General features: G+C 34.7%; 2 protein-coding genes across 2 annotated transcripts in view; one reads left to right on the top strand and one right to left on the bottom strand.

Annotated features, from left to right (window-relative positions):
• Nucleotides 1–1,944: 1,944 nt before the first annotated feature.
• On the bottom strand, nt 1,945–34,135 carry LOC129229862 (transmembrane protein 192-like). Its single transcript, XM_054864238.1, has 6 exons — nt 33,961–34,135; nt 16,209–16,355; nt 12,187–12,403; nt 10,474–10,632; nt 5,116–5,224; nt 1,945–2,184 (listed from the first exon to the last, which is right to left on the bottom strand). Exons 1-6 carry the CDS (start codon nt 33,997–33,999, stop codon nt 2,040–2,042), a joined length of 816 nt encoding a protein of 271 aa, XP_054720213.1. The 5' UTR covers nt 34,000–34,135; the 3' UTR covers nt 1,945–2,039.
• A 33,910-nt stretch (nt 34,136–68,045) lies between these two features.
• LOC129229445 (sodium-dependent nutrient amino acid transporter 1-like) overlaps nt 68,046–72,089 on the top strand; it is an 85,426-nt gene continuing 81,382 nt past the window's right edge. Inside the window, exon 1 of the mRNA XM_054863754.1 lies at nt 68,046–68,179. The gene's annotated coding sequence lies outside the window, so the exon portion shown is untranslated. The remainder of the gene's footprint in view (nt 68,180–72,089) is intronic.

Raw genomic sequence — 72,089 nt, forward strand, 5'->3', positions numbered from 1 at the left:
ATTTTCCCCTTTAGGTCAAAACAATTGTAAAAAAAGTTTCATATAATTTGAACAATGGCAACCCAATGCCGACTTGCACTCGAAAGTATACTAGGCCAAATTAAAAAAAAACTTTTTTGGAAGTTTGAAATTTCATTTCGATAAAACGTTGCCTCTATAGTTCCACATGTACCATAAAAATATTTATTCAAATTAAAAATTATTTATGTGTCTATCAGGAGGCCTAAAATTTATGATTTTCTTTAAAAAATGGATTTTTTTAAATTTATCTTTTAAAAAATTACATATACATTTCAATAAAATAACAAGCTCAAAAATCATTAGCAAACATTTTCAAATCAACATTTGCAAATGAATAATAATAAAAAAACAATATATTTAAAATTTATCTTAAACTTGAAAAAAATCCATATTTTGAGTACAATGTGGGAGAGTAAAATATTGCAAGAGAGCAAAAAATTCTATCTAGCGCTTATCACCGAGTTGACTGTTTGTATTTTTCTTCTTAAAAAATATATCTCACATTTTTATAAAAATGTGTAGAAAAAATCAATGTTTTGAAGAAAATTACAAATTTTAGACCTCTTGTAGGACACCTAAATATTTTTTAATTTTGATAAATATGTTTGTGGTACATGTGAAGCTATAGGAGCAACGTTTTATCAACATGAAATTTCAAACACCCGGGGAAAGAAATGATTTGGGGTAGCAACTTCACGCACAACTTCAAACATCTGCTTTCGTTTTTATGGGACACCCTAGTTTATATGATCCTACTGGAACCTCCCATTAAATCTCTCCAACAAAAAAGAAAAAACTCCAAAATGCTTTTGTTTTATTTTTTAAAGAAAATTAGGATCATTTCCTAAAGTTTACGATGATACCCTAACACCAGCTTTTGTTGACACAACTTGCTTGTTTTTTCAGTTACTTTGTTCCTTGAAACTATACACATGATTACATCACACATCTAACTATATAAATTTAATTTTTGATTCAAAAAAAAAAAAAAAAAAGAGAAATTAAAATATTATTTGGTGTAAAAAAAAAAATGAGCACACATATATACAATGTTGCATCATGTTTCATGAGTCAATGTTTTTCCTCCTTATAATAGTGCTTTTAGATAACCTGATATTTTTTATAATAAATTAAAAACTTGTATTAAATGACTACAAATAATTTAAATTGAAAAATGCTCCTAAGTTTGCCTGCTGACCACAGGCTGCCTCTAATATTTTTAAATTTTCATATCTAATTAACATTATGTGATTTTATTAACATTAATCTGAAAATTGGTTGAAAGAAATTGCATGAAATTTTGAAATTATTTTTGGAAAATTAGGAAAGAGGAGAAAAATCGTCTCTCAGAAATAAACTGCTAACTATTTCTAAAGTGAAAAAAAAAGTGACGAAGGAATTGGTAGCATTAAAATGGATCATTATGTTCATTAATTGGCCTATTATAAACAGCCAATTAATCAGTAATCGGCCAATTTGCTTATTGGTGCATCCCTAATTCAAACACAACATATGTTTGAAACAGAAGATGGTTGACAAATTCTTTGTTCAGAAGTATTTTAAGATTTTTTAAATAGCTTTAAAAAAATATAACATTTTTTTAATAACTTAAAAAAAAAAAAAACATGTACAAATAACCGCCCTATAGCCGAAGAGCAGAGTTGTGAGTGGTTCATTTGCAATCAGTTTTATACTATTTTGCCAAACAAACATTTTTATTGCAATAAAAATGATAATTCTGCATATGCAAGGATTTGTTTTGCTAATCAACCATATAATGTAGATTGCCTTTGGTTCTAATTAGTGCCATTTAAAACATTTTATTTTCAAAAAAAAAATATTTCAAAAAAAAAAAACATTTAACTCAGAAACGTCAGTCAACAAGTCAATAGTAATTCACAATGAATTTTATGTAAAATAAATTAATTTAAATTATTTTTACACAGATTACAAATGAAATGATAGGATACAATATTTATACATGGGCAACAACTGCCGAGTCAAGAAAAACAACAATTTCAAAATTTCTGTACATTGTTTTGTATACTTTCAAGCTGTGAACCGAGTTTCATGATTTTGCGACTAAGGTTATTGCTGTGCTGCTTCAAGTAACGAATCATATCTGCTTGTTTTTCCAGGACTTCTTCAAGATAGTCTTCATCCCTGTTAGAGAAATTGTACAAAGAAAAATAACACTGAGAAAGCATTTTTTTGAACTGTTGGATGTCACAAAGAAACAAGTCAAAATTGCAAAAGGGAGACAAAAAAAAAAAAAAAAATGCATTGAAATTTTTGTACCAAAAGCCTTTTTTAGGAGAGAAAAAAAAATTTTGTCCACTGCATACAAAGGTTAGTTGTAAATTTCACTCTTGTAACACTGTTAAATAATGATGAAGGGATGTTTTTTTTAAAAAAGAATTACATTATCAGGGCTCAATGTGGAATACGATTATATAATGCTATGCAGTAATAACCTATGAATCGCCATTTTCAGACTTAAGTTTGTCTGGCTTTTGAGGTACAGATTTATGTTGAAAATTTTAGCAGTACTACCATTACTTTGTACAAGAAAGTGAAAAATGATAACATTCAACAAAAACTCAAAATAGAAATCAGTAAAATGCAAGATTGACTGGGTTTTAATCAGGAAGTAGCAGGGTTAGAAGAAACCCAGCTTTTAAAAATAAAAAAAAAGAACAGCCCACGTCAGTTTTTGATGAAACACTCAGGTTTTTTTTTTTTTTTTAAAGAAACTTTTAATTCTCAATTTTTATTTTACTGTACCAACCCACTGTTTGCCAATTTTAGCATTTCATAGAGCTATGTATAATTTTCAAGTCATATATCTGTTTTTAACTCACAATTTCTAAAAAAATCAAAATTAAAGAAAAAATAAATGAATAATTAAATATTAATGTGAATTATGTATTGTATACATGAAATACACCGCCAGCTCAGTCATTTCCAGTCGAGGACTGCAGTTTTGTGCTTATTAGCACTCATCAGCCCGGCATAGGAAAGCGACTGAGCTGGAGATGGAAAACCTCTTCATGTATTTCTGCTTTAGCCCTGGCTAATGGGCGGTAATTTACTGAATATACCATGCCTTGCCATCAATTTTCGAACCATTGCTTCGGTCACTCGTCTGGTCTGTGCTAATTCTACATTAGCTACCAGTTTGGTTGGCCCTCTTGGCTTCCATAAGAGGTTTTCCATCTCCAGTTCAGTCACTCTCCTATGCCGGGCTGATGAGTGCTAATAAGCACGACACTGCAGTCCTCGGCTGGAAATGACTGAGCTGGCGGTGTATTTCATGTATTTCTGCTTTAGCCCTGGCTAATGGGCGGTAATTTACTGAATATATGTATTGTATATTTATGTTCTTTTTCCTAAAATATAACTATTTAAGAAGTAAGCATTTACCTCTACTAAAAAAACAATTATGACCACCACTTTAAAAAAGGTGCTCCTTGTAATCACAAAACATACATAATGTAATTTTTTTTTGAAACTTGTTTCTTGTTCACTGCTGTTCTCTAGACTCAACTTATGACTAAGTTAACAGATATAGGGAAATGAGGCAGCAAAAACCATAAACATGAATGATATCAATAATAATTACTCAATTATATATACAGTGGAATCTGCGTACTTGGACTGCCGGTTAATTGAACCAGTCACTTACTCGGACCAAACCTTAAAGCAGGGCTGCCCCCCATCCAGTTTGATGGCACAAATACCCTCTCCCCCCAAAAAAAACTTTCTTAATCCTCTTTCCTTTTTTTAAAAAAAAATTTTTTAGCTCTCTTTTTTATTTGATTTTTTAAAAAATATTTTCTATTCAATTATTTATTTATTTATTTTTAGTTGTTATTATTTCATTAGAAAAGCTCTGTTCTACGCCAATGACGTACACACAAACTAAATAAATAAATTAAATAGAAACAGAATAATTTACAATAAAATAAATAATTTAAATTCAAAATAAATCAATAAATAAATTTAAATAAAAAAAATAAATCTTCCCTAAAAATTTTAAAAGCGCAACTTGTGACATAATCCCCCCCCCTCCCCCGTGTGTTAAATAACCAAAAGAAATCCCATTACACAAACCTAATATTTTTTCACTAATTGGGCCCAGAAATCTGTTTAATCGGACCAAGGAACATGAGAACAAATTTGAAATAAAACTAGAAATTGCCTGCTTGAAGCGAGTCTTTTAAGTGAGTCAACGAACTTAATAGTGCAATAAAAAATAATAATGGTTCCTTGCAGGGCTGTAGAATCGGACTGATTTTGGGGTAAAGGTCGCGTTGGAGTCAGGGGGTTTAAAATTTTAAGGAGTCGGAATCAGGCATTTTGCCTCAACATGCAAATTTATTCAAAAAAAAAAAATTAGTTGCACAATGCCGAATTCATTAGAATGTTTAATAAATGATTTGTGCTTTTTAAAACTTATATTTTCAATTTTACATTTTTAGTAACTTTTGGTTATTGAATCTAATTGACACTGACTGGAAAGAATGTAACTGAAACCGCAACGGTCTGAATACATCACTAAATGAGTAAAAAGATTCTTCACTTATTTTATTTATTTTTCAATGAAAACATTTTGGAAAAAGCAAATTTTCTTTTCTGTATGCTCATCATACATGGAACTCACAAATATCATAATGGCATTTAAACATTTGGTGTAAAGCATGTTCGGTCAAGCTACAAAGGTCCTGTTTCCTAAGTCGGACTAGCCGGTTATTAGGATCAAAGTGGTCCAGTCCCAATGTGGTCCTATTAAAAGGAATCCACTATATCCAAGTATTGATGCAACTAAAGAAATGGCAAAGTTATCCCAAAAGTCGGCTTATTTTGGCTAATATCATGTAAATATTGCAATCTAACTTATTTACTTGAAAAACATTAAGTTGCTATTGAAAAAGAGCTCCCCTGTAAATTTATCAAATATTTTACACAATTAAAAAAAAAAAAACCTTCCAGCACCCATTTGAATTTTGATGTATTGAATTCAAATTATATTTTTTTGCAATCACAAACTACTTATTTGTAATGTAATGTGACAGTGTCAAGAACAGGACTCACCTGAATCCTACTTCATTCAGTGGAGCATATGACTGAACATAGTTGACAAGAAGCTCATCTTGATGAACATCTGGAATTGCCTTGCTGCGGTTAAACTTCACCACCAAGACTAAAATTTGAGCAAATTATGAAACAATGCCAGATTTTGAGGAAATGAAATGCAAACAGAGTCATTCCATGTCAAGTGAACCCCACCTGTCCATCTTTAATTTTAATGAAATTTTATGAAGGTGCAGATTTATAGACACACTTTTGAAATTAACGCAATTTTCAGCTCCCAAGATCCAAATCTTGACAATCTAGGATCCTTCAAAAAAAAAAAAAAGTGGGGCTCCAAAATGGAGGAGCAGCTTTGTGAAACAAATTGCCATGTTCAGGCTAAGATTACAGCGAGTTTTGTCCCACTTCAGGCCTGAAATTTTGGGAGCTTAAAGTACTTTTTTTTGTTAGTACATTTTAGTATTTTCGTTAGTTTGAGCACATTAGTTAAGAATATTAATAGCCACATCATCATCCACAGTTGTGTCGCATGCGTGTAAACTCTTGACAAAAGAAATGTTTTCTTGGATTCTAGGATGCCATAAAGTCTGAACAAAAAAAAATTCGAATGCTTGTACTTCCCAATTTTACTGTCAAAATACTTGTTTTTAATGGGTTACAGTTACAGAGCATAAATATTAACTTATTATAATATTAATTATTTATATAAATATTAACTTTATATATTAGTAAGAAATATTGTCATCTGAAGTGGCTATTAACATCCTTTAAGTGAAAAATAGCCAGTTTTCAATGTGCTGTCACATTTGCCACCTCCAATTTCCTTTTTGTTAGTACTATTAGAAAGAACAGATTTTTTCCTATAAAAATATATCTATATACAGTGAAGTTTCGGTAGTGACATAGCTCAACTATTCAGGTAAAACATTTTTTTTTATGGTTGGCCAATGCCAATTTCAATGGGCGAAAACCAAAATTACTTGACCCCCTTTTTTAGGAACCCCAGTAAGTTGACATCCAATTGTCGTTCTAGCCCAATTTTCGCTGGCAACATGCTTTCATATTGACCTCTTTTCTCAGAGTTTTATGCTGCAGTTTCTTGGTCAGTCAATTCTTTTTTGGAAATCTCTTTAAGAGAATTCATCTTTTATCCAGGGGAGTCAGCCACTACACTTTGTGCTATTTGTGAAATTCTAAAAGGGTAGGATAAATGTAACCAGGGGAGTCCTCTACAGAAAGAAGGCACCATGGCATGCTTTTCAAACAAGTGTGAGCAGGACTTTTTATCATTAACAGACCTGACAAAAATCTTTCACTTTTTTTCAAAAACTATGGACCTATTCTTCACAAAATATTCAAATAACATTAACAATTTTAATATACACTTTTCAAAAAGAAGAAAAGAAGAAAAAAAAAAAGAAAAGAAAATTCATTTAGTACTGGAGTTAATTTTTAAAATGTGAATGTTAAGCAAGTAAGTAATACAGAAACTTTTTAGCAATTAAAATTATCGAGCCTCAATAAGTTGACACCCACTTCAGTCAACATGTTTTCATGTTCCCTTGGAGTGTCAAGTTATCAAGGTTCCACTGTATGTATGGAGTGCATAGGAGCTGGCTAAATCAACGTGCAAGGTGTATGAACTTGCTACTGAAGTCAATTTGCGAAAAGCGCAGTATCAGGTTCATTAATGTATGGAGTCATTGCAAACGGAATTGGATTGCTAGGGATGGCCTGCATCTAAGCTCTACAGGGGTCAAAATGGTTAGTGGATTAATTTTAGGGGCTTCGGAGTCAAAAAACTAAGTTGGAATGGGGGGCATGGGTCAAGCATCAGGTATCGAGAGAATGAAATTTTTTTGAGTATTGCTAGAAATGGAAATAAAGTGTCGAAAAACAGTAGTAATGCTAACAAGTGTGATTTAGGGAATTTCAGGGTGTTAAATAAAAGCAACTTAGGCATGCTTAAAGTTTTCTATACCAATGCTCGCAGTATTAGGAACAAGATGGATGAATTGAAAAGCATAGTTATGGAAGAGAAGTTGGATGTTATTGCAATTACAGAGACATGGGCTACCGAATCTGATGCAGAGTTATTACATATTGCTGGGTATAATTTGATCCGACAGGATAGAGTAGGTAAAAGAGGTGGTGGGGTTTTATTTTATGTTAGAGACAATTTTATTTGCAATGAATTGGTCATAAATGATAAGCCTACTGATATTGATATGGTTTGGCTGGAGTTGATGAGCAGTAAGGGCAAAAAGCTACGCTTTGGAAACATTTATAGGCCACCTAATTCAAACCAGGGACAAGATGAACAGATGTACCGTATTATTAGTGACATGTCCAGTAAGGGATCCGTTATCATAATGGGGGATTTCAATTTTCCGGGTATTGATTGGAATAATTTTTATCCTGGTAATGGCAAAGAAGAGGAATTTTTAAATGTAATTGGTGACTGTTTCTTAGATCAAGTTGTAACTCAAGGAACTCAAGAGGAGGCGATTTTGGATCTAGTTTTTTGTGACATAGGAAGTTTTGTTCAGGGGTTGCATGTAGGGGAGCATATTGGAGATAGTGATCATAACAGCATTAGGTTCCGGATTAAATTTGAAGTGTGCAAAGATGATAATTTTAGGTTTGTGCCCAATTTCAGAAACACTGATTTTGTTGCACTTAGGCAGAGCTTGAAAGAGGTTTTTTCGTCAGGATTGGAAAATAGCGACGTAGACGAGCAGTGGACGGAATTCAAGGATAAACTTGTTAATACGGTTGGGGATTATGTTCCATTTAGGAGAAAAGGGGTTAGTACCAAAATTTGGCCCATGTGGTTCTCCAGGAAGACTAAAGATGCTCTTAATTTTAAGCAAGCCACTTTTCGTCAGTTTAAAGAAACTGGTCAGAGTGCGGAGAGGCTCCAGTATGGTAAGGCAAGGCGAAATTTTAAGTATTTGGTACGGATTCAGAAAAGGCTGGCAGATGACATTGATGGGAACCCTCAGAGGTTTTTTGCTTACGCTAATTCTGGGAAAGCTCGAAACAGTCAAATAGGGCCTTTGGTTGATGAGTATGGAAATTTAATCCAAAACGATAGGGATATTGCAAATGTTCTAAATAACGTTTTTTCCAGTGTGTTTAACGATAACTGTATCTCAACAGTTGACATTAACAAGACACAAGCTATTATACAGCTTGAGGATTTTGTATTTTCCAGGGAGGAGGTTTTATTTCATTTGAAAAAGATTAAAGCAACTAAAGCTCCGGGACCAGATAATATTTATCCAAAAATTTTAGTTGAATGTGCAGAGGAATTAGTGGATGTTATTTGGAATATTTTCAATGCTTCTTATAACTCGGGGACGGTGCCAGAGGACTGAAAGCTGGCTAACATAACGCCACTCTTCAAGAAGGGGTCTAAAGGTATTGCTGGGAATTATAGACCTGTAAGTTTGACTTCGGTGATTTGTAAGATTTTTGAAACTTTGATCAAAATTAAGATCATAAAGTTCTTAGAGACTAATTGTCTGTTGACTAGTTTGCAGTATGGTTTCAGGAAAGGTAAATCCTGTACTACTAATTTATTGCATTTCTACGACAAGGTTACCTCAGCTTTAGATAACAAAAAATGTGTGGATGTTGTTTATATTGATTTTCAAAAAGCTTTTGACAAGGTACCGCATGTTGCTCTTCTCAGCAAGTTAGCTGACATTGGAATAGGAGGAAAAACTTTACGTTGGGTTAGAAATTGGCTCACTGGTAGGACGCAAAGAGTAGTTGTGAGAGGAAATCATTCTAATTGGAGTGATGTTTTAAGTGGGGTTCCTCAGGGATCAGTTTTAGGGCCTCTTTTGTTTATTATATTTATGAATGACATCAATGAAAATATTTCTGGAAGCATGAATTGTTTTGCTGATGATGTAAAAGTTATGGGGATTGTCGAAAATGAAGAACAAATAAATCAGTTTCAAGAGGATTTAGATCATATTAGGAAGTGGGCAGATAAATGGGGTGTGGCAGTTAATGTAGGGAAATGTCAAGTGCTACACTTAGGTCATGAAAATAAGCGTATGAGATATCATTTACAGGGTTCAGTCATAAATCAGGCAGAAAATGTTACAGATCTGGGTATCTTAATAAAGCAGGACTTCAAGTTTAGTCAACAGTGCAGTATTGCTAGTAACAAAGTCAACAAAATGCTTGGGTTTATCAATAGATCTATTTCAAACAAATCTAAGAAAGTTCTTCTGCCTTTATATAGGAGTTTAGTAAGACCTCATTTGGAGTACGCTGTTCAGTTTTGGTCGCCTTATCTGAAGAAAGATATTTTTGTATTGGAAAGGGTTCAAAGAAGGGTAACTAAATTAGTAAGGGGACTCTCAGATTTAGATTATGATACCAGACTTAATAGGCTTAACATGTATAGCCTGGAGCGAAGGAGAGTCAGAGGGGACATGATTCAGTTATTTAAATTTATCAAAATGAAAGATGTAAATGGATTAAATTTTTGCGGGGAAAGCAGGACAAGGGGTCATTGTTTTAAGCTATTTAAATCTCAGGCTAACTTGGAAATTAGGAAAAACTACTACCTTAGCAGGGTCGTGGGCACTTGGAATAGCTTACCGGAAGAGACGGTAATGAGCAAGGGGGTGGATAGCTTTAAGAGGGCCATTGATCTTCATTGGGGACTAATTAATTGACTAGGACCAGCCTAGCTGGGCCCAGAGCCTGTTGCTGGTCGTCAAATTTGTATTTGTATTTGTATTTATATTTTCCCATGATGTTCTTTCAAATAAGGATTTTTAAAAAAATGGGATTGGAATCAAGCAATTATTTTTTTCTGAATATTATGAGATTTGCTGTTACCAAAAGTTCAATTGCTGCGATAATATTTATGTAGCTTTCTTTGGTAGTTGGTGGCACAGTCACAATCAGTTTTACAACTGGTAACCCTATCGGAAAGTTGTCAATCCCGATAATTGCTGTAATAATATTTATATAGATCACTTTGTTCCATAGTGGCACCTCTATAAAATTTAATCCAAATCGAAGATGGTCGCATAGAGACAATTTGAAAAATCAGGCCAGTTGAAGTGGAATGACTCAATAATTTAGTAAAAGGAAAAAATCTCTTTTACAAGACAAAACATCTATACCAAAGGTAACATTGACAAACCATTACTTAGTCTTTATCAAATATTGATTTTTTTCATTCTACCTCAATATACGGGTTCTAAGTACAACTACGAGTGAGCAGAGAAGCTTAACTGTTCATGAAATACCATTTTATTTATTCCTACATAATAGAAGAAAAGTTTAGATAAGATTTGAAGATAATGTCAAGAAATGTCAGCATACCTAAATATTTCGTAAGAAATATGAGAAGCATAAACACTTCTGATCCAAAAAATATCTGCAAGTAGTTATGGCACTTGAAATCCCCATCTGGAGGGCAATTTTCATAGTTAGGACAATATCTTTGAAACACAGCCAGAGTAACAACAAGCAAGGCATTTCCTGAAATGAAGAACTGGTAAAATTAACCAATGATCAGCTTTATTGACTTCTGAAAAATAAATAACCAAATGAAGCATTTAGTATCAAAACCAGCTCAATCCATTTTTTTTTTAAATTTTGGAGGAGAGACAAAAAACATTTCATGCTCTGCTCACTTATTCTCCCAAAAATGTTTTTTTTTTGTATGAAAAACATTCAGTGTCAGACCTCATTTCTGTTTTCTTTTTAAACTTGCGGCATTGTCTAACTGGCACGGTGGTAAGGTGTTGGCCTTCTGTGCTGTGGTAGCGGGTTCTGACCCTCGGTGGCCAGTGGGTGGATTTTTAGGATACAGAAAATTGTTAGCGTCTATGTTGTATGATTACGCGCAATGTAAAAGATCCCATGGGCATTTATTCCTTTGGCTTTCAACCTCCATCTGGTGAAAACTGGGCGCCAAAATTACCTTTGCCATTATCCGCACCTTAATGATGGCACATGAAAGACTGGATGTCATATTGAGGGTTAGCACAAGATCAGCAAAAGGCAAATTAGCCAAAAGCAGCCTCATTAGATAGAAAATAATAATAATAATGATAAACTGGTATTCATTTGAACTGTGAAAATTCAAATCATGACTTTTATATTTGGAGAAATTAATTTTTCAAGGATTATTGGATGATTTGCATATTCACAGCAAATGCATCCGTACAAAGCAAAAGTATCTGCATGGTGCATACATGGGAGGCTATATTATCTAGCTAAGGATAAAAAGCATGGATTGAGCTACTTTTCAAATGAGTTTTCTTTTTTCTGCAGTGATTTTTTGCTTGATTGAGGGGGGTTATCTCTAAATCATTTTGTGGCATGATAGTATAGACCTGATACTGAACGTTTTAAATATAATTAACCGAGGAAAAAAAATAGCTAAAATTATATAATTGAAACTGAACATAATCCACTGTAGGGGCGGATACAGAAAACCATTTTAGGGGGGGGGGCATGCTGACGTCCCCCCCCCCCCATGAACGAGCCTACCGTTTTGTGTACGAAACATTTCTGAAACTACTTGGGGTCAATAAAAAGCACAAATCGGCCAAGAATAAGGCAACTAATTGGAGATAAACACAGCAAATTAATTTCATAAGCAATGAAACAAAGTAGAAGTTCAAATGCTACTACTATCTATACTATTTACTTTCAAAAATATTTAGTGAACTGAAAGGATACTGAAACTGTTTACATTGCATTAAATTTGGAAAAATAAAGGGTACTATCCCTTTTGTTGCATTCCTCACTGCAAATGACTTGAAAAGCAAACAATTGATTTCAAATTCAAAAGCTCTAAATGGATACCATGGGACTTGATTTAGTAACTCCTTGAAATTAAAAATGGCTTATGGTCTAATAGTGAACCACATTATGCAACAAAGGGTATTAAGTATATTCGTTTTCAACCTTTATACTGCAAACTTTGCATATTGCGTAATACGAGAGCAGAATGTGATACTTAACTGGTTTTGAAGAGCTCAAAGTTATCTGATTTCAATTGCTTTACTTTCGAGTCTCACTCACCCAAAGAAGGAATCAGCAAGGGAACTTTTTGCAGCAATTGGGTGTTCCTGAAGAACTCAAGGTATCCACATCTCTGGATATGGTTGTGGTGATAGTTTCTGTAGCCACTTGTAATGAAAAGAAAGCACCAGTATCCAGCGTGTGCACAGCTGAGGATAAAACAAGCGTCTACCTCATTGTACAAAGGCACTAGGAAAGAGGATACCAGGAGGGCAATCTGGAAAGATAAAGGGCATGCGTACAACCAAAATCATATCAGTTATTTAAAGTTTGCACTCATCATAGTAATTTAGCCTAAATGATGTATATGATTACCTTGCTTTTGATTTTTGCTTCCAAACATGACAACTGCTCCAATTCTCAGTAAAATTCTTATTATCCAAATTAATTGGAACCAGACCCATTCGGATAATCAAAAAAATCTGAATGACTAGATTTTAATTATTTAATTTATTTTAATTAATTACAATATTTATGTTAAAAATGGGTGGGGGGGATATTTTCAAAGAAAAGTGTTTTTATTAATTAAATGAAAAGTCAACATTTTTCACGTGTTTAGTAAGTTAGGTTAGGTTAAGTTAATGGTTAATATTGGGTTAATTCACATACAAGCGCTGTGTACATTAGAAATCAAAAATAGAGTTTCGTTTCACTGTGAGCCAGTAACTCATCATCCCAATAATGTTAACAGGGGCAGGAACAGAAAACCATTTTTGGGGGCTCATGCCCCCCCCCCCCCCAATGAACGAACCCAGGGTTTTAGGTACAAAAAATTTCTGAAACAGCTTGCAAGTCAATAAAGAGCACCAAATTGGCCAGGAATAAGGCATCTTATTGGGGAGAAACGATGAAAAATAATCTCATAAGCAATAAAACGAAATAGTTTAAGTACTTACTTTCAAAAATAATTAATGAATTGAAATCGTTTACATCTATATTAATAAAACAAAGAATATGTGTGTATACGGTGAAACCTCTCCGAGTGGGCACCCCTCTTAACGGCCACTTTTTTTGCGGCATGAATTTTTTAGCCCATAGACTTAATGTTAAAAACACCCTAGCAACAGCCACCCTCTTCGGAACGGCAGATAAGTGGGTGCGTCCATTCCATTTTTCAGGAAAATCTATTCACTTTCTGTTTCTAATCTGCAGCTTTTTAGTTCAAAGAGGAGAATTCTTATTGGCCTTTAACAAATTCTGATAATTTTGGAGTAAAAATGTCCTTTATGTTTATTTCATTAGTTGGTGAGTGTGTATGTGTAATCTGGGTTGCAAACAACACTGTCGGGGATCATTTTATGAATTTTAAATTATGTATTGAAATTCTGAGCAATATGAACGCGGAAAATCGGCGAGAGAATGAATAGAGTACGATTTCGAATCATTTTCACCACGAAACAGAATGGAGAGCTTTGATAATTATACTGCCAACTGAGAGAAACATTATCTGATTAATGAGTCAGTGAAAATAAGTGTTTTTCAATCAAATCTAATACTACTTTGAGATTGGTTTAAATTAACTAATCAGTTCGTTGTGTGTAATTAATGTCTTTTGAGCAAATACATTTTTATGCCTTTCAGGCACTAATTCGGCCTCTGACAATCAATTTGTGTTTTGTAATCATGAGCAACTAAACTTTCAACTGAAGTGATTTTAGGGGTAATAAATTAAGTCCTCAAATTCAGATGCAATTAGAAATAAATTTGTTAGATCAATTTATTTATCATTTTGACTTGAAAAACGAATTGAATTTCAATAAGCAACATCTTGAATTCTTAAGTCACAAATTGTGTCCTTTCTTTGAAAAATGTAAACAATAATTAAATAATATTCTATTTTTCTTTTAGAACAGTCTCAAACTTCATTCTGTGTATTAGACTTGCTCATATTGTGTATTATAGAATTACATTGTAACTGTAATGAAAACCCTTTAAAGCAACCACCCCCTCTTAACGACCGAAATTTTGCGTAACGGAGGGGGTGGCCGCTCAGAGGTTTCACTGTAAATGTATATTCCCTATACAAATCCAATTTCCGTCGGTTCTGGAACAAATTTGGCATGGAGGTAATTGGGCACCCAAGAAGAAACATGGGGAGGGGGTTCGAATGCCAAAAAAGAACCAAGCCCTTAGAATTTAAATTTTCGTCCCAAAATGGTATTAAATGGCTCTTTCTACCCGAAATAATTATCTGTAAACTTTGATTCAGGTCTTATTCGAAAGCCTGCAAAACACATCCATAGAGTTCCTTCATTTCCTTCAAATTTCAAAAAAAAAAAAAAAAGGCTGTAAAAACACAGGGAAAAAATTAAAATGCACTGCTAAGCTTAATGGAACAGAAATTTTAAAGCGGAAAAGTATTGTTCGCGCAATCTCATTTTAAATTAGCGTAAATAAAGTTTTAGAAGGTTGCCATTTTTTTTTCCTCGACTGCGACAAAATAAAATTTTGTTTTTGTTTTCAGGTAAAAATTTCTCCTGTTTATTATGATTTGGCGATTAATCTTCTCTTTCTTTTTTTTTTGTACTGCAAGCAGAAGATAATCAGGAAAGTTGTGTTTAATTTGTTCGAGAATTTTTGATGTGACGTTTTCTATCTTTAAGAATGATTGTTTGGATGGGAAATTTTAGTTCCCCCCTAAATTGAAGCCTGATTACTGCATATGTGTCACCTGGCATAACTTTTATTTTCGAGGTAGACCATGCAAAGCCACGCAATGCAGCTATTTTATACAAAAAGTAGTTAGACACAAGGTGGACGGACACTGTTGTCGATGGTTTAGGGGGGAGGGGGTCATGACCCCATGACCCTCCCTTGTATCTGCCACTGAATGTTCATGCACTAGATTCTGTGAGGGAAGGACAACAACCTGTGCAGATATTCACCTTATTTTGCATAACCCAGTACATTGCAGTCCTTTTTTTTTCCTGAAATTCTAAAAGCAATTTGGATAATTAGCAATTCCGATAGTTGGAGATCGGATAATTCAAATTCTACTGTAAGTAAATTTGCAAAGTTATCAAGAAAAAGTGATTTTGGAAACTTTTTTTATTTCAAAAATTAATAAAATAAATCAATACATATTTGTTATGGCTAACATACCGCAGTTTCTACAGTAGAAAACTTACAAAAAACATTTTGAAGTGGAGGAAAAAAAGAAAGAAAAGTTAAAAGACTGCATTTAATAATGTGGTGCAGTGAGCCAGGGGCAGTTATTTATGTTTCATTTGCTTTCGAAAGAAAATTTAACAATATGACTTGGTAGGTAATGAACATCTTCCATGTTTGGAAATAATGAAGAGACTCAATGGATAAAGTCTATATCATCATAATAGGAAAAAACATCTAGTTCCCCTAAAATGCTATTCTGGAGCCCTATTAATTCTTCATTCTCAAATCAATTTTGCATACTTGCTCCATTTCTTCAAGTCCCACTACCATCAAATCCTTTCCAAGGAGCAAGAGTCTCTGTAAAGCAATCAACAGGATTTAAAACTCAAACAGAGAAGGTCATCACATCACCTACTTTATAGCGACCAAAGCTAGCTTAACTGCATTTTAAGATTTCGGGAGCATCAGAATTCCTTTTGGACCTTAATATTTTATTTATGACTCATTATTCTAATTTGTAGGGTTATATTTTAATAATTCCTTTCAAAACCGGAAGCTAGATCTGCCATAGCAAGAAATTAAGAATTATATTTCTAAGAATCAATATTAATTTCAACTATTTTTTTTTCTTTTAAGAAATTTTAGTAGCTAAATAATCCTAAAGCCAAAAAAAAAAAAAAAAAAAACAGAATATTAGTCCAGTAAAAAATCAATTATGTTTTAACAAAAGAAGTAATCCATTTAAGAAAGATTTTTTGTTATAAACATGAACAATAGAATAAATAATAAAATTAAAAAAGACTCATTGTAATCATCCAAACAGAACGTTGCAGAGGAAACAAGGAAGTATTTTGCTTTCAATCTGTAAAACGTAAATCAAAATAAAGAATCAACATTTCTGAAATACTTACAGTTGAAACAATTTCAAAAACAATAACTCCCGTAAGAGGAATAGTCCTAAAGTTAGGCTCCTCATCTGAAACTAGGACGCTAGAGACAAGAGAAGCTTCATCTGTTTCATCAAACAATTGATTTGTGTCTGGATTAAAGAAGTACCCCTACAGAATAAAAGAAACTAAATTTATATACATAGAACCAGGAAAACAAATATATTTTCGTGAACAACTTTTGAAGCATAAAAATAAAAAGCACTTGAAAACTTGGATATTTTTTTCCAATTTCAGACTTTCTACTGTAAATAAAAAATACAGGAATGAATACTGCGTAGGGTAGTCCAAAATTTTGAAGGTGAAAATTTTTTCTGAGTCTTACCTCCCATTTGGTTTCAATGCACTAAAAAATAAATCAGACAAAATTTGAAAACATTTTGATAATATTAAGAAATAGATAAACTTTTCATCTTTATTGAATACAGCATGTACGACGAACGACTAAACTCAATGGCTTTTTTTATTAACAAGAAAACAACTGCATTAAAAAATCAACAGCAAAGAGTTTTTGGCTGTGAAGTAAATGATATTACTTAGAGTAGAAGTTCTATTCACAGAAAGAGAATGAAACACTGCTTTAATGTTTCAGCAGCTGAAAACACAGTTTCAGAAACAGATGCTAAATTAACAGCTTATTGGGATGGTAAATTATTGCAAAACTTGACTAGTAAAGAAAAGGTTCATAGACTTCCTGGCATAGTATCTGGGAGAAAATGTCCATCAATTACTTTTAATGGCTGTATCAGGAACTGACGAAAGTCAAGCTGTTGCAGTTTATGAAGCTTTTTTGCAGGACAGGAGCCCAGCTGATAAAGTTTCTGCTATGTGCTTTGATACAACGAGTGTCAATAATGGCGAAAGCAATGGTGCCTGTGTTTTACTAGAGCAAATACTGAAGAAGTGGCTATATTTTCCATGCCGACTTCACATTAAGGAATTATTTATTAGGGCGGAGTTCAACAAATGTTTGGGTTTTTCTTCCGCAAATGATGTACTTCTTTTTAAACAATTCCAAGTTTACTGGGAACCAGAGCTAGATAATGTAGACGCACGCACGCATGCCGTGCGTGGATACATCCACTGACGTGTGGAAACATTCGCCGCGGAGTTGCACGTCTTCCGATAATCGTACAAGTTCTTAAATAAAAGATAAAGATTAGATCAATTGAAGATCAATTTGAAACGAAAAAGTAAAAACAATATCTTTACTTCTAATTCATTTTAAATTAATATTAATATTATTTATTTAGATTGTAAAAATTATTACAAGATGTATATAGTACACCCGCACGTTCGGTGGATGCACGCTGTGTGCACGCGCATCTCGCGATAATCGTTCAGGTTCTTATTTTTCACTTTTAATTTGTTTTAAACTGATATTATTTAATTAATTTTTAAAAATTATTAATAGATAGTATGTACGCAAGCGCGTAAGGCGAATATATTCGCTGCTGTGCGGATACATTCGTTGCGAGCACGCACATATCACGACAATCATTCCGGTTCTCCTTCTTAACTTCTAATTTGTTTAAAATTAATATTGCTAATGTAAAACTTAGTAATCATAGCTAGATAATATAGACTGCTAAAAGAAGCTTAGTTTTTAAATTTTGAAATTTAATTTAGGTCTTTGCATCCATAGGCTCACATAATTGGCATGAAAATTAGCTCCTTGTAACATCAAAGCATATACCTGCAAGTATTTATTTCTTATGATTAATTTTTTTTTTTTTTTTTTTTTTTTTTTAAATTTAGAATGCAGACTCTCCCCCTCCCCCTTTTTTTTTTTTCTTTCTTGTTTTTGTACGTGATAGACAATGATTAGCTTGCAGATACTTCAACTACGGTATTTTTCAACTACGGTATTTCCAATATAAAAATTATATTGATCATAATAATGTTGTTCATTTAATATTAAAAATAACCAATAAGTTATGTACTATATCTTTATGATGTATTAATACATCATTGATAACAAAGTAATATCATATTCCTTTTCTTAGTTGTATTTTATATTCATAAAGTTATTAGTAATGTAACAACTTTAATTCATATTAAAAGTACCTAATTAAATATTAAAGGTTAATCAGAAAAAAAGAAAATGTCCTATGACTGTGCAACGACTAATGCATATTTTTTATTTCTGAATCATATAACTGTAAAAGTAGCTAACCAAAGAAAAATGATTAAACAGCTAATGCTAAATTAACTCCATTAAAATTGATAAAAATATGAAATGAAATATTAGATATAAATACTGAAAGAAACCTTAATTTTAAGTCTACATATCTTATATCTTTAAACGAGCAATTCTTGTGGGTATATATATATTTCTTATCTCGGAAACGGCTCTAATGATTTGGATGAAATTTTGGATTTAATTGTAGTTTAGCATTCTAAGTTCATCTACATCAGTATTTTTTCTGTAAAAACGTGATTTTTTTACAAAAAACAGTTTTTTAATATAAAGTGTAATTAAGTTAAGCCTTGAAGTAAACTGTGAATTGATGCATCAGGCAGACGATTTGCAACCTAACAATGAAAATTTGTCTCTTCTCGCTTTAAAATTTTAAACTTGCTTAGGATTACCAGGCTTGGTTGATATTAGCCACTTTGGCTCATTTCAATCACACTTGACTAAAAACAAATTCAAAAGCACTATGTAAGTCGATGTAAGGCTTTTTTTTTCCTTTAAGCAAAACTATTGCTTGACCGTCTTATTTTATTTACTTATATTCTTTTTTACACATCAAATAGTTTTATATGTTTTTTTTCAAATCACGCATCTAAATTTTATTTCGAAAAACATATGTCTACAGACTGTTTATGTTTTGTTAAGACAGTTGTTATCATTTGTTGGAATGGTTTGTGGATCATCAGTTTTGATGGATATCATGCTCTATGTAGCATTTTCTGGCGTAAAGTGACCAACTACACTAAAAGTACTCTTTCAAAAAGAAAATCTCGATTGGGATAAAATCGTAAAACGCATCATAGTATGAAAGGAAGTATTCGGTTAAAAACCGATTTCACCATAGCAAAACTGGCTCCAAGGTCAAAATATTTTACAGCTACTTTAAAACAAAATGTTGATTTAATTATATTCAAAATCTTCTTTGTTTGATACTTAAGTGTTATAAGAAGGTCGAGTGCTTAATATTTTGTTAACGTGAAGCTTTTCAAGTATATTTGGAAAAGTATTGAACCTTAAAAAAACACGAGTCGACAAAAAAATAATTCTTTTAAAGTCGAGCGAGGCTCGGTCGTCCAGGTACTTGCAATAATAATATAAGAAAACGAGTGATTTGAGGATGCATTTAATATTTTGAAGACTTTAGTTTGTGCTGATTGAAAATATTGGGTATATATCAAAATATCTGATATATATACCAAAATATCGGATATTTTCAATATTATCATAATATTTTCGAACTCTGACTGGGAATTAATAGATTAAGACAAATAAGTTACAGGAATCAACAATAAGGACATTTAAGAGCAAGTGACTGATGGGAAGGATAATACAATCGTACAATGTAACTCTGATTTAAGGATTGTCAAGGGACTGGAAAAAGTTATCTTTAAATCAAGGATAGCATTAAATCGAGAAGCATAGACAGTCAATGCAGTCAAATCTGGACCAGTGAAATGCATCATTACATTGAGGAAATTGTTAAATCAAAGTTATACTGTATGTAGAGGAGAGTGGTAATGAAGGGGCCATGGGGATGAAGGGGCCACTAACAAAATATGGAAAAGTATTTCCATAAAATTATTTTAAATGCCACCAATAGATGGAGGCATTTGTTCTATTAAACTCATCCAATTTTCAATTATTTGACAGAAGTCATTTTTCCACTAGAGTAGGATGTTCAATAATTTGATTGAAAAAGTAATTTTTTCCCTTTTCGGTAAAATAAGCAGTAGCTAAAAAATATCTATTTTTTCACTGTATGTATGTATATTAGCAAATCTTTCCATCTCTGTAAACTAATTTTAAGATGTATTTTGATGTTATTTAAATTTATTGTATTAAAAAAACTTGAATAAATTCCAGAAGTATAGGTGGGGCTGAAGGGGCCACTATATCATGGTTATGGATGGGCCACCAAAAACGGTTTTTTTATTCCTTTTTTTTCTGATTTTCTCTTTAATATGAAACATAGCTGGCTGTCAGAATTAGATTACTACTGTCTTGTCAGAATAAGTTTATGGTAATTTCTAAAATATAATTTGCACATTTTAACTCTAAGAAGCATAAGCTATTTATTAGAAACATAAGTGAAGTTCTATTAATGATTAAGATGAACTGTCCAGTTATTGACCACAAATTTCAGTGTTTTACCATTTGGATTTACATGAGTGATTCTGTTAACACTTTTTCAATGATAATATTAAATTTTCCAAAAATCAATTAAAATTTTAATTATAAAAAAATATATAATACCTAAAAGCAATTGTAATGAAATTGATAAACATCTTTTCTTATATTTTTATTTATTCATGAGAATTTTTAAAAGAAATTTACAAAATAAAATCCAAAATTAAGTTTTTCTTTCCTTACTCCTTAGTTCTGAATAATGTGATGCACTACTTTCTTTCTTAAAATCTCATTATTTCATCATTTTAATGTGTATTACTTACTCTTTCAGTATGCTTTTGTGTCATAACATGTTAAGTGCCATTCATTTTGTCATATTTAGAAAAGAAAAGATTTAATTCCGCATGTTTTCATTCAATGCATTTAGTGGCCCATTCATTACCTGCAACAGCCCATTAAGCCCAAATGGGCCAAATTTTCTATGTTTCTATTTTCTATTATCATTCGCTATAGACATTTTTTAATTCAATTTTTATGACTTTTACTTCCTTTTACAAAAAAGGAAGTGTTGTATTCGCGAAAAAATTTTCACTCAAAAATCGACTTGAATTTCCATTTTGCTCACCCCCGAATTAATGTTGAGTTTTTTTTTTTTCGGCTCGACCACACATGGATAAGTGCCTAAGAACATATAGACATGCGAAATATCCATTTTGATGATTCATGAGTTAGTTACAACTAGTTTTCTTGTGATGTCTCTATGTATGTATGTATGTGCATATGTATGTCGCATAACTCAAGAACAGTATGTCCTAGAAAGTTGAAATTTGGTATGTAGACTCCTAGTGGGGTCTAGTTGTGCACCTCCTCTTTTGGTTGCATTCGGGTGTTTCTAAAGGGGTCTTTTGCCCCTTTATGGAAGGAAATCATTGTTAATTTGTAAACTCAAGTGGTGTTATAATTTGGCATACACTTGGCAATATATCGCCAGTCTTTTGGTCGTCAAGTTTTGTCGCCAACTTGGCGACAAATTTAGAGATTTTTTTTTTTAATCTGGTTCCAATTTGGCCACTGTTGGTGATATTTAGAGAGTAAACTATTGAATCACATTAAAATTACCAATAATGGGAAAATGACATTAAATTAGAGTAAAAAAAAGTCATGTGAGGCACACATCAGCTCGTTTTATAGACCAAATAAGTAAAGTAACTAAAAAACTAATCATGAGCTAAAAATAAGTATTAGAGAAAATTACAAAAATTACAAACCAAAGATTGGCCCATTCATTACCACTCTCCCCTACTGAAAGATTACTACATGACAGGCAAATAAAATATGATTATCGAAAATGACTTGAAATAAGCTTAATATTTCTCAGTAAAGCACCAACACGACAAATCAAATTTATTGCTCCTGGGGCAATGAATGCATCATGATGCTAGATGGATGTCCAAAATTTTGTATTGTTTTAAAATATGAATGTAACTATCAATTACCTTCTGTCAGTTTGCTATCACTTCAACAGAAGAAAAGAGTTTGAGTTATTCTCTGGAAAGCGTAACTTTTGAGCGCAAATATTTTTCAATTTCGAAACCTTTCGTTTTCTTTTTTTTTCATTATACATGAAAGTGTTAGCTACTAGAAGCAACCATAAACAATTGCCCAGCTAAGTTCCAACTATTTTAATCATAAATTTAAAAAAAAAAAAATAAAAAAGATCTTGTACACAAAAATTAAAAAAAAGAAAACTTTTAAGCTAAGTTCCAATTATTTTAATCATAAATAAAAAAATAAAAAAGATCTTGCACACGGAAATCAAAGAAAAAAACTTTTAATGCTTAAAAATCAAGGACAATTTAATATCAAAGGAGCAATTTTGTTAATTGTGTGAAAAATGAGCTATTTTAATGATTAGTGGGAATCTAATATTATGCTCTCTTAATTAAAGTATGGCTTCTATTTTTAGTTATTCTTTTCGTTCAAATGTGTGCTAAAAATAGTATTTAATAAATTTGCGAATATACTGGAAATTTATAATTTTGGTAGAATGCTTAATATTGATGTATTTCCCCTCCATCATTTATTTTCACCTCAGAAATAATGACATTGATAAGATCTGTCACGGGAGTGAGATTCAGAGGTGAGGAATTTTCCATTAATATTTGCCTAATGGATGCATTTTTCAGGGAAATATTTTTTTCTTCGTTGCTACAATCTGCACTTTTATATGTTTGTATTTAAAAGCTTGGGTGACAGCTTCTATGCTTCAAACTTCAAAATGCACTGTATAACGATTTTCATTTAATGAAATCTTTATTGAAGTATAAAAAGATTGAATGATGAAGACATAACAAAACTGCAATGCAGAAATTTGCCAATCACCTTTGGCATTTAAAATTAGCTAAAAAGCTTCAGGAACCTCCTTTGCTCCATTGATTGAACTAAAAGCAGCTCGACACTCCCAGAAGCATTAGTAAAATCAGGGGTTCCCAACCTGTGGGTCGCAACCCCCAGGGGGATAGAGAAGCATTTTCTATGGGGTTGCCACATTATTCCTACATTAAAAAATATATCATTGAAATGTTTAAAAATTTATATACATAGGGAAAAAATAGCATCATTTTAGAGTAGCATCAATACTTGAATGCAGTGGCAAACCCAGGAGAGGGGTAGTGGGGATACAGCAACTCCCCTCAAGAGTACCTGATCCCGCAATGTCCTCTATGATCATCCTAAATTTTTATTTGGGACTTTCATCCCGACAAATTTCCGTGAAAGAGTCCCGAATTCATCTCCCTCTAGCATCATCTAAAATCGTCAAAAAATTCGTTTTTGGAAGTTACCCATATGATGAAAATTGTTTTAGCCAGTTGCTAAAATTGAAAGTTTTAGTTTCAAGCAGGCATTGAAAAAGCATTTGGCCTTGGGCTCCCAGATATCTTAATCGGGACCTGGGTGTAGGACACCCCACCTCACCATTTAAGGATTAAGCAAAGTCAGCCAAACCGATCAAGCTTTGAATGATAAAATACTTTCAGATGTTTAAAAAATAATAATTCCCGGAATCAAGTTTATTTCCTCTAAGCTTTTCGGTTTCTGAAACTCCTAAAAGCAGTCACCAAAGACTTTGAATGCAAAGGCAAATGAAAACTTTAAAACCAAAAGCATTCTCCAGGATAAAACGGAATTATAAATCTATCATTCTACAATGTTCAGCATGAAAAGGAAACTTTTATTTTTAACTTCAGTTAAATAGGAAGAAACGACGACAAGTGTCCAAAACTTTTTAAACAAGAACAAATAAAGGAATAAAAAGATTGTACAGCAGCAGAGGGTGAATTGTTACCACCTAAGCAGGGCTGCCGTTTGGGAGAGGATACCGAACCTAAAGTACTGGGGCCCCGAGCTTTGGGGGGCGTGCAAAGTCATTAAACTGCTTTTCCAATAATAATAATTATTTCACCGGAAAAAAAGCTAGTCCAGGAGAGATTTATTGAATTTCTGAATTTCTCAGAAAAAAAAACAAGATTTGATATAACTCAAGAATTGATGAATTGCCTTAAAAGACATAGAATTACAAATACAAATACAAAAGTGACGACCAGTAACAGGCTCTGGGCCCAGCTAGACTGGTCCTAGTCAATTTAAAATCCCCAGTGAAGATCAATGGCCCTCTTAAAACTGTCTACTCCCTTGCTCATTACCACCTCTTCCGGTACGCTGTTCCAAGGTTCCACTACCCTGCTAAAATAATAATTTTTCCTAATATCCATGTTAGCCTGAGATTTAAATAGCTTAAAACAATGACCCCTTGTCCTGTTTTCAGTGCTAAACTTCAGCCCTGTAACATCTTTCGTTTTAATAAATTTAAACAGCTGAATCATGTCCCCTCGGTCTCTTCTTTGCTCAAGACTGTACATTTTTAGCCTTCTAAGCCTGGAATCATAATCTAAGTGGGAAAGTCCACTTATTAGCCTTGTAGCCCGCCTTTGAACCCTTTCCAATACATTAATGTCTTTCTTAAGATAAGGAGACCAAAACTGAACAGCATACTCCAAATGGGGTCTTACCAAACTTCTATATAAGGGCAGAAGAACTTCTTTAGATTTGTTTGAAATAGAGCTATTGTTAAACCCAAGCATCTTATTGGCCTTGTTACTAGCAATGCTGCACTGTTGGCTAAACTTTAAATCCTGACTTATTAAGACCCCCAGATTAGTAACTTTGTCTGCCTGACTAATGATTGAACCTTGCAAATAATAACTTGTACACTTATTTCCATGCCCTAAATGTAGCACTTGACATTTCCCAACATTAACAGTCATACCCCATCTATCAGCCCACTCCGTAATATGATCTAGATCCTCTTGCAGCTGATTGGCTTGTTCTTCTTTTTCTACAGTCCCCATAACTTTGACATCATCAGCAAAACAATTCATGTTCCCAGAAATATTTTTGTGAATATCGTTCATAAAGACAATGAACAAAACAGGCCCTAACACTGATCCTTGAGGAACCCCGCTTAAGACCTCACTCCAATTAGAATAATTTCCCCTTACAACTAACCTTTGTTCCTTCCGGTCAGCCAGATTTTTACCCAAATGAAAGTTTTCCCTCCTATTCCTATATCAGCTAATTTGCTAAGTAGAGCAACATGCGGTACCTTATCAAAAGCTTTTTGAAAATCAATGTAAACAACATCTACAGGCTTTTTACTGTCCAAAGCCATGGTAACTTTGTCATAGAAATGTAATAAATTAGTTGCACAAGATTTACCTTTCCTGAAACCGTACTGAAAACTAGTCAATAGATTATTAGTCTCTAGAAAATTTACTATCTTAATTTTCATCAATATTTCAAAAATTTTGCAAACCACCGAAGTTAGACTCACAGGTCTATAATTTCCCGCACTCCCTTTAGACCCTTTCTTGAAGAGCAGTGTAATGTTAGCCAGCTTCCAGTCCTCTGGCAGTCCCCGAATTATAAGAAGCATTGAAAATGTTTGCGATTACATCTGCTAATTCTCTGCACATTCAACTAAAATTTTTGGATAAATATTATCTTGTCCGGGAGTCTTAGTCTCTTTAATTTTTTTTCAAATGAAGTAAAACGTCATCCCTGAAAAATACAAAGTCCTCAAGCTGTACTATAGCTTGTGTCTTGTTGGTGTCAACTGTTGAGATACAGTTATCGTTAAAAACACTCGAAAAAAAGTTATTAAGAACATTAGCAATATCACTATCGTCCTGAATTAAAATTCCGTGCTCATCAACCAGTGGCCCAAAATGACTATTTCGAACTTTCCCCAAATTAGCGTATGCAAAAAACCTCTTGGAATTCCTGTTTATTATCTGTCAGTCTTTGCTCCAACTCTCTTTTCTGAATCCGTACCAAATACTTAAATTTACGCCTTGCCTTACAATATTGGAGCCTATCTGCACTGTGACCTATTTCTCTAAACCTATGAAAAGTAGCTTGCTTGTAATTTAGAGCGTCTTTAGTTTCCTTGGAGAACCACATTGGCCAAATTTTAGTGTTAACACCCTTTCTCCTAAAAGAAACATGATCTCCAACAGTATTCGCTAGATTTTCCTTAAACTCTGCCCACTGAAGATTCACATCGCTATTGTCCGATCCAGAAGAAAAAACTGCTTTCAAACTCTGCCTAAGTGCCACAAAGTCGGTATTTCTGAAATTGGGCATAAACCTAAAATTCTCTACTTTGTGCATATCAAGTTTAATCCCAAACCTAATACTGTTGTGGTCACTATCTCCAATATGTTCCCCTACACATAACCCCTGAACAGAGCCTTCCATGTCGCAGAAAACTAGATCCAAAATCGCGTCCTGTCGAGTACCCTGAGTTACAATTTGATCTAAGAAACAGTCACCAATTACTTTCAAAAATTCCTCTTCTCTGCTATTACTATGGTAAAAATTATTCCAATCAATTCCTGGAAAATTAAAATCTCCCATTATGATGACTGACCCCTTGCTAGAAATTTCACTAATAATACTAAACATCTGTTCGTCTTGACCCTGGCTTCAGTTGGGTGGCCTATAAATGTTACCTAAACTTAGTTTTTTGACCTTATTACTCATCAACTCCAGCCAAATCATATCAATCTCATTAGGTTTATCATTAATTACCAATTCATTGCAAATTAAAGTGTCACTGACATAAAATAAAACCCCACCACTTCTTTTACCTACTCTATCTTGTCTAAACAAACTATACCCAGCAATAGATAATAAATCATCATCACTTTCGGTAGCCCATGTCTCGGTAACTCCAATAATATATAACCTCTCCTCTATAATTATGCTTTTCAATTCATCCATCTTGTTCCCAATACTACGAGCATTTGTATAAAAAACCTTAAGTAAGCCCATCTTACTTTTATTTAATGCTGCACGATTATTTGAATCCCAACTGTTAAAATCTTTTTTCTTATTAGCCACCCTATTTCCGTTTCTACCAAAATCCCAATAGTTAATAACCTTTTGAATTCTGCTCCTTAAACCATGCCCCCCATTCCAACTTAGTTTTTTGATTCTGAAGCCTCTAAAACCAAACCACTAACCATTTTGACCCCCGTAGAGCTCAGATGCAGGCCATCCCTAGCAATCCAATCGCGTTTACATTTACACCACACATCAATAAACCTGATATTATGCTTAACGCAAATTTCCTTGAGTACCAGGTTCATGCACCTAGCCCGTTGGTTTAACCAACTCCTATGCACTCCATACCTGGGAAGCAAACCAACCACTTGGGCATTTGCCGAACAGTTGGTTGCTTTGTCCAACAGGGAATCCCATTCCTTTGTAAACTCGTTGTTGTTACTATGGCCTACATCGTTAGTTCCCACCCACAAAGTAACTACATCCTCTTTGTTAAATACCCCCATCTTTTCAGTAACCCTATTTACATCTCTCACCCGAGCCCCTGACAAACAACATCTAGCCACCTTACGTCTAACTCTGCCTATCAGTTTCCCACCTCACGCACCATTGAATCTCCCAAAATTATACCCTTTGTTTCCCAGTCAGTTGCCTCAGCAATAACTTTCCCCTTTACCTCTGGCATTTTCCCACTATTTAACACACAGCTAATGCCCACCTCCTTTTTACTAACTTCCTCCTTTACCTCTGGAATATTCCCACTATCTAACACACAGCTAATGCCAACCTCCTTTTTGCTAACTTCCCCCATTCCCTCTGGAGTGTTTACCCCATCTACATGCCTACAACCTAATGCTAACTCACCCTCCTAAGTAAGGATCCTAACTCTGATTTCTAAGAGTTCAACACAATCAGTGCAAATGAAATCCTTCTCAGACTCATCCTTCCCCTTAAATAAGCAGAGCATGTGACATAGGTCACAAGAAATCCACTTGTCCCCTTTACCACTTTTAACCTCCTTCACTATGCATATAACTCCCATTCTAGCTCAAAATGGTACACTTAAAAAGTCAATACAAAAATACAAAATTGGAGAAATAATGCTAATTATTAGAATTATAAAGCATTGGAAGTAAAAGGTACAAATATTACTTAATCCTAAGACAAGCAATAAATTAAAATAAACAAGTTACACCCTAAACAGAGCACTCAGGCTTAACAACAAGAAATCAGCACAATTTAAGCTTAGCTACAAAGAATAGAAAAACATTTTAAGAAAGCAAGTAAATCAAAAATAAGACTTAAAAGCACAAGAATACTTAATTATATGATAAAATACAATAAAAATACTGAAACTAAAGTAGTAAAATAAACAATCACAGTAAAAAATCACTTATCTCAGGAGCAGCAAAAACACTCCCCAGCAACTCTAGAAGATTGCAGAGGACAAGTGTTCAACAATGGGTCGAAAGTGAAGGGCGCTCTGAAAGGAGTCAAAAGCCGAATCTTAAATGAAAACCCACTTGCTCTATTTTCACCTCTTAGGTGGAGAGCCCATTCATAAACTTTAATTGGACTAAAAGCTGCAAAGATAAGTCCTCAAATAATGACATTATTTAGTTCTATTCGAGCATTATTTGTACTCTTTGCAGCCAATTCTTTGAGATTTTCCATTTTTTTTAGAAGAGATACAAATTTCTTTCATGGAATTTTCAGAAACGCGCTGGAGTTCTTGCATTGACGATATTCAACCCATTTCTTTGCACCGTCCAGGACTATTGCAAGCACTCGATTGTTTGTCTGAAGAACTTGCCTTACAATTAACCGAGAAGGCATGCAGTGAAGTTAAAGCATTAAAAAAATATTTGAGTTCTTTTGAGAGAATGCTTATCAGTCTTCTGGTTAAAAGTGCTATCATGTATTGATGAACGTAACGTAATTATTCATACATGTGGAATTTAATTGGACGTGGAACTTAATCTTCTAAATATATCCATAAAAACCATCAAAAGTTAAGGGATGGTTGGTCCGCAAATTTCAAGACACAAAATTGATTTCTGAAGTAATGGATTTAGAGATCAAATTTTCAAATTCGAAAAAAAAAAAAAAAAAAACAAATTAAAAAGAGAAACATTTTTTGATGGAGGAGCAGATGTTGAAGAAGAAGCAATACATCAAAGTAGTGAACTTATACCCAGTGAATATAAATTACGAAACAGAACAGGGGTCTGGCCAGAGCAAATGTGGGTCCGTTAACGGACCCTTCACAAAAATCCGATCAACCAAAACGAACCTTTCACAAAAATCCGATCAACCAAAACGGACCTATCACAAAAATCCGATCAACCAAAACGGATCCTTCACAAAATTCTGGTAAACAAAAACGGATCTTTCACAAATTGTTTATTGAAAGAGCAAATCTCAAATTAAAATAATACAGCATATTTAAAGTTAAATTAGAGGAATCAACTTACACAAAATCAGCTAATTTTGCAAAAGAAAAAAAAATCGGCACTCTTGTGATGCTCCTGCAAGCCATAAATAATTACTACCCCCAAATAAATATAATGCCTGTTGTTGGTTTCTTTGAAAGAAATTAACAGCTGAAAGTCAGTTTGGTTTATAATTTTGCTTGTTTGTTTTATGCAGCAGTGTTGTTGTAAACTTCTTTGGAAAAGCGTCAACATTCTCTGAATAGGCGTAGTAAGCACTTTTCTCCCCACTCATGATTTAATCATCAATAATATACAGCAAAATGAATTTAGAACTGCAAAGGATAGTATGGTTGGGGCTAGTGATGTGGATCGGGTAAATACCCAGCGGGTAGGTAAATATTTTTTGGGTATTTACCCAAGGCCTGGGTAAATACCCAAAAACTGGGTATTTTACAAAAAAATGCAAAAAGTGAATGAGAATTTTTTTTTTAAATCTAAATATGAAATAATTGGTAAAATTGATACATACATATATATTACACAGTTTATAATGTTTTTTATTGAAAGACTTGATGAAATTATGAAAGAAACATATCGTGAACCAAAGAATCTTTCTTTTCAATGTCATAATTGGAGAAGATGTGAGCTTTTTTTTGTAACCAGTTAAGCTTTTAACTTTTCGTAGAATGGCTTCTTATATCTGAAATTTGGCTATCAACATTGATTAGGCATATTCAACACATTTAATGTGAATATCTTATTAGATTGCTTAGATTTCACACAATAATTCTTTACATATGTGATCAGAATACAATTTTTGGGCAAAATTTTATTGTTTTGTATATGGTTGGTTATACAAGATGTATTCTGAAAGTAATGCAATGGTCTTTTCCAGGCCACTTTTATTGGTCGGAGTATAATTGAACTACTTGGTTTAGGTGAGGGGGACCGTAAGGTTTTCTAGAAAACCAGTCTTAGGGTTTTCCGAGCTGTGAAAGTGGCCGGACGTAAGTTAATGTTAACCTCTGCGCATTGACCGTGACACGGGAAAAATGGTATGCGATTAAGTTTTGTTGCGTAACCAACAAAATCTCTTAAGAAGTCTAACAAAATGATTCATGAGGCTTACGGGGACTCTTCTCTATCCTATTCACAAGTTTTGAGGTGGTTAAAGACTCTGAAGAGGGAGATGTTCAAGACGAACAACTCTCTGGGCGACTGTCAACCAACAAAACCGACAACAATGTGGCTTGTGTTCCTCAAATGTTGAACTTTGACCCTCGATTGACTATCAAGATGGTTGCTAATGAACTGAACATGTCGTTTACTGCTGTGTTTTGCATTACTCAAGATTAAGCTATGAGAAAAGTGTGAGGCAATTTCGTGTCGAAGCACCTTGCCATAGCGTGCTGCAAATCCGCGAGTTCCTGGCTAACACCAGGTGAAAACGCTGTTCCAGCCCCCTATAGTCTGGACGTCTCCCCGACAGACTCCTTTTTGTTCCCTCGGATTTAGACAGGCTTGAAATGAACCCATTTTTCATCCCTAGAAGAGATCCAATCAGCCATGACGAAGGCCTTTGGGGCGGTCCCCAAGGACATTACTTTGAAGAATTTTAGTACAAATCTGGTCAATAAATTACTTTTAAAAAAAATTGCATTGCTTTTGGAATAGATCCTGTATATATACATAGTGGAATACACACAGAAAATTATTTTAGTTAAATATAAATTTTTGAAATAAATACCCGGGTAAATACCCATTTTGGGTATTTACCCGGGTATATACCCTGGGTATTTACCCCTAAAAATAAATACCTGGGTATTTTACATCACTAGGTGGGGCGTATGTGATCGCTTCAGATAGGGTTACAAAATTCAAACGTATCGCCACTTAGTGTCTGGTGGTGCGATGTTAAACTGTTATTTTGGGAGAAAGTTATATGGGTTTGGTTTTTCGATACTAAAAAGGATAATCAACTTTAAATAAACTTTTATTTACCGTTATTTTTTTCTACAGATGCCTACATTTTGAAAAACGCAATCTTTTTACATCCGATATGAGAATCATATTTTATTCTTTTTAAAGCTAACTTCGCGTTATTAGGATGCAAATAAATGAAAAGTCTCTTTATTTTTGTAATAAAGCTTATTTCAAGTTTTTAGAGGGGAATTCCATTTTCTTTTATGAGTCAATAATTAAAATGCTGAATTGATGGTTTATTTTTTTTTAATTACTTATTTATTTTTGCTTCAACTGTGTCCAGATATTAATGATATGTTTATTATAGGACTCTAAAATGCAATTCAAAAGTAATTTTATCAAAAATATTTATTTTACAAGCCGATTTTATACTTTTGATTCCTTCACTTTGAGGATTGCAATCTCTTTGCATCCGCTGTGGAAATCTGATTTTTCGAATTTTCGATATTTAGTACGCTTAGTTAAGAGATAAACAAATAAAATATTTTTTTATTTTTGTGAAAATCACGGAATTTATAAGGTTTGAACGAAACTCTGTGCTCTTAAACAGTGTCTTGGGTTAAGAAGTTAAATGCTGAACCCCTGACTAATTTTTTTTCTTACAGTTATTTTAAATACTATACAAAAAACATTTCTAGTATAATTTAACATGATGTAGAATGGTAGATAAATATTGATACTTGAGGGGTACCCATCTCCTAGGGAGCGATGCCTCTCCCCTCTCCCCAAATACTAGAAAAACACTTAAGAATGATATTCTCAACAGAAAAGAGGGAAAACACTCAACTTTAAGTGTCAATGATGCAGTTTCCACCATCTCAAGAGTCTAAACTTTCGTTTTTACAAGAAATTTTTTTTTTTTTTTTTTAATTTTTTGATTTTTCACAAAATTATTTTATTTTTCAGAAAAAAACGGACCCTGTGAAAAATCCTGGACAGACCCCTGCAGAAGTAATTTTTACAATTTTGGACGAGTTATTAATGGTTATTAATGGTTTAAGTGTATCTTTTGAAGAAATGAAGGGAATTTGTTCCCTATTCAAGCCAATGAGCTATACAACAGGTGCTTTCAAACGATATTTAATAACCTGTGTATTGCCCTTCGCATATTCTGCTCTCTTCCCAAGCTGAAAAGGCATTAAGTAAGTTAGGAAATCAAATTAAAATGTGGACCAAATCAGCAACTGGAAAAGACATACTAAATTTGGTAGCGAACCTTGGCACTGAGCATCAACTCATAACATGAGTTAACTCAATCATACACGAGTCTGGGGCAAAGGAAGTACGTAAGGCGAAAATATGTTAGTGAACGTTACAGAAAAAAAAACTAAAGGCCCTGTTTGTAATTCAGACAGGCATACCTGTATTCATTGGATGTTAAAGTAATGGAAATGTACGTAAATTAATTTAAATATTAATTGAAAACTTATGTTCAAAGAGATTATATGTGGGTTTGTTCCTTGGACCATCCAACTTCGCCTTACTGAAAATCCATAGTATACTGTGCTATCTCAGTTATCTCAGATATGACTAATTCTCCAATTTTTACTGTATAAAGATTCTGTAGTTGAAAATACAGTCAGACTTCCATATATCGAAGTAGCGAATTGCCGGAAAAAAATTTGATATATAGAAACAATCTTATTTTATCTTAAAAATCTCCTAAAATATTAAAATTAAAACTAATTTTTGTGTATGAAAAACCAAATTTTTAATTTATACAATCATTAAATAAAAGTTAATAATTAAAAAAATAACAGAAATTACATTTTTGCACCTTCATACATCTTCATTCTTCGGCAATTCAACTTGATCCGCAACATTAGGGGATTTTCGTTTTGAGAATGTAATCGAGAGAAAAGGAAAAAATCAATCTACTTAACTTGAATGATTTTCACTGAAGCTAAAAGGACTAGGAATGATAATCAACAGATGGTAGGGATAACTTGGAAACTGATTTTACTGTACTACTGGTTGCAACTAAGATATTTAAAATGAACTTGAGGGAATTTAAGGTCTCCAGAACGAAACTAAGACCTATCTACACACCCCTCAACCCCAGATTCCTTATGAGTTTCATGGCAACCTGTAGTGAACATAATTTTCTCTCCTAACTTTTATTTTTCATGAGATAGACAGTCTAAAGTGAAAAAAAACCCTACAAATGTCTCGAAAAAAATTCAATATATAAAGAGTTTTTCGATTGATAGAAACAATTTTTCTATGTAATGAACATAGAAATTTACTAGGATTTTGATGTATAGAAAATTTCGATATGTGGAGGTTCGACTGTATATTTTTATGCAAACTTGAAATTAGATTTTAAATTTGCATTAAAATTTAAAAATTCAATCATAAGCAACAATACAATGCACCATCATATATGAATGCAATTTGAAACTCGTCATTTTGAAATTACTAAGCGTGTGACTGAGAGGAAAGGAAGCGACGGTATGAAGATATGCAATAGGTAAAGGGGTCATGGGGACCCGGAATTAAAGTTGGTACCGGGCCCTATTCCTGGTAGCGGCGGCCCTGCACCTAAGTCATGACATATAATATTACTCACCCCACCAGGACTTCTTTGGTTACTACCTAAGCTCACCATTCTATACCAAAACTTTTATATCACATTTAGAGCATTTTACTCTTTACTCTAAGAGCCATTAGAAAACAAAATTACATTACATTCGACATTCCTCATTCATGTATGATAATATCGAGACCTCTGGATCAATGGCCTCTTTTTCTTCAGCTAGCTTACGTTCGAAGATCATGACCGGTAGCGACTAGTTAGTTAATCAGGTGACAGCTAATGATCACGTGCTCCAACCAACTAATCAACTGCTTAGAATGGTAACCAGTGCGGTAACCGGTTGATCATAGAACGCTGCGGTTAGTAATCGGTTACTTACTGGTCAACTGGTGAGTTTCGTCTAGCGCAAGGCTAGTGTATAGGGTATAGACATGGGTTGCGTTCGACGAACCTCACCGGTCTACCGGTAAGTAACCGGTACAAACGGAAGCGTTCTATGATCAACCGGTTACCGAAACGGTTACCATTCTAAGCAGTTGATTGGAGAACGTGATCATTAGCTATCACGTGATTAACAAACCGGACGCTACCGGTCGTGCTCGTCGAACGTAAGCACGGGCATCATAGACTAATAATAAGAATACCCCCCAAATGTGCCCTTTGCCAAGGTGAACACACCTCTAATTCCTTAGATTGTCCCCTTCGCCCGAAGTTAAGATCCAGGCCAACAGAAAATATTTGGGAACGGTGTCAAGAAGCTGCTAGACTCGTTGAAGAGTCCAATTTTAATACTCTAACCCCAACATCGACATTGAGCAACTTACTAGAAATCTAAAAAACAATCCCATTTCCCTAGGCTCAGCTTAGCTTATCCCACCCTCCAAGCTCTCAATCAAATTTGTCAAAATATGATACAGAACACGCAGGCTCTTCAGCAACTTGTTACTCTCCTTATCAATAATGTCGGTGCGTAACTGCCTCCGCTTGATTTCATGGAATGCCAACGGCATATTCTCCAAATTGCATGAACTTCGCGACTTTGTCGCCGACCATGACCCGGATCTCCTTCTTGTACACTAGACCCATCTGAAGGCAAGCACGGTCTAGAAAGATTGGGCGCCGCAGATCGGGCGCCGTAAATTGGGCGCCGCATATTGGGCGCCGGGAACTTTGGGCGCCGAGTATTTTGGACGCCGGGAACTTTGGGAGCCGAGCATTTTGGGCGCCGGGAACTTTGGGCGCTGAGCACTTTGGGCGCCGGGAACTTTGGGCGCCGAGAAAACTTTGGGCGCTGAGCACTTTGGGCGCCGGGAAGCGAATTTTGAAACCCTCAGTTACAGTGCATTGGCGAAATTCGAAAGCTACCAGTGCTACCGAAAGCTTTTTAAGTGTTGCAAGACGTGGCATTAGTTAAATTTTGTACTGACACTTATAAATTTTGTTTACAAATGCTCCGTGTGCAGTCGTAAAAGCTTGGCTTCATCTTCATACGTTATGGCTTTCATATTTTTACTCGTATTATATTTAGTATTTTGCACAATTAATTTGTGAAAAATCCTTGAAACTTATGTTTTGTCACTTACAATCTTATTTTGTGAAACAACCACGAATTTTGTTAGCCGTGCTAAAAAGTTGTTATATTGTTGACTAATATAATGTAAAAAATATATGGATTTTTTGGAATATGTTTGACATTTCTTTTAATTTAGTATTGATTCAATGTATTTTAATTCGTAAATATGCTTCAGTTTGATTCTTCTGTGTGTTGAAGTTACGCATAATTCAAATTGCAGACGATATTCCTTTTATATTTTCCGAAAAATATGAAAATGCATTTTACTTATGAGTTAAAAAACTAGTTGGGTTGTTGAACAGTCAAAAAATGTTAAGAATTTTTCCTCCTGTCCAGCAATCCTACTGGTGATTAAAAAGTTAAAGTTGAAAATAAAGAATGATAATGGAATATCCTATCAATTAATTTTAAGTACTAAGAAAATCTCGGTTTTGTTTCTTTAAAAAAAGCCTATATTGTCCCCTCAAAGCAACAGTAAGATATCTTAGTGTTATATCTGGGATTTAATATCTTACTGTTGTTCTGAAGCTACGATGTATTTCGGTTTTGCATTAAAAAAAATCCGAATTTAAACCGGAAGGACAGCATCTCAAGACAAATAAAAAAATAAAATAAAAAATTCTAAAGATGCAGTGGAAGATCTACCATGTTGCAAAATTGTAAGGGGCTCCCAGGACCATAAGGCTATAAAGATGATTCAAAACTGCAACCTTTTTTTTATTTTATTTTTTAACTCAGTTTTATGATAGACAAAGACTTAATAAACTTTTTAGAGATTTCAATATTTTGAAATTTACCAAACTAAACAATGAGATGGGCTGGTCATCTCTTGAGAATGGAAAATGATAGAGCTTCGTTGACGGTCTTCAATGCAGTCCCTTTTGGACAGCGACCAAGGGGTAGACCAAAAACGAGATGGGTCAACTGTGTGGACACGGATTTAGATTTCATTAAAATCAAAAACTGGAGGTCAACGACAAAGAGTAGAGCTTCCTGGCGCGATCTCTTGAAGAAGGCCAAGGCTCGCAATGGGCTATCCAGCCAATTATGATGATAATTATAAACAAAGGGGCCCAAAAAATATATTTCAACTGGCCCCTTAAGCCCATAAATCAGTCACTGAAAACTGATCTTCTGGTAAATCTGAAGTAATTTGAAGTGAATATTTACCAAATACTTGAACTACCTATAATGTGAAGAGGTAATTGTTTCTTATTCACAGTAATTATTACAAATGGCTAAAATCGCATTGGTTTGTTCAAGACATGAATAAGTACAGAAATTCTTAATTTCTTTAAATTCCTAAACTGCTAACACTTCGTATAAGCAGGCTTGTCATTTCGAATTTTTCCAGGGTTTGAGGGCTGGGGGAGGGTGTTTACTCAATGCAAATTTTATTGCAAAAATTACAACCCCTTATATGTAACATTATTTTCTCAAAGCTAAGTGTGAGGCAATTGACCCTCCTAAATGACAGGACTGCTTATAGGAAGTTTAAATTTCGACAGGGTCAACAAGAGGCAATGTCTGCGTGGGGTAAACCTAACCTGGCAGCTCTGTAATGCAGTGATTAGGATTTGCGTAGCCTTCACAATATTCCCACGTTAGGTTTGCCCCAACTATAGTGGGCCAAGCTTGGAATCTAAGTGATATGTTTATGGAGGGCTGGCAACCCCTAGCTGACAAGGGTTCTACAGTGACTCCCAAAGGTCCCTGAATTTAAATAGTAAAAATTAATGCCATTCAAATTGAAATCTGTTTCTTATTTCATAATTTTAAAATTTTATATCATTGGCAACCTAATTATAATTGAATCAAATTTATTAATTTTGAAAAAGGGCATAATGAGTCGGCAAAATTTTCAACTTCAGTTCATTACTTCATAAACTAGTATGTTGTGGCCATCACGAAACTTTCTTCTATATTTTTCTCTTTTTTTTCTGATCCCTCCCCATGCTTGACGAGGAAGCAATATTCCCAACAAAAACAAAACTACACACGCAAAAACTTGACTACCATCCCAATGTCTGAATTATTGCAAAAGCAAAGCAAAGAGCGAAAATTGTAAGTTATTTTAAAAGCCTTGCTTGAATTAATTACAAATATTTTATTTGTTAACAAACATAAGATGGCAACAGTTAAAAATTTTAAATCATTAAGATAATATTTCCGATCATTTCCATTCAATTAAAATCACGAGAAATACGCAGACGACAATCTATTACGATTTATCTTTCTTATTGTTACATTAATAAAGCTATTTTTATTTTTAAAAAAAAATCAACACCTCTTAGAGCGATTGGCGTCAAAATTGAACCAAAGCCTGTTTACATATGGATTCACATATATTCCAAATTTCAACCAGAACGTAGCATTACTTCTTGAGATAGGGCACTCACAATGGAAAAAAAGAACGGGCGATTGCGCTACCCCCTTTTTAGCTGTTGACACCAAAATAAAATCAGCTTCTTATACCCACTAAGGACTACTTGCCGATAAATTTTTCTTTTATTCTGTTCATTATTTCTTGAGATACAGCAGTCACAATTGACGACAAAAAACGTTCTATAGCTCAACCCCCGTTTGAGTTATTGACACCAAAATTCAATCAGCACCTGTTCCTGTTAATGGCAACATATGAACCAAATTTTGTTTGATTCCGCCAATTACTTCCTGAGGAATAGCAAGCACGCGTAACTCAAAAAATGTCCCATTGCTCCACCCCCCTTGGAGGAATTCGCGCCAAAAACCAATGGGCACAAGTTCACATAGGGGCACATATGTGTACCAAATTTCGTTCGATTTCATGCGGTAGTTTTTGCTGTAGAGCGGCCACAAAAAACTGGTCACACACAGACGTGACACACACACACACACACACATACACACACACATACATACACACACACATACACACACACATACATACACACACACATACACACACACACAGACAGACAGACATTTTCCAAAAATATTTGAAATGGACTCAACACGCCTCAAAACGTTCGAATCCGACAAAATTCGAAATTCGAAAATTTGCACGAATCCAATACTTTCTTCTATGTATTAGATATAGAAGAAAGTAAAAAAGGTAAAAAACAATGTGCACTATTATTTATTTAAGCTTACAAATGTTTAAAAAGTTGAATTGAATTCTAAGAAAATACTCAGCAGACAATGAAAAAAGATTTAAAATATACACTTTTTTCATACAACATAGGAAACTAAGAATATTTTTGTACAAAAAAGATTGAAGCACGTGATCATAAGATGTCACGTTATCGGTTAACCGGTAGCTACCGGTTGAGCTCGTCGAACGCAAGCATTGAGAGCGTTTCAAAATTCGCCGCCGGGAACATTGGGCGCCGAGTATTTTGGACGCCGGAAACATTGGGCGCCGAGCATTTTGGGCCCTGGGAATATTTGGCACAATATGCTCGGCGCTCAAAGTTCCCGGCGTCTAAAGCGCTCGGCGCCCAAAGTGCTCGGCGCCCAAAGTTCCAGGCGCCCAAAATGCTCGACGCCCAAAGTTCCCGGCGCCCAAATTGCTCGGCGCACAATCGACGACGCCCAATCGGCGGCGCCCAATCTTCCCATTTCGGGCAAGCACCCGTGTCAGTTTTTCATATAGGGACTCTAGTGTCAGTATCCCCAACTAGTGCTGTTATCGCAATGATCGTACCATCGGCAGAGGCGGGGGTACCCTTATTTTTATCAAGAGCAAAATTCTCCACTTTGAAAACCCCGTTCCCACCACGATCTTTGAAAGTACCACTGTTACTGTCACCATTGACAACAAGCAAATTAATATCAGCTCTATTTACTCCCCCCCCCCCCAAACAGCTATTAGCAGGCATGATCTTGACATGATAGCCGATAACAAACCTAATTTTATTATTTTTGGCGATTTTAATGCACGCCACAAACTCTGGAACTTAGGCAGGGATAATGCCAAAGGTGAAGTTGGGTATAAGTTCGCCTCCGACAACAATTATAACATCATTGCCCCTCGTACCCCCCACTCCTTTTTGTACTTTCTCCCCCTCCACTCTTGATTTTGCTGTGACCAACCTCACGCTCCCCCATCTCATTATTTCACAGGACCTCCTTTCTTCTGATCACAATCCTGTTTTTCTCACTTTTTCCATCACTACAAAATTACCCAAGCATACGTACATTTCTAAGTCCACCAATTGGAGGAAATATTACGTCATTTTGCACGATCAGGTCAGCGGGAACCCAACTGTTGAGACAACTGAGGATATCGACAGAGAGATCTTAAATCTCACCAACATTATGAACTCTGCTTATGACTCTAGTACCACCAGTATCAAGACCTCCTCCTCGCCTCTTAGGCTCCCCATCCACATTCGTAGGCTTATTACAGAGAAAAACAAGCTCAAGAAGCGCTGGCGGGAAACCTACTACCCCCCCCCCCCCCCATCAAAACTGAAATCAATCGTCTTACTGAGGTTATCAAAGATCTTATTAAAGACTACAGGACTGATAACTGGAACTCTTTCATTAAAAACCTGCCCAACGACAACAGAAACCTTTATCGTCTTGCCCGCAACTTCAGGAACCCCAGAAATCCCATCCCCACTCTCACTATCAACAACAGTACTCTTGCTACAGACGAGGATAAAGCTAATGCTTTTGTCGACACCTTTCAAGGTAACTTCACAAATACCTTCACCTCCCCCCTTGACAGAGAAGTCATTAGCACGGTCCATAATTACCTCGGGCTTGACCCTTCCCCCCCACCCAAGAGTTCTGCACCCCCACTGAAGTTAACGACTTGATCAAAGCCCTCCAAAAGAAAAAAAAAAAACCCTGGCGGGGATAATATCAGCGCCCAGATGCTCAAAGTTGTTACAAATATCACAAAAATTTTTAATAGTTGTCTCAGGTGTTCCTACTTTCCTGATTGTTGGAAAATTGCTATCGTCGTTTGCATTCACAAGAAAGAAACGTCCCTCAATAACATTAACAATTACCGTCTCATCAGCCTACTTAGTGTTCTGGGGAAGATCCTCGAAAAAATTGTCAAAAATAGAATATAACCAATTTCTGCAATGAAAACAATATTATCCAAAATGAGCAATTTGGCTACAGGCAAAAACATTCTAGCATACATCAGCTCCTATGAAATGTAAATTGCGTCATTGACGGTTTCAACCATGGGAATTTCTCTGTCGGTGCCTTTCTGGATACCAGCAAGGCATTCGACAGAGTTTGGCACCTTGGAATCATCTATAAGCTTATCAAGCTCAATTTTCCAAACTACATCATCATGCTCATTTTCAACTACCTTCAAAATAGGTTTTTTCAAGTAAAGGTTAGCTCCTCCCTCTCCCAGCTTCGCCCTATCAGGGCCATAGATCTTTAAAAGGGATAGATAGGCCTTTCCTCCTTAAACGCAGCGTATTTCGCCCGGAGAAAGTGGGGTCATCATGATTCTGCCGAGAATCACGTGATCAAGGGACATCGCGTCTCCCTCTTCTCGGTCAGCAGTGATCTAACAATGCGAAGTGTCGTTATAAGTCTAGGATTATCTGAAGATTTTCATTATACTTATAGGAGAAATCTCTATATGTGTGAATCTGAGATTTTCTAGCGAAAGAGGGTTTGATGAATGCGATGCTGGTGCCAATTTTATTAAAAAAATAAAGACATTGTGGACTTTCTGAGTAACAGAAATCTTTCTTTCTGCTAAAGGCAAAAAAGTCCCCTGCAGAGTTGAAATTAAGAATATTTTAAGCAATTTATTGTAGATGCCGAACATTATATTAAATCACTAAAAACAAGTGATGGAAAATTAGTTATAATATGTCCTCGAAAAACTGGATTTTTAAGTTTCCTAATTTCTATGAAAAGTGTGCTGGGAACATATGAAAAGTATGTAGGTGCCCGAATTCCAGTTCTAAACTGCATAACGGCTTATAAGCTTACTCAGGATCACCTTGAAACTTTTTTCAGTGCGATCAGGTTGTGAGGGGGGATTCAACAATAATCGGCGGACAATTTCGAAGTGCGAAAAAAAGATTATTCATTCATACGGAAATTTAAGGAGTTCAGTTCTTTAAATTGCGCTGATTTTAACAACCTTCAAATGCTAAGATTAAATTTGAAGCGTAGCAAAAATGATTTGAAAGAAAGCCTTTTTTTCCGATTCCTTTGACGACGATTTGGAAAATTCAGAAATCATCTCAGTTAACATGACGCAGTATATTAGTGATGTTTCTGACTTCGCTGGATTTTTTGTCCGGCAAGTGCACTCTGTTGTGAGCTGTGACGACTGCAACGCAGTCTTAACTACAATAAACTAAAAAATAGGCATAATAAAATTTCAGAATTTTGAGACACATTCAAGTATGATAACTTATTGCAAGATTGCAACCATTGAAATATGTACATTTGTGAAGAACAACTGAGCGAGAATGTGAAAAAGTTTTGGGAGTAAAACACAAAAATATAATGTTACTCATGAAGCCACAAGAGTTATGAGAAAAATTTATAATTCCGTTTTTCTAAGTTTAAATAAGCATATGTTGGAAACAGAAGCAGCAGATTTTCTCGTTAACAAGTTTATAAAATTAGTCGTTACTAAATATTGAAGCGTTGGAATGTATCGCGCAGTCAATTCAAACAATGAAAATAATTCACAAAGACCAACAAGTAGGAAAGTGGCAAATTAATATTGTTGAGGGACAATAATCACTAGTTTTCTTCACCCTCGAGTTTAAATTGTCAAAATTGTCATATCCTGTAGGACGAAAAAAAAAAAAGAAAAGAAAAATTGGAGAGGGGGCGGAAGTCAAATGACCATTCATGTAGTTTATAATTGCAAATGAATTTATTTTCTGAGTACGTAAAAAAAAAAAAAAAACACTGAAGTTGCTTAAAAATCAGGATCAAACCAAAGTTATTTGTTTGGCTAATAGAGTGTTGGTGCGAAACGCATGCGAATCTTAGAATATTATTTAATTGAGTTAATTGACATTCGATACTATTTACATTCGTATTTCTAATTGGTTTATAGTTTTAGATAGGGTTTTATGTTAAATTGTTGCATTGGCTTCAAAAAGTTGTGGGAAAAAGCACGCATTGAAACCATTTATCTGTATTTGAAAAATTTGATTGAAATAAAAGGAAATTTATAAGGTCAATTTTTGTTTAAGATTTTTGAAGACGTATATTTCTACTCAGTATTTAAAGCACTTGAAAAAAAGTTTAAATAGCTTGTGCGCCTGCTTCAAAAGTTATGATTGGGAAAATATCTAATGGACCATTCCATGAAAAAGCTGTCATTTTGTCCCATATTTCATTAAAAATGTAATAACTTAAAAAGTAACAAAGGACATTTTTTGCAAAAGTACAACAAATACATTTGCGATTTCTTAATGAAAAAAAAATTGTTACCTTTTTTAATTATTACTTTTAGTGAAAAATATGAGGTGTTACGTGAGGGACAGAGTGTTCCCCTTTTCTTTAATAATGGGTTAAATGCTTAAATTTAACCCATGCTTAAAGCATTTAACCCATGGGTTAAATGCTTTAATTTCCCTTAATTGTGCAAATGATCGCGGCGCAAAGTGATTCTCTTCGATAGGGGAAAGTTTCTTGCGAGAGGTGTCCCTTGATCACATGATGTCCAACGGGGGATGTTGACGCGCGCTCTGAGGAGAATAGTGGGGAGAAGGCACATCTATTCTATTTTAAGATCTATGATCAGGGCTGGTGTTCCCCAGGGTAGTGTACTGGGATCCACCCTTTTCCTCTATCTTTATGTCGGATCTTCCCCTGAGCGACGACACGGCTCTTTCCCTCTTCGCTGACGACCTTTCGATCCTTTCTAGGCATCGGTCAAGGAATGTTGCCCGTACTCGGCTTCAAAGATACATCAACATCATTGCAACCTGGTACAAAAATTGGAAGCTCACAATTAACACTACCAAAACTCAGACCATTTTCTTCTCCAAAGGGAATGCTGTTCACCCAAGCAAATTAAAATAAATAGAGATCTAATCTCTTACTCCCCAGAAGTCAAATATCTTGGTATCACACAAGATAGGAAACTTAGTTTCACCAAGTATAAAAAAAAAATCAGATCTTAAAAACGACCCTTCGCACCCATCAAATGAAGGCCCTGTTAAACAGGTACTGCCATCTCCCCTTCAGGAGCAAAGTCCTCCTCTACAAGACGGTGCTCCGTCCCGTCCTACTATTCACCAAATTCCAAGCCACGCTTACTCTTTTGAACACTAGGTGGCAGGGCTGCACGGGGTCACTCAAAACTTCCGGCGGAAGTCTTATTTGTATTGCTTCTTACGACGAATTGTTCTGTTTACGTATCTGTAATTTGATTGATTTTTTAAAATTAATCATGAATTTCAAAGGCGCAAAATTTTCGTAAAAAGAGGGGATGTTGTTCTGCTTTCGGGTACCGCATGGAGGACAGGAGCAAATAAGATGTCAGAAATAAAGTTGTTCAAATTTCTAAAGGTCCTGATCGTCGAATCAAAGCCAATGCTTTAAAGCGAAAGGATTGAATCTTAATGAATATTATGTAGTAAACACACTTTGTGCGAGGTATTTACGAGCTGGAAACATTCACCTTAATTTCATCAGCTTTGTATTTTTACTGTAATGTGTGAAGATCTATATTGATCTATATTAAATTGATTATTAGAAAAACTCAACCTGAACAATTTTTTATTTGCTTCCTGCAAAGCTGAAAGTTTTCCAGTGTTTTGACGGGTTTCGAACAGTTTGATTTGTGTGATTAAAATAAAGAACCACTATTCATTACCTCATGAGAAAAAAAACTTCCCATAGCTCGAACTATCAATAACTCGAACCATTTAGCCGTCTCTTGGGACTTCGAGTTATTGACGGTACTTTAATATTAGGCGCTCTAATTGTAAACAAATTTAGATATTCGACAATCGGTAAACAAACACGTTAATTAAAGTTATAGTATAGTATCATAGATACAGCTATTGGTATTACATTCAAAGCAATTTTAACGCAGGAGAAAGCACTCGGAGATTAAATTTAAATTTTGTGATCTTTCAATTTTTTTTTATATTCCTATCAATCTTGCTACAGAAGCAAGTTGATTAAACAAAAAAAAAAAAAAAAAAAGTGATGAACGAATATGTAATAAAATATATTAAATATCAAACCTGAAAATTTGGTAGCAACTGTAATAAGTGTGTGTGAACTGAAAAGCTACAACAGGAGAATTGATTGAATATGACACCAAAACTCCCTGTCATAGCCATTCTGTGTGAGCACAGTGCAGAAAAGCTTCCATCTTTGAAAAAATAGCTTCAACTTAAGAATAGGAATTACAATTCACAACGTACTTGCAATCCAGTAGATTTGTGAGTCTTGAAAGCAGACTTTGTATCAACTTTATTTCTGTTTAGGAGGTATTCATAAATGCTTATCATTGAAATCGCGGTAATGATCGACAAACGAAGACTCGTTTTTTTTCTTCTTATTTCTGTATTTAAAGGATCAGTAAAATCAGATCCGTTGATCGACAATTTTTCAGAATAGCAAAGCCTATTATACTCATTTCATGCATTAAAATACGCAAAAGACATGATTCTACCTAGAACTGAAAGAAAACAAAATTGCCTGAACACTGTAAACATCAATCGTTAGCAATAGATTCGCCATCCATCTACTAAAGGATCGGTAAGGTCACAGCCGTTGAAAGATAATTTTTAACAATAACTAAGTTTGTCTTTCTTATTTAATGCATTGAAATACGCAGAAGACATTATTCTGCTTTTTAAAGAAGCACAACAAAATCGCTTTCGCTATGAACACCTATCTCTAGCAATGGAGATTGGCGCTTAACCGGAAATAAGACTCGCTACTTCCGGTCTACGTCAGTGGTTTGTTTGTTTATTTAGGATATTTGGTGAATATGCAATTCATATCTGGGGCTTCACTGCCAAGATAAATCTCAAGAAAATTCAGTCCACTCAGAATAGAATTCTTAGACAAATCAGCAACTCCCCTTGGTTCATAAAAGGCAAGGACATTCATCGAGATGCAAATACTGACTCCATTTCCCATTACATCATAAAACATTCAAGGAAATTTTTCGAAAGCCTTCATGGCCCTCTACAACGAACAACAAAACCCCACTCATAAGTTTCCTGCACATTGCAGACTTCTCACTCCCTGCTTCTCACCTTCGACACTCTGAGTACTAAGAACAATCCTCTTCCTTAACCCGCAGCTCGAAATGGAAAGATTGGGCGCCGACTATTGGGCGCCGCATATTGGGCGCCGGGAACATTGGGCGCCGAGCGTTTTGGGCGCCGGGAACTTTGGGCGCCAAGCATTTTGGGAACCGGGAACTTTGGGCGACGAGCACTTTGGGCGCCGAGAACTTTGGGCGCCGAGCGTTTTGGGCGCCGGGAACTTTGGGCGCCGAGTATTTTAGGCAACGGGAACTTTGGGCGCCGGCAAGCGAATTTTGGAACCCTCTCAATTACAGTGCATTGGCGAAATTCGGAAGCTGGAAAAAAGGTTGGCGAGAATTTCGCAGTTCTGCTTTTTGCGGAGCGCAATGCTGCTTATGCTCTGCTCAAGCGCCTCTGCTTGCAACCTGTCCGTTTGAAAACAAAGTTCATTGTAATAGTCGCGATTGTCATAAAACTTTGAACGATATTCTTGATCTAATTAAACAATTATTTGAACACAATATGTATCAAGTTTTTAAATGTTGCAAGTCGTGTATGGATATTACGCTAGTTAAATTTTGTATTGAGACTTATAAATTTTGTTTACAAATGTTCCTTGTGCAGTCGTGAAAGCTTGGCTTCATCTTCATACGTTATGGCTTTCATATTTTAACTCGTATTATATTTAAAATCCTTGAAACTTATGTTTTGTCATATACAATCTTATTTTGTGAAACAACCACGAATTTTGTTAGCGTTACTAAAAGGTTGTTATATTATTGACTAATAAAATGTAAAAAATATATGATTTTTTTAGGATATATTTGACATTTCTTTTAATTCAGTATTGATTCAATGTATTTTAATTCGTAAATATACTTCAGTTTGATTCTGCTGTGTGTTGAAGTTACGCATAATTCAAATTGCAGACTATATTCCTTTTATATTTTCCGAAAAATATTAAAGTGCATTTTACTTATGAGTTAAAAACTAGTTGAGTTGTGGAACAGTCAAAAAATATTAAGAATTTTTCCAACCTTTCCTGCAATCCTACTGGTGATAAAAAAGTTAAAGTTGAAAATAAATAATGATAACGGAATATCATATGAATTTATTTTAAATACTAATAAAATCTCGGTTGTGTTTCTTTAAAAAAAACCCTATATTGTCCCCTCAAAGCAACAGTAAGATATCTTAGTGTTATATCTGTGATTAGGTATGTTACTGTTGTTCTGAAGCTATGATGTATTTTGGTTTTGCATTAAAAAAAATCCGAGTTTAGACCAAAATATCTAGGACAGCATCAAGGCAAGCAAAAAAAAAAAAAAAAAATTCTAAAGATGGAATGGCAGATCTACCATGTTGCAATTGTAAGGGGCTCCCAGGACCATAACGCTATAACGGTGATTCAAAATAGCTGCCTTTTTTTTATTTTTTTTACTTAGACAAAGACTAAATAAACGTTTTAGGATTATCAATATTTTGAAATTTACCAAACTAAACAATGAGATGGGCTGGTCATTTCTCAAGAATGGAAAATGACAGAGCTGCGTTGACGGTCTTTAGTGCGGTCCCATTTGGACAGCGACCAATGGGTAGACCAAAAACAAGATAGGTCGACTGTGTGGACTCTGATTTTGATTTCATTAAAATCAAAAACTGGAGGTCAACGACAAAGAGGAGGACAGCCTGGCGGGATCTCCTGAAAAAGGCCAAGGCTCGCAATGGGCTATCCAGCCAATTATGATGATAATTACAGACAAAGAGGTCCCCAAAAATATATTTCAATGGGCCTCTTAAAAACCCATAAATCAGCCACTGAAAACTAATCTTCTGGTAACTCTGAAGTAATTTGAAGTGAATATTTACCAAGTACTTGAACTACCTATAATCTGTGAAAAGATAATTGTTTCTTATTCACAGTAATTATTACAATTGGCTAAAATCACATTGGTTTGCTCAATACATGAATAAGTACAGAAATTCTTAATTTCTTAGTATTCCTGAACTGCTAGTACTTCGTATAAGCAGGCTTGTCATTTCGAATTTTTCCAGGGTTTGAGGGGTGGGAGAGGGTGTTTACTCAATGCAAATTTTATTGCAGAAACTACAACCCCTTATATGTTACATTAATTTCTCAAAGCTAGGGGTGAGGCAATTGACCCTCCTAAATGACAGGCCTGCTTACAGGAAGTTTAAATTTCGACAGGGTCAACAAGAGGCCATGTCTGCTTGGTGTAAACCTAACCGGCAGCTCTGTAATGCTGTGATTAGGATTTGCGTAGCCTTCACAATATTCCCAGGTTAGGTTTGCCCCAACTATAGTGGGCCTAGCTTGGAATCTAAATGATATATTTATGGAAGGCTGAAACGAATAAGGTTTTGTCAAAATGTCGTCTGTTGAAAGGTTCTTCATTAATAAGGGCGTAAGGATTGGTAGGGGCACCATGGGCTCTCACAACCCTTTGCACTGAATCTTATTCAGCTCCCTATTCTGCACAAAGTATGAAGTTGAGAAGACGATTGAATGTCATGGAGAAGCGTGCCATATCTTGCACTCACTTAGGCTTCAGATCTGGCCCTTCCCCCAATTTTCCTTCCACTTCCACAGTGCCATGAATTCAAGATTAATTATAATGCAAGAATAATTAACTGCAAGCTCCTTCTGCAAACTTATATGGATTGCTTTGAACCTAAAAAAAAAAACATGGGTGGCTCACATGTTGTAGGGTGCTTACTTTGGCTCAAGAGCCTCCCCCCCCCCTTTCCCCCGACTACCAATCACTTCTGAAGTGCTCCAAATTCAGAGTTAATTACAATACAATATGAATAGCAACCCGTTCTGCAAGTTTTCCGGATTGCTTCACATACCATGAATGTAAGGGAAAAAAACGGAAACGAACAAGTTCAAAGGGTGCAAGAATGCACTAGCCAAGGGCACTCACTTTGGCTCCCCTCCCCCCTCTAACTTAACTGTCACAGGTGCTATGAATTCAAAGTCAATTATACAATATTTGCTGTAAACTCCTTTGATAGGGAACATTTTAATATAATTAAGATTTTGGTGCAATATGCAAATTGTTATCAATTATCAGTTCATTCAGGCAAAATTAACAAGGCCAAAAAAAAAATGGCTTTTTAGAGCTCTGAATATATTATTATCATTAGCATACAAATGAACTCACACCTATTAGACTATAATGATTTAGTACAGTTAAGGAGTGACACAAGCTCGGAGCATAAAACAATTGAAATGGAACAGACAGTTCCTGGGGTCAATGACTACTGATTGCGAGTAGTTGGTGGTAGACAAACGTGTCATTTCAATTTTTTCTAGGAAATAGGGGGGGGGGGGAGTGTGCAAAGGCTGACACTGGTCGCTCAAATTCTCACGAGCCCCACAGAGCATAGGAGCAGTGACTCAATATCTTCCCACCCATCCTTTCCCCTTTTTATTATTTTTTTTTTTTTATAAAACTAAAAACTGAGACAGATGAAGGTGAAATTACAAATTAAATGAAAAGGATTATATTCTTTCCTGAGATAAAATGTATTTCTTAGATCATTAAATGGTAGTATTTTTTACAGATTTTCTCACGACATTTTTATTGTTAAAAAACGTTATGAACTAACCAAAATATTCAACATATTGTTCAGAGAAAACCAATAAATTAAAACGTCAACAACATAAGAGAAGTACACTCAGATCGTATTTCAGTTACTATTCTCAAGAATATAAAAAAAAAAATCAACAGTCAAAGAAACTCATTTTGAAACAGCATGTATTATCTACCACGTTTAAATCTGTTCTGCGTCTCTTTCAATGTGAGTTTATTGCGAATGTTTACAGCAAGCAGAATTTTCCAAGCATAACAACAATACAGACGTAAATTAAGATTCAGAAGAAACCCTACGTAAACGGAAATATTTCACAACACAAAAACGGTAAATCGTGAAATTAAAACGAACTAAAACTTGAAACAGCAATATTTCGCATTGCAATTTCTACCTTGCAATTTAAAGGGGCGGCTCTGTTTACATTTTACTCGGGGTTGCTTTAATGTATCCAGGTTACCATGCTGTTTAATAGAACGCGCTCGTTTTTATTTCTCATTTCGCCAATGTACTGTAATATGTTTTGTTCGGCGATTATAACCGGTCGACAACTGAGTAACCGGTGCTAACCGCTGCGTTCTATCATCAGCCGGTTACCGTATTAATATGTTGATTAGTTGACTGAAGCACGTGAACATTAGATGTCACGTGATCGATTAACCGATAGCTACCAGTTGAGCTCGTCGAACGCAAACATTCTTTGCGTTCGACGAACCTCACCGGTCGACCGGTTACTAAACGCAGCGTTCTATGATCAATCGGTTACCATTCTAAGCAGTTGATTAGAGCACGTGATCATTAGCTGTCACGTGATTAACTAACCGGTAGCTACCGTAACGTAAGCATTGAGAGCGTTTCAAAATTCGCCGCCGGGAACATTGGGCGCCGAGCATTTTGGACGCCGGAAACATTGGGCGCCGAGCATTTTAGGCCCCGGGAATACTGGGCACATTATGCTCGGCGCCCAAAGTTCCCGGCGCCCAATATGCGGCACCCAATCTTCCTAGACGGCCCGCAGCTTGCCTATGAAGATCTCCCCCCCCCCTAGTGCCTTTCTGGGTTTCTTCCTTGTTTTTTGTATGGAACGAGCAAAAAAAGAAAAATTAATTTGAATTCTGTCATCTTGAATTCAAATTATGTTTTTCGCAATCACGAGTGTGTGTTTGTATGTGTGTGTGTGTGGGGGGGGGTATGTGTATGTGTGTAGGCATGTGTGTTTGTGTCTGTGTGCAGTCATGAGTGTGTGGGTAGTTGGGTGTATGAGTGGTGCGTGGGGGCGGGGTATGTGTATGTGTGTGTGTGTGTAAGCATATGTGTTTGTGTCTGTGTGCAGGTATGAATGTTTGGGCAGTTGTGTGTATTTGTGTGTATGTGTAGGTGTCTGTATGCATGCGTGTATGTATGTGTTTGTGTATGTGTGTATGGTGGAGTTTCTGTATGTGTGTGTGTTTGTGTGTGCGTGTGTGTTGGTGCGTGTATGTATTCGTGTGTGTGTAGGATATGGACGCAACCTGGAGACGGTTTTCGCTAGAGGAGCAGCATCATGAGGCCGGCCGACGCGACGGGTGGTGCTGGCAGAGGGTGGCGCCTCGCCGGTGGGAAAAATGATAGCACGCCAAAAACAGTCAAATGAAAAATAAGCAATCGTGATTGCTCTAAAAAAATCGATTAACTAAAAAACATACAAAAAAATTATAAAATCGAAATGGACAAAGAAATTTATAAAACGCTTTGAAAATGAAACGGAAAAAAATTATAAAATTCTGTAAAATTACAAAAAAATCATAAAATGTTTCTCAAACTAGAAGAATTTTTCCCCCATTAAGGCAACTAATCCTTCATCATTTTACTTGTACTTTAAATGTTTTAATTTTTTTTTTTTTTTTTTTACTATGTGTGGCCCTGACAACGGTTTTTTTTTCTTCCAAATATTGTAAGCTAATGCTAGTTAATTCTTCTGCTACTCACTACCACGAAGTCAAGTAAATGGGGGTTATCCCCAGTACTGAACAAAATTTAATGAGATGAGAGATAATAAGAATAGTCCGAGCTATGGCAACCCTTTTGCTGCTCATAAACCAAACCATGTGACTGGTACTGGTGGATATCATAGCAACAGCGGGCGTTGATCGTAGCAGACGATCAACGCCTGCGAGAAATAAAATAAATAAAATTGATGGAACACGGAAGAATGATCTTTTATGGAGTCCGATTTGTAAATTTGTTATTCTAAGTTGTAAATATTTTGTTAATATAGTGAGTTTTTCGTTTAGATAATATTGTGTAATTTCTTTATTCAATTTCAATAACTCTATGCAAGTGCCCAAAAAGAATCGGCAAACGGTAAGATTTTTACATTCAATTTTAATTTAGGACACAGATTAGTACATTTTTGTGTTAACGCTTAACGCAAAACATTTACGCCATTACGTTTACGCCAACGCTGACGTAGCAGTTCCAAATGAAATAAAAGTTACTGAAAACTGTTATCAAAAACTAATTACTAATGTCAAAATGATGCATAACTAAAAGGAAAACAGTTCAATGTCTGCACCTGGAAAAAAATTATAATGAAAACACATTACGTCTTAAAACACATGTCGAGTGCCAAACTAAAGAAGAGCCAAACTACGAATCCTGCCATCTAGCAACCATGCTGCCAAAGTTTTCGCCAAGCCTCCCACTAGTCACATGATGTATCCAAGAACCAATTTTTTCATCAGCAAGTCTGGGAAAGCTCGGTCTACTCTTATTATTAGTCTGTGATGGGCATCCACTTTTACTCATCTCGCATTTCAGTGGTTAACTTTGTAATACCAAGGCTTCACTTGATACGCGTCTTATCAGGCTCAGTCATTTCAATAAAAGTTGTAGTATGAAATCAATAAATCAAACAAAAAACTCGGTCAGATTCTAGCAACATCTGTTGGATTTTGTGGCAACTTTTATCTATATAAACATTAGATAAGTTTATTTTTTAAAGAAAATAGGTATCAAAATTGAGTTCAAAAGTATTTGAGTTAATTTAAAAGCGGATTTTTTCTTCCTGAAAAAAAAAAAAAGTGTTTGTGTGTGTGAAAAGATATTTTAGGTTAAAAGTGAAAAAATATGAAACTTTGTTTTCAAGAAAAATTAAGTTTTGAAACAAAATCACATAAATATAAGTTGAGGAAGATGTTTATCTGGTTAAATCAAAGTAAATTCCGTGTATGAAAAAAATTTTTGATAAATTATTCCAACTTTTCGCAATGAAGCATTTTAAAAATTATTTGAATAATGTAACTGCAAACCTTCAATAAACATAAATAGGATTTAGTATTTATTGCAATTTATATATTAAATAACGATTTTAAACGAGCTTAAAAAGAAGTTTTCTGTTTGGAAACGTATGTGAATAAAATGTTTTGGAAATACTGATATTTATCTTTTTTCTTTTTTTTTTGGAGGGGAGTGGGGTAATTTCTGCTTCCAATTAATAAAAAAACAAATATTATAAATTTGGTTCTGAATGAAATTATGCGTACTATAATAGAATTAAATATTACATCTTATGGACGAAACCATACTGTCTATTAAACATATGAATAATGCTCAATAACTTGTATCAAGAAAAAATATTTTTTTAGTTTTATTATGCAAAAATTAATTACATATGCTTCATCAAGCACAACTGATAAATATATTTATCAGTTAAAACTGAAAACAAATGAATGTAGCGATTGTTTCTCATAATTATTACTGATCCAGTCAACGCCGGATATTTTCGTTAGCTGATAAATATATTTATGGAAACATTCAAAAAGCTTTTAGTAATTTTTTTTTCTTACTTTAAAGTTAAATTCAAAATAATTTTTTTTAAAGACATATTCTGAAAATGTTGAATATCTCATTGATACCTTTATCTTTTTTTTCACAATAAGAACTAATAAAATGCACAAAAAATACATAGAGATACAATTATTTTAAAGAAAGTTGTGTAGAAAACATATAATATTAATACTTTGCCATGAAACTGATCGTTAGAATCGATCATTATACATTACAATTTATATCATTAAGGACTACGTTCTATGTTAAAGAAAAAGAAATTTAAATCATTTAAAAGAACATTGAAACAATAATGAATTCACCAGGAAAAACATGCCAATAAAAATTTCAAAATTAAAATAAATAAATAAAAATAATAACAGTTAAAAAAATAAAATCAAACCTGTTAAAAAGGTAAAGTTTAAAAGTTTACGCATTGTGAGGAAATTTAAAGGGGAGAAATTTCGCCACATTAATAAATTATGCCACAAAAAAAAAAGTTCCACAAACTTTTAAATTACTTGCTAAAGATCAAATTTAAAAAAAAAAGCCATTAAGTAGCATAAAAAGTGACATTTAAATGAAAAAAAATAATTATTAGAAAATTAAATTAAGCTATTTAGTAATCAGCCAAATCAAAACTAAACAGTATTATGAAGCAACCACGTTACTGTAATCCAGCCAAAGATCAAGTAAAGTGTAAAATAATTCGCTAAATAAATGTATCAATTGATTAAAAAACAATAAAAGTTCCATCAAAGTATCAGAAGAACAAACATTGGCGGCAGCAATTTTCGCAATAAGAAGAGTTTTCGCCAATTTCACATGTTCCGCGAGGAGATAATTCCCCCATGATTTTAATGTGAATATTAAATGGCAAGAAATAAAGAATGCTGTCAAATTTTGTAACGCCACGGATTACTATATGTGCGTCACGATGCATTTCAAATCTTGGAGATTATTTTTCATTTTACTTGTTGCCCCCGTATTTCGTTTTTTGGTTTCAATAAAATGAAGCTTTTATTGTTGTCAAATACAGTTTGTTCAGCGAATTTTTAAATATTTTACTGAAACTTTTAATATCGTTTCGTGGGTGGTTTAATTTACTGGGAGGATTACTGAAACTTTTAATAAATATATAGGTAATAAAACTATTTTTACTAATATTGTAAAGAGAGAGGGCGGATTTTTGTGTGTTTATATGTTCGAGGTAATCTCCGGAACCCCTGCACCTAATTTGAAAAATTCTTTCACTATATGAAAGGTGCTTTCTAACTGAGTAACATAGACTATAGTTCGAAAAAATTCGATAAATAGTTCTTTTTTATTTCAATTTAGGCCCAAATTTCACGTAGATTGCCTATTATTGGCTATTAAAAGGGGTGAAAAATTACTTTCACATATTAATATTTTATATCGTTGAAAAGGGTAGAATTTTTCGCGTTCTAAGCAATTTGTTTCAATGCTCTAACTTCATTACGACGGGAGTAATTTGCGTGTTTAGCTCGAACTTTTTTAGGCTTAGCTGGAATTTTGGCAATACTTTCTTCATTAAATTTATGAATAAAAAGTGAAGGAGTTGTCCCACAGTTTTCTTTTTGACACCGTTGGAAAATGCGACATTTTTTACTCCAGAAACATCTCGACCTATGGTCGAAAAATAACCTTCTATCTCAAAAGGAAAAAAAGTTACAAGCCGTTAAAAATAAACTTCGAATAAATTTAATCTCCATTAAAATTGCCGATGTTTTGTTTTGCATTGCCATGGTTACGCCTTTTAGCTTCGCTTCATTTTAATTTCTTAAAGGTCCACAAACTTGGCGCCACGGAATTATTAAGCAGTGGGGAAATGTTTTCGCCAATTCTGCATATTTTACGATCTACGTTGTGATAATTCCCCCGGACAATGTAGAAATTGTGGGAAGAGTTTGAAAAAGGAGTCTTAGCAATTTTCCCAACTATCGCTAAATTTGTGGACCCAAAGACCAAGAGCTAATGTATTTCGGCCATGACCTTGCTGATAGTGACAGAAGCAAACGATTATAGCCCATAATTGACGATAGCACCAAACCCCCAGTTATCGAAATATTTTCGAAATTACTAATGAAAAGAAACCAGTGCATCGAAAAAGCAGGAGGGGATGGAAGTTGTATTTGTACGCGCTTTTACATTTAATTGTAAAGAAGAACATTACTATGATTTAGCTTTCAAAACTTAATGATATCCCAAAAAAATATCAATGTGAAAAGCAGTCAAGTTCGATCGAAATGAGGTTCTGTGTAGACGGTGTAACCGACAAGATTCAGATCTCAACGGATAACAAGTTCCATAGCAGTTCCTCATGGAGATTGGATTGCCCCGTGTGTTCTTCAATTCATTTTGAAAATATTTTTTTTACTTTCTTTCATCCCGGATTTAAATGTGTCAAGTTACTGTATAATTGGAGTGGGCACATGTTTCGGAAATTGTTTTTTTGACGACCAAAACTTGCCGCAAGTTTAAAATCCGGAATCAAAGAAAATAAAAAAAATGTTTTCTGAATGAATTGTAAAACATGGGACAATCCAACTTCTGAGGAACAGCTATGGAACTCGGTACCCGTTTAGATCTGAATTATTTTATCGGTGACACCGTCTACCCAGGGCCTCTATTTGATCGAACTTGGCTCCTTTTCACATTTATGTCATCTGCAGAAGCGTTAAGCGATGAAAGAGCACCGATTTAAGTAATTTTTTAAAAATATTAAACTTAAAGAAATTATTTAAAAAATGGTCAGATTCTATTTTTTAAACATGCTCTTTCAGAAAAAAATACCTTTGAAATTTTCGAAACGACTCCATTGTAGCACGCGAAATTAAGCGCTTTTACAGTATAAACAATCTTCATTGCTTTAAAAAAAAAAAAAAAAAAATCTTGCGAGTTCAATTCCAGCACGTTTGCAAGTGACGTAACCATTTTCACTGATGATGTGCAGCCACGATTTAAAAAGATGGGTAGGAATGAGTGAGACGCACTGACCTAAAAAGAAAAGGATTTCGCAAGGTGCTACAAGCGTGATCCGAATAAATGAGAGAAGCTTCGTCTGGAAGTTTACTTCGGTGAAAACGCTTTGGGGCTTCCACAAGCGTTGTCTTCCGTAGCGATTGTGTGTAAACAAATAATCTGGAGACAGTTGTGGTAAAGCTAAACAGAATATCAATGCTTAAACTTTAGATCCTTCCCTTTCTTTTGGATCAACTGAGACAAAGTTTTGTGCATTGTGTCCAAAGCTACTATCTGAAAGCAACTGTGTTTTACTGTAAAAAAATTCCGAAACGTTCCTCAAAAATAATGAGCAGCTAATGTGCCTAATTTTTTCCAGTAACATACCCAGGAAAAACAAAGAAAGTTTCCCGTGAAAAGTTTATAATCTTCCTGAAATTCACCAGTATCTTTCAGAAAATTCAGAAAAATTCCCCCGGAACCTTTAGTGAAAACTTATATACGTATGTAGCAGTAGGGCCACATTCGTGTTTAATGTTACGAAACGAACACTGTAAATACGATTCATAAACGTTCCTGGAAAATTATAGGTAGCTCAGGTGCCCGATTTCTGCCAATAACATATCTTGGAAAAAACAGGAACGTTTTCCGCTAAAAGTCAGTAACCTTTCTAAAATTAACTTTGGAACTTTCTGAAGACTTGCGAAATCACCCCACTTAAAGACTATCATGTCTCGAGAACCTTCGATGAAAACTAAACAATTTTAACGTAATTGATTAGAACCTTCGTGATTTGCAAGAGAGCTGCAAAAGCAATAGAAACCATGGCCACAGCTTGCCTTTTCTTTTGCCTATAACTCTTGCCTTACAAAGCTGTCCATTGACTTATATCGCTCTCACTGGAAGCTTAGCCAATCTGGACAAGTAGCAATGGACCTTAAGCCGATACACTTAATAAACACGTGTATTCAATCTTTAAATTGGTAGCTGAAAATACTTTTCACAACAGTGTCTGCATGCTTTTAAGTCGAACAATTGTCTTATTAGCACACCTTTTTTTCGGGAAAGAAGGTGGGAGGTAATTTCTTAGAAAATTATAGAACACTCGTCTTCTTACAGCGCGATAACGATGGCCAATTGCAACCTTTCTCAGTGTTGGTCTGAAGCCTCATCCCCAAAAGACGCATATAGAATCTTCCGATACCACGTGTTGGGGGCGTGGCCAAGTCTCAACTAGTGAAAAACGGACAATACATCGGCAGTGCCGAAGATGGTTGGAACAACGAAATGTGGCAAGATTGAGGGGCTCAGGGGCAGCCAGAGTGACGTCAGAACGCGTGGATCGACGCATCCACCGACAAGCTGTAGCAGACCCACAAGTCAATTGTTCCTCGATTCTGCAGCAGGTGCAAGATACTCTGAATGTTCCCGTGTCAACCAGAACCATTTCCCGTCGTTTGGTCGCACGTGGTCTGCAATCACGGCGTCCGCTAAGAAGACTGCCATTGACCCCACAACATAGACAGCAACGTTCCACAACATTTAGTATGGACGCAACGTTTAGTATGGTGCCAGACTAGAGCGATGTGGATAATTTGCCATTCACTCAGATGAATGGAGAAATGTCTTGTTCTTAGATGAATCCCACTTCTGTTTATCCAGTAATAGTTGCCGCATACGTGTGTGGCGTCGACGTGGAGACAGATCTAATCCGGTAGTAACTGTGGAACGTCCCACCGCACGACAACGTGGCATAATGGTTTGGGGCGCAATTGTGTACAATTCCATATCGCCTCTAGTTCGTATTCATGGCACTACGACGGCCCAACGATACTTGGATAATGTGCTGCTGCCGGTGGCAATACCTTACCTTCAAGGGCTACCTAATGCAATTTTTCAGCAGGATAACGCCCGATCACACAGTGCTCTCATCTGCCAACATGCTCTCCAAAGCACACAGATGCTTCCCTGGCCACCATACTCTCCTGACCTGTCACCAATCGAACATGTGTGGCAAGTGATTGGACGCCGTTTGCAGACTCTGTCCCTGCCTCGTTCAGAAGACGAACTGTGGCAAATGGTTAAAAGGGAATGGAGAGCCATTGCTCTGGACACCATCCGTACCCTTTTTGAGTCTATGACTAGACGTGTTTCTTCGTGTATCTCTGTCCGCGGTGGTCCTACCTACATCCTTACTGAGCCGACGCCGTTCTCGCTCTGTATTCTGCCTATCATTTTGAAATTAAGATCATTTGTTATTCCTTGTTGTCTCTGCCTTTTTTCCAAATTTCATCACTTTCTGATCACTCCTTCTGGGTGCTGCATTTTCAATGTCGAGCAGTGTATTACAGCTGCAGTCCGCAAATTTCAACAATCGCTTTGAACCTTTCATAAAAACTAAAATGTTGTGCAAAATCGTCTTTGTGTAACAAATTTCTGACCTGTTTTGCATTCATCCATTTCTGGTTTTATGCGATTGTAGCGCGTCAGCATTACGTTGGTGACCATATGTTCCTTTTCGAGTCTTGCTTTTTATATTCCTCAACAGTTTAGTTTCAGTATATATATCTTTATGTATTAATAGGCAAGCCGTTTTCTTTCGGTACCGATTTCTCCTCTGTTTGTGAACCGATTTCCTACATTCTTTTTTTGTTCACTAGCTCTTGTCGAGTTTTAGTGTTATCAATAAAAATTTTTGAAATCGAACGTTAATTAATGGAGATATTGATTAAAAACGCATTTTCGTAATAAATGGCCTTTTCTACGCGAACAGATGGTACATTTTTTTCGAATTTGACATGGTTGGAAAGATCTTTAAAAAATACTCCTAACGAAGAAATTGTCAGGGCGCCCAAAGTCCAATAACCTAAATCCACTAGAAAAAAAAAGTTATAAACGTTTTTTAGTTAGCGAAACTCAAAAATTTTAATTTTATCTCTTTTTCATTGTTGAAACTCATTGTTGAAAGCGTGAAGCATTAAGTTGTAATTCATTTTTTAAACTGCTTTTTCTACACGAAAACTGCATTTTAATGCTTCGAGCTTGGTATGATTGGAAAGCTCGCGAAAAATGCTTTGAAACACGTTCTACTCGGTTTACCGCGCGAAAATCGAAACCTGTTATGTTGGCTCGAAACAGCGCTAGAAGCGATTAAAAGTTAGTGAAAATTCATTTTTATTTGCTTTTACACTCGACATATAGTTAGCGTGAAGAAATTGCTGGATAATATTGTGGAGCTGCCATTTCTCGCTTGAGCGTAAAGAAATGAAATACTTGCATTTGTTTTTATTATTCAGGCTTTTTGGGTAACTACGGGCATTTAAAATATTTTCATTTTGATTATGTTTTCGCGATTTTAATATTTAAATAAATCATTTTCCGGAGTGAGGGAGGACTTTCAGTTTGATAAAATCACCTTTAAAAAAAAAAAAAAAAACTCCCAACAATACCTGCATTTGCTTTCGCTACAAACAGATCTCAAGTTCAAACTTTTGAAAAAAAGAGCGTATTATTACGACTTCCAGCGCTTTTGCATGGACAATTATATGTTGCCGCGAGTAGATATCGTTCATTTGACTGTTGAAAATTCCATTTTTTTAACGGCAACGGTCATGGATACTTTTACCAAGAATATTGTTTGTACATAAATTTTACGTATTAAAAGAGTTTCGCGGTATCATTTCATTCAGGAAGACTTCCAAAATTGTGAAATTGGCGAACTTTATCCAATGTTGGCACCAATGCTATGGCGAGAAATATATTTATTTTGCACTCGTAAAAAAAAGAGTAGAGAAATGTCTATTTGCAAGGAGCAGACTACGAATGAAGCCCCCCCCCCCGTGACAAGGGGGAAGAAATAAATGTCAAGAGGGACATCAAGCCTTTTTTTGATAAGAGTGTTTATGAAAACAGTGTGACATGTGGTAATGGAAAGAGGGGTTATGGTGAAGTGTGAAAATTTGTGACAAAGGGGAGAAGGTTCAAAAATTTTGAAAAGTGCATTAGTCAATTACCCCCTGAACCGTAAACAAATCACAAACACGATTTTTTAAATAAAATTGCACTATTATTGTGACGTCCAGTGTTTTTGAATGGACAATTTTTAATGTAGCAAGTAGGATTCGTTCACTTTAATGGCCTTTTCTACGCGAACGGATGGTACATTTTTTTTCGAATCTGACATGGTTGGAAAGATCTTTAAAAAATACTCCTAACGAAGAAACGAGAACTGTTTGAAATTTTATATTTCTAAAGGCAGAGGTCAAGGCAACTTACTCAAATATATTAAACTTTTAAAAAGAAATATTGTTCATTCAGAAGTTTTACGTATAATCTGAGTTTTGCAGCATCATTTCATTCGGGAAGATTTCGATAACTGGGAAATTTGCGCTCTTCATCTCTTGACGTCAATTTTTTGGCACCAGTTATTGCGCGAGAAATGTGTTTTCTTTGCATACGAAAACAAAGAGTAGGGAAATGTATATTTGTTTACGGTTACCACAAAAAAGGGGCAGTCCACGAATAAAGTCCCGCTTTAAAATGGGGTTCATGAAATAGTAACAGTTTGTGACAAGGGAGAGGAAAGAAATGACAAGAGGAACATATAGTGGGGAGAATGTGACATCAAGCCTTTTTTTAATAGGAACGTTATGAAAAACAGCGTGACATGTGACAAAAGGAAGATGGGTATGGTGAAGTGCGAAACTTTGTGACAAAGGGGGGGGGGGAGAGTGTCGAAAATGTTGAAAAGTATGACATCAGTTATGCACCGCCTTTAACCATAAACAAATCACAAAGACGACCTTTTTTTAAAAAATGAACTATTACTGCGACGTCCAGTGTTTTCGAATGGACAGTTGCCACGAGTAGAGTTCGTTCATTTGTTACTTCGAAATTTATATTTCTAATGACGAGGAAGCAAGTTACATAATAATAGTAGAGATTTTATTGGTAATATTGTTCATTCAGAAGTTTTACGTATAAACTGAGTTTTGATGCTTCATTTCATACGGGAAGATTTCGAAAATTGGATAACTGGCGATTTTTATCCATTGACGTCAAATTTGATGTTTCCAATGCCAGGGCGAAAAATGTTTTTCCTTTGCATACGTAAACAAAGAGTAGAAAAATATCCATTTTAATAAGGTTAGCACAAAGCAACATGGTATCCAAAATAAAATTGTTCAAGCCAAAAATTTGACGACCACACAAATATCTCAATGGGGTTATTTCCTTCAGTCAAAAGTACTACTCTTAGTCACTGAAATTGATAGAATAAGCAAAAAAAAAAAAAAAAAATTATTTTCACAACAGTTATTTATGATTATTATTTTTAACGTCCGATTTTGGAAATAAGGCGCTGTCTTTATGACGTTACAAGTGATGTACTTTGACGCGCTACTCCATTGCCGCTCTAAATATTTACTCTTTGCTGTCAACCGCGTTTCCAGGCTATGATAATTTGCGATGTGCGCAAATGGCATTTCATCGCTTTTGATGCAATGTGCAGAAGCGTAAAAAATGAATTTCAATCGTATGTTAACAATGACTCTCATCGAACAACTAAAAGTGCAGCTGCTTAGTATTAAAAGTTGTGAAAATATCGTCTGCGACAAAACAAACAAATGGAACAAAATCGTTCTGTTGCTACACATTTATTTATCGTCTGCTAAGTATTGCTTGTGTTGGCTCGTACGTTATCTTTTATAACTGCGTATTAGCCAAAACTGATTTTGTTTTATTGCTTTTAGAACACGAATATGAGGAATGAAAGAACATTTTTTTTTTAAAATGTCTGAGGCCAATGAAATGTTTTCTTCGACTTTATTTGAAATAAAATATGGTTATTTTCCCTAAGAAATGGTTTTAAGGCTCTCTTGCGCTGAAGAACGCCCGAAGTTAAATTTTTGAGAGGCGGTAATTCTCAATTTTGCAGAATGATAAAATACGATCAGGCACGCATATCTACATCTAATGAGAAGCGACTAGGAATCATTTTAAAGAATGCAATATTGTCTCTAAACTTACCAAATAAAGGAAATTTTTGAGAGGCCACGCAATAACCTCCAATTGGGGCGCTATTGCTTGCGCTTAGTTGAGTTTTAACAAAAAATCGTGAAAACGGTTTTTGCGTTTTGGTGCAAATTTTGGCAGCGAATTATTTATGTTACATTTTTCGGGCAATGGTTATGGGCAGGCATAGATCAGTAAATACATGTTCTTTCTTTCCCCCTTGTCACCAAGTCACAATTTCACAACCCTCCGCTTTCAACATCATTTGTGTTGTAGTAATCCATAAATACTTCGTTATTGTTCATCAGGATTGTCGAATTCATTGAGGAAAGAAGAAGTGCACGATCCTTTCGAGTCAGTTTGAAATTTGTGAATGGCAAGTGTTTCATGATTTGCCTTGAAAGTGCGTGTTAGAAATTCTGTAACTTTTGATTGGTGGAATAAAATATAATAAATGGCATATAAAATTGAAGGAAATTTAAAGTTCTAAAACTTTGTTATTGACAATTTTTATTAATACTGATACTAGGAGACACTATGAGCAAATGTTTGACAAAAAAAAAAGATAATTTTTCCGAAAATCATCGGTTTTTCATAACATATACCCTGAAAATTATTGGAAATTTGACAAATATGTGTAGAAACAGTTTCATAGGAAGAGTTTTTTAGCTTGAACTTTTATTTTAAACACGTTTTTCCCACCGTTTCCGACATTTTCTCGTAAAACCCAAATTGTTTCCCCCTCCCTCCCACCTTTAGCTCACCCTAGCGGCGGGGACTTTTCGTATGTTTACTTATTAAATACCCCTAACAATATTCTGAAGTCAAAAATTATCCCATATTCCATGCACGCTACACCCCTTTTTTGAGCACTCATTGACTGGACTATTATATCATCTAAAGATTTTACATTGAATAAGAATGAAGCTTTAGAAACTTTACCTTAATAGTACGTTTTTCTCTATGTATCTCGATCGTGTGTATTTCTTTTTGCGATAGTCTTGGACTGTCTGTAAAAAAAAAAAAAATGCTTTTGTGACTCATTTTTGGTAAATTGGTTGTGAAATTCTTCGATTAATATTGTGCTCCTCTTTCAGTTGTATCATTCACAATTTTCAGAATTTTAGCGATATTAATCTCTTTCTCTTAAACAGCTTCCTTCATTTTGTCATTAATCAGGATCAAGTAGGAAAAAATCATTTGGTATTCGTAATCTATCAAACAGTTTTATTGACTTGTAATAAATTCTACAAAGAGGATGATCTTTACTAAAAAAGTATCCCAAATCAACTAGTGTTATCTGAAATTTTTTACAGTCATCAGACACGTCTTCCTTATCAGGAAGCATTTTTTGGATTAGTCTTTTCCTATCTTCAAAGTTAATTCCCTCATCCAATACGGACAAAGCTACTAGTTCATCCCTTAAATACCAAAAGTGATTTATGAATTTTCCAATCACTACTACTGCTGCATGTTTCTCATCATTTTGTACGCTGCTAGTTTTTTAGACACATTATATTATTTAAAGGATCCTCGATTGGGTTGCTGAGAAAAACCATATCCGTGTACAGCATTTAACTGTAAAACAGCATTTACGGGCTTTCTCTTCATGTAATGTCAATTTAAATTGTTTCCTAAATATATAAAATTTTAAGCAATAAATTCCTTTTGCCAGCCATCTGGCTCAGGGTTAAGCTCCAGGTTGCCGAAAACATATCCCTCTAGGAGGGACTTCAACAGGAAATGTTATTACAAGTTGTGAGAATTCTCTGTAATTTTAAAGGGAAAGATATTTCACAATTCCCCTTTTTACGATCAATCATATGTCATCGATTTCGTCTTTTAAAATTTAAGCGGTATGTGTATTTGACAGAAATGCTATAAGTTCTCAATGATGGAGATCTTTCCACAAAATTTTGAAGCGCTTAAATAATGGATTATGGGGTCTAGATAACTAAGAAAGGCAAGAACTTCTTTAAAGACACATTCTACAGTACGATTTCAAGTGCATAATGATGGCAGTTCAAGTGTAATATATCACCGTTCATTTTTTGCTCTAAAAAATTGCATGCACAATTTATACGGCCGGTATTGCAAGCCGTTGTATCAAGCATTACAGCTTGAACAGGTAGCAATAAAGAACAATAATCTAAGATACCATATACAACTGAAGAAATATCTCAGGAATTCCGAAGAGTCGTTCAACATTGACCTGAAGCTATCACGGTAAGCTTATCGGCGTTCTTTTTCCAGTTACATCTGGATATAGCTTTTAATATCCCTGTAAATAACTACAAAATCTAAATTTAAATTCATGAAATTTGATTTTACCTCTCGAAGATTTTCTCTTGCTCTCTTAAGGGACGTACGACTGATCACAAGATCATTTGGATTTAAATTTACTGCATCTACATAGGCTGTTAATCTATGAACAGCAACTTTATCCCTAATATGGCATTTGTCTAACAGTGATGAAAGGCGAGCAGATATCTATAGTTGTCAAGCTTTTTTGCTTTGTGCTTGACCAGATGTAGAAAAAAGGTTCAACAGGTTAGGATAGTTATCCATTTCGTTTTCTAAATCTTGTGAATCGCAAGAAGAATTTGTTGATATTAAAGAACTATGTACTGAAATAGAAAAAAATTCATTTAAAGTATAGATATTTACATTATTCCGATCTGGAGTTTTTTAAAATTTTCATTTTAGATATGGAAAATATAGTATATTTTTATGTTAGAGTAATCGAGGATTTTTCAAGATTTATATTTTAAAAATAAAAAAATGCATAAACATTTAAGTACACTGCTTGACAATTGCTAAGGAACAAGTGATTTATGCAAATTTGTACCTCAACCACCTGGCCAATGGAAATAAATTCAAGTTCAGATGGCGTGGTAGACCAAGACTCGTTATCCGTATAAAAGACAGTGCATACACGCTCAAGATTCGTAAGAAAATTCACGCTGTTTGGTTTTATACAAAAATAGTGCTGGATGTTAAAAAAGGTTTTTCTCTGAAATTCTGTTTGGTTCTTGAAATACTTAAGAGTAAAATGTCAGCAAGACATCATTTGAGTATCTACGAGCGGTTGGACGACTGGAAACAAAGTGTCACCACTGTGACTGCTGCATTGAATGTATAAAAAGGTGCTATCCCCCGATTAAAAACGGCCGCTGAAGGTGGAAATGTTTTGCAAAAGCATGCCGGGGGTCGTGGTAGGAACACCACACCTTCAGAGAATCGCTATATAGCCCTCGTAGCAAAAAGGAACAGAAATTTCACTCTTGAACAGATAGCTGCAAATCTAACAACCGCTACCGGTACGCATGTTTCTGTAAGAAGCATCTAACGGCGAGTAAATAATGTCGGTTTGTATGCAAGGAAGCCCGTACGTTGCATCCAAGTTCAACCACGCCATCGTCGAGAGAGATTACGCTGGTGTAGGAAACATGTTGGTGGGATCATCAAAGTTGGTCTAGAGTGATGTTCCCTGGCGAATCTCGTTTCAGTGTGACAAGTGATTCTGGTCATCAACTACTGTGGAGAGAGCGTGGAACACGTTATGCACAAAAATTTGTTTCCGACCGTGAGTGGTACGGCCCATGCGTCATGGTGTGGGCAGGCATCATGCACAATGGCAGAACACCCGCTTCACATTTTTGAATAAGAAAGCGATACGTCGCAAATGTATTGCAGATATGTTATGCTGGACCATGTTCGTCTTTTTAGGGGGGCTGTAGGTCCAGACTTTCTCTTTACGGACGACGATACACGACCACACTGGAGCATTGAAGTGTCAGACACATGAAAAAGTAAAAACACTCTCCGTATGTAGTGGCCTTCTTTCTTTCCCGACTAATACCCAATTGAACTTGCCTGGGAGGCTCTTGGCAGACGTGTTGTGCGAAGAACCGTCATTCCTAGAATAGTACAAGAACTCAAATCCGCATTGAGAGAGGAGTAGGAAAACAACCCCCAAGCACTCCTCAATAATTAATGGGGAGTATGGAAAACAGATGTGAATTGTGCATCGGTGTCCCTGGTAATCATACATCATATTAAGGCACTCATGTCTTCATCATTCTGACCTAGATCATTTTTTGTGGTTGTGTGAAAATCATCTAAGTAGGATTATTTTTTTATTTTTAAGTTTTCACTACATTGATGCAGTAATATCTGTATTATTTTGTACATATAATAAAGGCACATCCTCCCTACTAACTATATATTTCGTTCTGTTTCTTTAATCTTTAACTATTCTTAACTATTCCAAAAAACGTAATTGTTCCTTAGCAATTATCAAGCAGTGTATATTTATAACTTAAAGATCAGATAGACCCTATAAGACCAAAAAATTAAAATTTAACTGGCATTACTTATATTTATAGCATTGAAACCTACCGACCCTATTTGCCACACCTATTACATAAACAGGAAATTTTGTAAATCAACGTCACCAAAGCCTGGAGGAGGCATTTGTTGTTGTCGAAGATCATTCATTAATGGCCTAGGCCATTCATTAATGGCGTTTAGAATCCCTTGTGTCCATCTTGGTGGAAAGAAATGTTCCCCTGCCGCTTGGTTTGGAGCGAGTGCAGTAGATCGGTATGCTTGACCCAAGGTCATTGGTGTACATGCACCCTTTGTAACATGTAGAATTTTACAGAATGAAAGTGAGAGAATGGTCAGTCTGGAAGTAGCGCCATCTATTGAAGTTCAAAAATACTTTAAATATAAACCGTAAGAATATTTTTACATAAAAATGCGAAAATCCGCAGTTTTTTCTTCGAAACTCAAAAAAGCGGGACCTAGGGGCACGGGTCAATATTCATGAATTGACTTAAAATTTTGCAAGGATCATTTATTTTTATAATGGAACAAATTGAGGGGGCGTCGCGTAAAATACCTACATCTTCAAAAATATGGACCACTCTGATAAATAAATAAATAAATATATGTAATAATTATTAAAAATTGAAGTGAAATAATCTACATTTAGATAGCGCAAATGCAGCTAAAGTACTAAATGTATACTTTCCGAAGGGTCAGGGGAGGGTAGCAAGTAATTGGGACCTTCCCTCTTGCTAAACAAAAAGGGCCTAGTGAACTTAGGGACCAGTTCTTCCCTTGAGGAAGTATCGGTTCCTGGTTCAATTTTTTCATTTTGGTGTTGTTTCCGTGTTCTTGCTTATTGCAATTTCCAATTTATATTGATTGTTTTTTCATGAATATATATATATATATATATATATATATATATATATATATATATATATATATATATATATATATATATATATATATATATATATATATATATATATATATATATATGTATATATATACGGAAATCTTCATACGTCTGTTTTGTTTTCCTGGAATTCACCTAATTTAACTTGCTACTTTTCCGTTAAAAGTACGTCACTTGATTTGAAGACTTGTTTACTTTGTATCTTAGCGGCAATAGAAAAATTGCTTAAAGCGATTGGCGATATATCTACAAGCCATTGCAACCCTAGAGTTTAGAAATCGAGACTGTTGAATGTGTCTAACTACGAAATGTTTGCTTTCCAATAGCAATAAATAAATTAGAATGATTAAGGTGCGAAGTGACATGCACTATGTACCTTTAACGGAAAAGTACCCATAACTTTAACATCAATAAAATATTTTGTCAAAATATGGCTGTCATTTTGAAATTTGATTCCAATCCGCACTTTAAGTAGATAATTGATTAAAAAATTTAGTAATTTACGACTTTTGAAGAGAAAGTAAACCTTGGAAAACTGAACTCCGAATGTAGGCACTCTTTACCTGCTGTTTCATTCAAAGTATAAATGTGACACTAATAAAGCGGAACTATTTTACCGCGCGCAACAGGTTTCTGGCCAGACGCCAATATTCTTTTTCAATCGCTCCGAGGCTTTCACTCCGAACACACACTTGAGCTGATGATCGTTTTTGGAGCGTTCATGGTGTGTTCCTCAGGTGGAATATTGATATAAACGTTGTTTTCATACGTTTTGAGCTCACTGAGGATAAAAAAATTGAGGTAAGTTTTTTTTTTTTTTTGGTAATTATTTAAATTTTCTTTTAAGTGTTTTTCAACTAGTTTTTGTTTTTGATTGAATGCCGTAGTGAAGTCCGCTCTGATTCATACTTTTGAAGACTTGTTTTGATCGAGAAAAGTATTATGTTGTGGAACTATTGAACAAATTTCTTCAAAATATTTTGCAGCTAATGTATTTTGATTTTGGGTGTTAAAATTTTTAATTTGTTGAGAATGCAAAATTTAGTCAGAGAGAGGTGACTTTTGAAAATTGTGTGCTTATGAATTTCGTAAAGAATGGGGCCGTTTCCAAAATTTTAAAAGTATTGTTTTTCTGAAAGAGTATGTTAAAAACATAGCACTTGATCATTTTCAAAACAATTTGCCTAAGTTTAACATTTTTTAACAATTATTTTAATCGGTGAGCAGGTTCAATTTCATTTTTTACGCTTCTGCACCTGACATCACAAGTGATAAAAGGCCATTCATTAATGCCATTTGCGCAGAGAGCAATATTTAATTTGTTTCTTTACTCGCATATGCAGGCAACGCTGTGGTTGATAGCAAGCGTAGAGTGCAATATTTAATTCGCTTCTTAATTATTATAATCTAGAAACGCGGTAGACAGAAAGCGTAAGAACGCAGCACACCGGTGGAGTAGCGTGCCAAAGTTCATCCCTTGTAACGTCATAAAGACCACGCCTTGTTTGAAAAATTAGACATTTTAAAAACTTAATCAAAAACTAAACATTTTGAAAATCAAAGTCTTTCCTCGCTCCATGTTATTTTTTTTTTTTTTTTTTGCTCATTCTATCAATTTCAGTGACTAAAAGTAGCAATTTTGACTGATGGAACAACCCCATGACGTTTTCAAAGTACAATTCTTTTGCTTATTAAATATTCAAAAATTAACATTCATTTTGACTTTCCGAAGAAACTGCGTTTTGATTTAAAGCATCGTGTTTGCTTATAGGAAAAGTATCAAGCTTTTAACTTATTTAAACACTCCAAATTTAATCGTAGATTTCGTTTTCTTTTTAGTTCTCTGCAAGTAAAGTTTGTTTTCCAATGAATTTTTCAAAAAAGATTATTCATTAAAAATTTGGATAATTTTTTCAAAACAATAAATAAGTAAGAAAATGTAAATAAATACATAAATATAAATGAATGAATAAATATAACGTTAAAAATGAAAAAAAAAAGTGTTTGGAATTCTAGAGAAACTATTCATAAAGCACGTTAAAAAGTAAAATATTTCTCATATTAGTACGTGTAAGAAGCGATGTACCGTTCATGAGATTTAATTACTCAGTAGATAGCGCTATTGAACTCAATGTTTACATGTAACTTTGGTGGCGTCTTCTGTTGAGTAGCTAGATAGCAAGAGCGGTAGATCGCCTGCTGCACCTATCCCAAATACTTTGCTACATGTGATCTAGAACAGTGGTTCTCAACCTTTTAACTGCTGAGAACAACTTGATACTCTTCCGAATCTTCAGTGGAATCTTCTACATACGATGGAAGTAATGTTTTCACATCAACTATATTAGGTAAAATGAGATGAATTTAAAACTTTCCTTCAATAAATTTAACTACAATCATGAAAAGGATATAGATTAATTTTCACTCGGTGTTCACGGATCACACGAAAATTGCTCGTGGACTACGTTGATAATCACTGATTTAGAGGGCTACAAGAGTGATTTCCTTGCATTTGTGTACTGGATAAGAGAATAGAGAAAGGACATTCCGAAATGTTAGTTTTTTTTTCGTGTTATGGTCAAGGATTGCACGGGTTTCACCAGTTGCCTGGGAAAATCAAGTATCTTTACGGAACGTTTCCTGAACTGCTGTAATTAGCATGAATGCAAGCTTCTTAATGCTGTAAAAAATATGTTTAACTACCAGTTTGGAGATATTGTCATCTTTTTTATTGAGTGTTTCGCCTTTTGGAAGGTTACGATCTTTTACCAATTGACTGCGGTACAACCGAGGATAGCAAGATCTGCCAAAGCTGTCGGCATGTCTGGATGTTTACTACCTCAGCTGAGGCAATTTTTCTGAAATTCTCTAGTAGCCTTCCAAACAAGGAATGCGTCGAGAACAAAATCCAAGCGTTCTTTGGAAGTTCTTGATTTGGTGCAGAATAGCGCGTGCTATTGGGAAGGCTTCTGAATTTTGCAGAATGATTACAGGTTAGTTTTTCATTGGGGGCGGGGGATACTGACTTTTAGCACCGAAACGTTCCAGCTTTTTGCCGGATATGTTCATGCACAGGGGTGGGGGGGGGGGGGGATTGTGGCGTTACTTGCGCCATCAAAATTAGGTGGGAAAGGGGGCGGGGATTTTTAAATTTTTTTAAATTTTTCTGTTTAAATTTATTTATTGATTTATTTTTGATTCAAGTTATTTATTTTATTTTATTTTATTCTGTTTATATTTCATTTCATTTATTTATTTAGTTTGTATGTGTGTGTGTGTTTGTCATTGGCGTATCACAGTACTTTTCTAATAAAATAATGATGATAATAATGATTATAAATAAATAAAGAAACAAATAAATAAAAAAATGTTTAAAAAAAATAAATTAACATATTTAAAAAAAAATGAAAAATAAAAAAGAGAGCTAGAAAATAAAAAAGGGGGGAAAGAGGGTTGAGATTTTTTTTGGTGGGGGGGATTTGCACCATTGAACATGGGGGGGTATAGAAATTAGGCTCATTAGCTGAACATATTTTTCAAGAAACGTTTCTAAATTTTCTTTACACTGTAATAAGGAAGCATCAATAATGCAAAATAATAATTTAGTGTTCTTCTCAATGTATTGCAATGCGCGAAAAAAAAAATTACTTTTTAATTTTCTTTCTTACGAATGGATTTTAGAATCTCTCAAAATATATTAACGTGTGTGAAGAAACAATAGCTTTTGAAATTATTCAGCTGAAAACAGGAAGTTAAATCAATGGTTTAAAACTCTTATGCAATACAATTACATGACTACCGTATTGCGTGAGGTATTCTAGTTTTTAGTTTATTTTGAAAAAAAAAAAAGCGTAATGTAAAAGACATAAACATGAAATTCAAAATGAATATGCGTGGGTTTAAATGATCTGTCTCCGAATTTAAACTGTTCAAAGAGCTTTGAAATTTTAAATTATATTTTGGTTTTTTACCGATCAAATTTTTGTTGTGAAATTTTCTTATTATGCAACTTCTGAACTTAGGATTTCTTCCTTTGTTCTGAGTCTTCTTTTTCTTTTTTTTCTCAATCATGATGTGGCGTAACAACTGCACGTTCGAATATAAATAGCTTTTTTTTTTTAATTTTTATTCTCATTTCTTAAAAATGAAAAATGAACATATTTTATTTTCCTGGAAGAAATTTTTCAAGAATGTGTGGTATAAATTTTACAAAAAATAAATAAATAAATAAATAAACGAATAATTTCAAGAAAATTAAAGACTTTTAGCTGTGGAATTTCCTATTTTTTGTCAGACATGCTACTGGCAAAAAAATAGGCATAATAGCTGAACATTTTTTATTCTACGAACGTTGCTAAATTGCTTTAGAGTACATGGTTTAATACCTTGGGTTCTGGAGGAGTGTATTGCCCCCTCTGTTTGAAACAGATACTCATCTATATAGATATTTAAGTGGAATCTGCGCAAACGCCATGCAGTATCCTAGAACATCGGATCTTCAGATAACAGTTTTAGAAAGATGACGTTTAAAGCGAGCAATTGTTATAACGAATGGCGGATAAACGAGGTTTCACTCTGCCGACAAATTTTTGAGACTCTTTTAAGCTACGTAATGGGAACTATTTCTTCAACAATGTCAAGATTAAGATCTAAATGTAACATTATTCATAATAGACATTCTTGGCTGCAAAACCTTGACCTTTTCAAGGAT

This window comes from Uloborus diversus, chromosome 9, assembly GCF_026930045.1.
Source record: "Uloborus diversus isolate 005 chromosome 9, Udiv.v.3.1, whole genome shotgun sequence".
In the NCBI taxonomy this organism is placed as follows: Eukaryota; Metazoa; Arthropoda; class Arachnida; order Araneae; family Uloboridae; genus Uloborus; species Uloborus diversus.

Excerpts from the sequence above, each read along its gene's own strand:
- LOC129229862 (XM_054864238.1), bottom strand. The coding sequence starts at position 33,999 with ATGGTGAGCTTAGGTAGTAACCAAAGAAGTCCTGGTGGG. Across the intron at positions 16,356-33,960 it reads ACCAAAGAAGTCCTGGTGGG|GGGTACTTCTTTAATCCAGA; the intron begins GTGAGTAATATT and ends TTTATTCTGTAG. Across the intron at positions 2,185-5,115 it reads CTGAATGAAGTAGGATTCAG|GGATGAAGACTATCTTGAAG; the intron begins GTGAGTCCTGTT and ends TTTCTCTAACAG.